Source organism: Sceloporus occidentalis, unplaced genomic scaffold (genome assembly GCF_023333645.1).
Source record: "Sceloporus occidentalis isolate IW3139 unplaced genomic scaffold, rSceOcc1.0.p SCAF_5, whole genome shotgun sequence".
NCBI lineage: Eukaryota > Metazoa > Chordata > Lepidosauria > Squamata > Phrynosomatidae > Sceloporus > Sceloporus occidentalis.
The window spans coordinates 139,515,734-139,587,822 of NW_028316985.1; the positions used below are offsets into that span (position 1 = coordinate 139,515,734).

A 72,089-nucleotide genomic window follows, 5' to 3' on the forward strand; every position below is an offset into this window, starting at 1 on the left:
GGAGATCTTCCACAGATAGCAGAAGTTACCTGCTTCAGATGGTCACCAGTCTCACATAGGAGGGAAACAGAAGGAGGAATGGAGCAGGTAAGGCCAGCACATTCACTGAATACATGTGGCTAAACAAGAAGACTATAGTAAAAGGAGAAAGCATCATCCGTTTGGAACACTGCACATTTCTGGGAATTAAACCAGAACACTCAGTTGGAAATCCAGTAAATTCACTTGTTTTTCTCTCCTGAAATTATTTTGGGGGTGTATGCATGAAGTTATTTTTTTTAAAAGGGTTTTTTTTTTTACAACCAAAGAGACAGTGTCACTGATTTGCTTTGGCTTGTTTTTGTTTTTTTAAGCCTTCATATGAGTTCCAACATAGTTTAACTTTCAGCTTATTTTAGATTTTCTGGTATAATCTTTTTGGGGGAAAACATAAGACCACCTGATTAATGAACTTGGAGAGAAAATGAACAAACGGTACATTAGAAGAGTACACATTATTTTGGTAGGGTGTCAGAAATCCTTGGCCTTTGGCTGTGATCCATCTTGTCATTTCAATTATTCAGGGTTTAGCATCAAAGAAACAACTGTGAATATTTACATTACTTTAAAATATTATATGGCTCTGCTGCAAGTTTCCATTAGGGTTCCATAATTTAAGAAAACAAGCAAGCACTTTTTAGCATAAACATTTACACTTAGAAAATGTTGCTAATTTGTTTGCTATTACTGGTGTCCTTATTTAGGCAAAAAAATGGCATTTACTGAACATCATGGAAGGCGATGAAGTCCCAGTAGACGGGAAATGAAGCAAGAACTTTTTGGGTTTCTTCTTCCATAAGAATAGAGTGCATACAGGAAATTGTGGAGCCAGGGGCCTGTGGATACTTCTTTCCTATGAGACCTACCCTTCCTTACATCCCCTCCCCACTTTTCTCTGATACTCAGGGGAGATCTTGAGAGGAGGAGAACTCCTTTCCCAACCCACTGCAATAAACCCACAGGGCTCAGTTAATGGGTGGTGTAAAACTGACCAGGAAGGAGGAAAGGTGGGACTGTCAATCCTCCATATCCACAGATTCTGCATCCACACATTCAACCATCTGTGGCTTGAATATATATATATTTAAAATCCCTAAAAGGCAAACCCTGGTTTTGCCATTTTGTATAAGGGACACAATTTTACTATGCCCTTGTATATAATGGGACTTGTACATCCATGGATTTTTGTATCAGCATTGAATCCTGGAATTATACACCAGTACATGCTGAGGGCTGACTATTCCTCACCATCAGAACATCAGATAGGAATATATGGATAAGTTTTCCTCTTAGATTCATCCAAATTCAAAATTGTTCCTTTGAGTGTGCTTTGCCGAATAAGGAGAAAAATGAAGCTTAACATCTGAGGAAGTAGACCAAGTCTGCGAAGGCTTATGCTACAACTTCTTTCACTCAGTTAGACTCAAAAGCACTACAAGATCCATTTGCATACTGATATTCTTGACTAACAGGACTATGGAGATTATTACATGGGCAAAGAGATGTCATTGTCTTGTCTCTGTCCAGTCCTTCCTGTGAGATTGCGGAAAGGATTTTCAAACGACGTTGCACTTATCTGGACATTATCCCATCCAGAAAGCACAAGTGACAGGGATTGTGCAAAAGCCTTTCGAATGACATTGTGCTGATCTTGTCATTGTCCTGTCATTGAATTGGCATTGCCCAGCATTTTGCATTAACGGGAGTTCACATTAATGAAATGCTGCTTCAATGACAAGATAATGACAGGATCAAGGCTACGTTTTGAAAGGCTTTCAAGTGATCACTGTCATGGACAGGATAAGGACAAAGGAGCGATCCCATCCCTATCTCGTCTATGTCTGGTAATCTCCTATGTCTGAATTCTACCCACATCAGAACAGCAGATAGGGATATATGAGTAAGGTCTGCTCAGCCCCACAGATACACATATTCTCCTCTGCTCACAAAAAAGCACACATACAATGTGCCCTTGGTATCTACTGGGATATGGTTCTAGAACCCCTCATGCATACCAGAATCTGTAGATGCTCAAGTCCCATTAAATATAATGGCATAATAAAATGGTGTTCCTTATATAAAAGAGCAAAATCAAGGTTTGCTTGGTGTGTGTGTGTGTGTGTATAATATTACCAAGCCATGGACGGTTGAATCTGTGGATACAGAGAGCTGACCATATTTACATTCTTTAAGTTATTCACCCACTCACAGACTGCTTCATCCTCAACTGTCTCACCCTTCTCAGTTGCTTGGTCAACCTCTGCCAAAAGCAGGGTTGCCTGGTTTAAACCAAATAACATTTTTTTTTAAAAAAACTACTCCTGATTTGTTTGATTATTCACATATATAGACTGTATGTGGCCATTATTACTATTTTCTAGCCCTTTTATTTGAACAACAACTTTTTGAATTTTAAACATTTTAATTTTAAAAGTTTATTGGCAGGCATTCGTTGTTATACCAATATCCAGTGTCAGTGACTTCTTTTTAATCACTTTATTATAGTGCAAAGAATACCATTGAGAAACAAATCCTTCAATTAAAATAAGCTCAACCAAAACAACTTGCTTTAAAAGAGCACTTTTTAAGAATAATTATTATTTAAATTAGTGGTGATAACATCTAAACTGCATTTGGCTGCTTAATTTTCTATCCTATATTGGTGTGGTCCTACATATTAATGCAAATAATAATAATAAAAAAAACCTCAACTTTTTTAAATAAAAAAAAAACCTGATTCCCACTTTCCAACCCTGGCCAAAAGCAACAAAAAGTAGCCAGGCACTTTGTATGTACACACCAAAGCAAAACTCTACTCCTTGCTGATCGCTACCCATTTTTATTGATGAAAAGGTGCTCAGGTGAAAACATCCACCAGCTTTAAGAAGGAAAGGTGCGTGGAGGATCCAATTGCCTGTGTTTGAACTTCAGACACACTTGCTTATTTCTGCAAGTCAAACGCATACAGGGTAACTGGACCTCCTCTTTTTCCAGGACATGTCCTACTTTTCAGCTTTCTGTCCAGGAGGAATTCAAAAATATCCTCCATTACAGCAAGACTAAAAGCATGCATTCACATTTATCGAAGTGTTTTTAGATTTTCTTTGGTTCTCCATTTTTCTTGGCTATCCTACGTTTTGCATTGCTTTGTCCTCCATTGCGGTAATGGCATCTGGTCACCCTGATCTCATATTTTCTTAAACTGCCCATCCTCCAAACGACAAGATTTTTTTTAGCATCCCATTCAGTCAATAAAAAGGGCACCCTTTCCAGCCCTCAAAGGAGGGACATAGCTTATAATATCTGCCAATCCTATAAGGGAAAAGCTTTCCAACCTTCAAATAGAGGATATGGCAACCCTACGTATTGCCATGGTAATTAAAGTGCAATCATAATGTTATAACTGTGTAGTGTGAACGGGCACTTGGAATACTAATCACATGGAAAATGATGTAGGAACAGCTGCACATGTGCAGACTTAAATCCATGCCAGTGTAGAGTTCTAGAGCTGGGCTTTACAGTTTGGACAGAGTTGGGGTGTCCCTAATTTTTGGTCATCATGTGATGCTTCATGCATTTCATAAGAGAACTGAGCTTGTTCTTTATTAACATTTTGCTGTCATTTGATCACACTGCATATATTTTTGTCTATACCTACGTATATATGTTTTGTTTCCTGCCAACCGATTATAAAACTTCATATATCAGATGAAGTGAGCTCCAGTGCATGCCAGATGCCATAAACTATTTTGTTGTTTTTCACAGGAAAATGGGCATAGAATGGCAGTCTTTAATCAAAACATGGATTCAAATTATTTGAATAAATAGAGGGACATCGGACTGGGACTTTACTATTTGAGGTTTCTACCTCCAACAAATGTAAAACAATTTTGTTTTATTTTTTAAGTGGGACCGCATTGGCATGTTCTACATTAAAAACACCTCAAAGTTTTTTGTGGGTTTTTCAGGCTATGTGGCCATGTTTTACAAGAGTTTATTCCTGATGTTTTGCGAGTGTCTGTGGCTGGCATCTTCAGAGAATACAATTATTTATTTTCAGTTTCTTGGTCTAACCCACATTTTTATTTTTTGCTGCGAACGCTTCATTTTAATGTGCAGTAACATTAAAATGTTGCTAAAAATAAAATAAAAATAACTAAAAATGTCCTGTTTTTCAAGCTTTGACTATAAATGGTGACATACTAAATTCAGCAACAACCATCAGATAGAGGTGCCTGACTTTTTGTAGCCAAATCTTTTGCTGCCATCCTCTGGAAATGACAATTATTACACATTTTTCCTTGGAAAACCTGAAAGAAAAAATGACTTTTTTTGGACTGTAACTCTCAGAATCCCCTGGCAGCATGTTGGTTGAGATAATTTGGGAATTATAATCCAAAGAAGTAACTTTTCTAAGATGCTCCCCTCCCAATGGTACTAATTTTAAATGACAAAGAGATCATATATTGCATCAATCTATGTGACTGGGAATTAAAATTTTAATACTGTACATTTTCAGAAATTTAGACTGGCACATTATTTCAGAAGCAATATCCATAAGGTCTAGGAAATTGACCCACATTTTCTGCAAAGGCAAAAGTGTGCAAAGGTATTTTTAATAAGGTATATGCCAGCCATTTTAAAAATGTTGTTGTTGTTGTGGGCTTGCAAGTCATTTCCGATTTATGGCAACCCCAAGGCAAACCTATCACAGGGTTTTCTTGGCAAGTTTCTTCAGAGGGGGTTTGCCATTGCCGTCCTCTGAGGCTGAGAGAGTGTGACTTGCCCAAAGTCCCCCACTGGGTGTACATGGCCGAGCCAGGATTCGAAACTTGCTCTCCAGAGTCGTAGTCCACCGCTCAAATCACTGCACATCACTAGCTTCATTTATGAAAGAAAAGGGAGATTTCTGCAACAAACACAACTCATGTATTATCCTCATCAAAAACAACTAGCAAGGATAAATTATTTTGTAGAAATAAAATGCTAAAGTCGTGTGCATTGCTATCTGGGGGTAAGCCCCAGTGAATTCAGTCTGCCTTATTTCTGAATAGACACACACAAGGTTTCATTAAGCCTAAGGATAAAAGCTGGCTTTTTGAGGATAAATATGAAATTGCAGATTGAACAGTTCCAGTTTTGAATCATGGCAAGAAACCAAATAAAAAACTAAACAAAATGATATTCAGCAATACTTTGAATTTAAACGTAGGGAAGACTTGACATTTCAAATTCCAGACTGCAGACACACTGCAGAAATAATCCGGTTTGACCCCACTTTAACTGCTACGGCTCAATGCTTTGGAATTCTGGCAATGGTACTTTGGTGAGACATTTAGCTTTCTGTGTGAAAGAGCTCTGGTGCCACAACAAACCACAGTTCCCAGAATTCCATAGCATGGAGGTATGGCAGTTAAAGTGGTGTCAAATAGGATTATTTCTGCAGTGCGGATACAGCCCTGGTTTATACTTTTAAGCTTGATGAAAAAATATATTAGTGTTCCACGTAGCTGGGATTGGGGGGGACACACAGACGCATCCTCTTGAGACTTGTAGCTTTTAAAAGAACTGAAAGTGTAAACAAGCTTTTCATGCTTTATGGCTGCATCCACACTGCAGAAATAATCCGGTATGACACCGCTTTAGCTGCCATGGCACAAACTATGGAATTCTGGGAACTGCAGTTTTGTGAGACATGATTTAGCCTTTTCTGTCAGAGAGTTCTGGTGTCACTCACAACAAACTACAGTTCACAACTACATAGCATTGAGCCATGGCAGTTAAAGTGGTGTGAAACTGAATTATTTCTGCAGTGTGGATGTGAGGTCGGCTTCCTCACTACTGTCCTTTCATTGGCAGGTGAAAAGCTTTCTGTTCCAGCAGGTGTTTTGGAACTGATTAATTTATATATAAAGGGCTTTCTTTTTTTAATGAGTTGTGCTATAATACTTTTATTCTATGTCCTTCAGGTCTTAAAGCAGTGGTTCTCAACCCTTGGGCCTCCAGATGTTTTGGACTTCAATTCCCAGAAGTCCCAGTCAGTATGCTCATTCTTCAGGAATTCTGGGAGTTGTAGCCTCAAAAACCTAGAGGACCAAAGATTGAGAACCACTGTCTTAAATGGTTTTAATTCTGAGATGGCCCTTCATGCTTTTGTAAAGCAGTGGTCCCCAAACTGTGCCCTTTAACAAGAGAATGCTGGACTTCAGCTCCCAGAAGCCTCAGCCATGTAGGCCAATAGTCTGGCATTCTGGGAGCTGTAGTCCAAAATCCCTTAAAGAGCACAGTTTGGGGGACCACTGCTTTATAAAAATGGCTGCAGAAATAATCCGGCTTGACACCGCTTTAGCTGTTACTATGGAATTCTGGGACTTATAGTTTTGTGAGACATTTATAGCCTTCTGTGTCAGAGAGCTCTGGTGCCACAAAAAACAATACAAACCCTAGAATCCCCAGAATCCCATAGCCTTGAGCCATGGCAGCTAAAGCCGTATCAAACTGGATTATTTCCTCAGTGCAGGTGACGCCTATATAGAAGATTATCACACTACTCAGAATGCCTCCTGTTGCATTTTGGGGTTTGTAGTCCAGTGAGGCTTAAGAGCTTTCTGGCTGAATAGTAAATGCCCTTTCTCTAAACTACAAGTCCCAGAATGCAACAGGAGGAATAGCAAGGCTTTAAGAGGGTAGTGCAATGCACTCTTGGCCTGAGGGGGCGATAGAGAGAGGGAGGGAGAGCCCGCTTTTATTGCGTCACACGCCACTCTCTCCTCCGCAACCAATGAGAGTGGAGGATGAGCAAGCCTGGTGCGGTTTCCACGGCAACGCGGCCTAGGCTCTGTGCGGTCAACTCTAGCGTAGCGGTGGTTGCTAAGCAACGCCTTTCAGGCCCAGAAGCCTACTAGGCCCGAGGCGCTTTCATAAGCCTGGAACTGGGGCAGGGACAAGACCCGAGCGGCCGACGCTCACTCAGCCCTCTCGCCCGAGACAAAAGAAAGAGCCTCCCTGCGACGCGAGGTACGCGAGGCCAGGGCTTGGCTTGGGAGCGGGCCTGAGTTGGAGGCTCCAGCCTCGGAAGAGGAGCAAGGAAGGGGGCAGGGTTTGGAGGCGAAGGCGGAGAAGGAGGGACCAGGCTGGAACTCTTAATACCTTCTTCTCTTATTGCCCAAATAGGACCCTCCTCTTATTAGGGTTTTCCTAGGGCATGGTTCATTCAGAGGGAGCATGCCATTATAATAATGATAATAATAATGATAATAATAATATAATGACTAATAATAATATAATATTACAATAATATTATACTACTACTAATATAATAATAAAATAATAATTACTAATATATTAATATAATAATAATAATATAATAATATACTAATAATACTTCTACTAATATAATAATATTTATGCATAGTTCAAACTTACATTAAAATCATAATAAAACAATAAAATAGATGCATCTTTATTGAATAAATCTCCAGACGATTTCAAATAAAATAAATAATATATATATAAATACACACACACAATGATAAAAAGGAAAAGAAACATGCATAGTTCAAACTTAAATTAAAAAATAAAATAAAATAATAAAATAGATACATCTTTATTGAATAAGTCTCCAGATGATTTCAAATAAAAATAAAGAAATATATATACACACACACACATCATGATAAAAAAGAAAAAAAACATACATAGTTAAAACTTCCATTAAAAATAGTAATAAAATTTTAAAATTTTGAAAAAAGTCTCTATAAAATGTGGAATATTTGAATCTGATTTCCCCCGCCTTGTAATTTGCACAAGAGGCCCTTTTCTGCTTCTTGCATCTGAAAAATAACTGCTTTGACTGGAAGCAAGGCAGCCCTAAGAGTTATAAAAGGATGGTCTCCTTGCAATAGCAGAGGCAGCTTGCTTTCATCATCCCTTTCCCTCAAATTTCTGATGATGGCAGCTAGATATTGCTCTCTAATACCGTCGTATAATTGACAGCGCAGCAGATAACGTGCAAGATCTTCATTCTTTATTCCTACACATTGCTTATGCATAAAGGTACGTTCTCTACTATTTCCTGCACAAGATGGACCTAAGAAGAATAATATGAACATATTTCAGATTTTTATTTTTATTTTTTTGCTGTACTTCCTTCTAGAGAAGGAACATTTTTTTCTCTGTAGTGAAAAAACAACAACCCTTTTTGGGTCAGTAACAGTAACATTAACTACTTTGTCTCAACTTTAATTTCTTTTTCACTGAGAATAGAACTCAAGTTAAAACATCTTAAGGGCCTATCTTTTTTATTAGTCCATTTTCAGTCATTAGAAGACACATTTTCCAAATCAGATCAAATCAAACATTCAAAATAACATTCATTTTCCAGTTAAATATTGCTTCTGTGAAATCTTTCAGGAATTCTTAACCATTTCTTCCCAATTCCTCTTGCAATTGCAATTCAAATATACTGGGAAAATAAGTTCCTTAGTAAAATATTTGCTGTTTTTGAAGTGAGAAAATGTATTTGGACATCCTCAAAGGAATTTTGCCACTAAAATCTTTCTTATTTACAGTCAGACAGAACAGTTGCCTTCACTGGGTTCCAAGTTCAGCAGCATATACAATTAATTTTCTCAGATCAAGAAACATGTCTGATGAAGAAAGTGTTAGCACCTTAGCCTACACCAAGAGTCCAAAATTCTCCAAAAGAACCTCTTTTCAGGTAAAATATTTGATCTCCAAGTCAAACTTGATCTGCAGAATAATTTTATTTATTTATTTATTTATTTATTTATTTATTGTATTTATACCCCACTCTTCAGAGCAGCTTACAAATTCTTAGACAGTTCCCTGCCTTCAGGTTAACAATCTAAAAACAAGACACACAAGGAAAGGTGATGGCAGTGGGAGAGAGAATTAAGTCCAGCAGAAACTGCAGTCCAAAACACACTGGAGAAATAATCCAGTTTGAGATGACTTTAACTGCCCTGGCTCAATGCTAGGGAATTCTGGGAACTGTAGTTTTGTGAGGCATTTAGCCTTCTCTATCAGACAACTCCGATGCCACAATAAACTACAGTTCCCAAGATTCTCTAACAGGGCAGTTAAAGCGGTTTCAAATTGGATTATTTCTATAGTGTGTTTTGGACCTGTCTCTTATTCTCTCCTTCTGAGGCTAGGGAATAATCTTCACAGTGAACCAAAAAAGTTTTCCACACTTTTGGCCCAGAACTTTTACATACCAGTATTTCCAAAAGGTGGATATAGTGAACAAAGGACATATGTAAAATGAGTAACTGGAAAAGGCAGGTATATGTTTGCATTAAGATATTTAATTATGACTTGGTATTATTGGTGAACTGATCACAAATGAATGCTCAAACTAGCAACATGAGATTGTACTTCTTCATGATAATCACTTTATTTATAGAGGGAAGCTATGCTCTGCCTTATTTTTTTTAGATTACCATGGTTCCATAGCTCAGCAGAGGCTATAAAATATGATTATTAATGCTGCCTGTTGTAAACAATGCTGGAATTGTATCTTAAATCTCTTCCTAAAATAGTTGTGCTAAACGGAAGATTATTGTTAGAATGCAGACAGATTATTTTTCTCATTAAAATGATAATTTGTTCTATGCATTTATATTTAGGCAGAGTTACAGGAAGCACTTTCTGCTCGTGCAGCAAGACAACAAATGGCTGACTATTCCGAAGACTTTGAAAGTGATGATGAAGGTATGTTGAATAACAAGATACCTTAGAATAACATCTGCTTGTACCCTCATGCTGCTTTTGTTCCACAGATAAGAGGTCAGTAATGCAACATGATCTTAGTCTGGACTTTTGCTTAGAAGGAGTCTCAGATCCAAAATACACGGGTGTGGGGGGAATCCTATTTGAGACTGCTTTAACTGTCCTTGCTTAGTGTTAGGGAATTCTGGGAACTGTAATTTTCTGAGACATTTAGCCTTCTCTAGCAGAGAGCTCTGGTGCCACAATAAACTACAGTTCCCAGGATTCCCTAGCACTGAGCCAAGGCAGTTAAAACAGTCTCTGATTGGATTATTTCTGCAATGTGTTTTGGACCTCTGTTATACATATGCCTTACGAAATACTTAGGGCTAAAGATCATGAAGTAATGCCTATGAAACTTATTGCAGTTTTCCTCCCCAATATAGGAAAATGTGGATTGAAACAACTTCTTTTTTTGCCCCACATCCAAAGCTATTGAAAATGCATTCCACATTTGCTTAAGAAGGGACAAATAATAGACAATATCTTTCTTGCATGCTCAGCCCTACTTGGGGGCTGGTAAAAGGAGGCATTTGTTTGTTGCAGTGGGAATGGAAAATATTTGGGTTCCTCAAACCTGTAGATAAGTCTTTCTCAGGATAGCACAGAGCAACAGTCAACCCACAAATGGGATAATCCCAGTGTGCCAACTGACTAGGTAGGAGTCAACGTTCTTTTCTTGAGTGAGGATATATTTGTCTTTGGTACGTTAAGGAATTGTACTTAGAGAATTACTGCTGTATATGAATTGGTTTTTGCATTATATCACAGTGCACCTCATGTTTCTTTTGAATGTATTTATTGGGGGTTCCCCCCTCTACATTATATGGGTCTGAATGGCTCAAATATTTTTATATATTTATGATTTAGTGTATATTAATGTTCTTGAGGCTTTTGATGCTGAAGTGGAACATAATTTATAAAGCACGTGTATTACAAGTGATAAAGTGTATACTTTCAATTTCTGTGTACATTCTGAAACTTGTTCCATATAATGCTAAAAATGACTTCTGGGAGCAAATCAAAGGAAGGAAGAAGCATACTGTTTCATGGTTGACACTGCAAAGTTTTAAAAATGTATTGGATCAAAAATGTATGTCAGATTGATGTTTGGGATTAAGGTTTATTGTTGACATTTCTTTTTATACACAAATTGTTAATCTGTTTCTAGGTTCAGAAGAGGAGTTTCCTGAAATTTTGGAAAACAACCCAAAGAAATCTGTTGGTTTTACAATACCATTATGCAAGAAGAATCATGGCAATAGGAGCAGTTTGAAAAGTGAAAGTGAAGTTGATTTGTCTTCATCAGATGTAGATCAGAGACCTCACTATGTGTCCAAGCTGGAGAAAGAAGTTTTGAGGGAAGAGAGAGAAGCTGTCCCCTTTTCACTGACAGAACATTCTGGGTCATATGAAGAGCATGTAGGGAAGAAATCCATTCCATTTGAAGGACCTTTGCGAGACTGCCGTTTTTCTGAAAAAGAAACTGCTAATGCCTTTGTTCTGGGAGAAGATGAGGAGATATCTCAGGAAACAACAGGGTTGGAAAATAAACGTCTGAGCAAAGAGGCACGGGATGATGAATCAGTTTCTGAAGAAGGATCAGGATTTGAAGAAGAGGGTGAACAACTTGATGAAGTACCTGTGTTTGAGCTGCAGTTAGAAAGTGATGACGTAATTCAACAGAAAACTGAAATCAAGCCTGTGCCAAAGCCAAGGGAATTCAAGAGCAAGGCAGCATCAGTATCTGGTAAAACAAGTTACTTTACATTCTTCTGCTTGGAGTAATTATGTTCAAGTAAAGTAGTTTGCATAATTCCATTATCATCTTCATGGGAGCTTCAGCACTTTTGAGTGTATTTAAACAAATGTTACCATGCCAGTTGTTGGTTGTTTTTTCTCCATTCTGCAAATTATTCCAAGATAAATGTAAGCTATATTTGATTGAGCTTTGTCAATGTTTAAAACATTTCCATCTTTTAATCTTGTGTGGTTTTATACTGCAAATATAACTCTCATGTTTAGCTCTGAAATATCAGACAATAGTTGTATCTGTACTGCAGATACTTATTTAACTGCCATGGCTCAATTCCATCCTGTGAAATTCTAGGATCTGTAGTTTTTGTCTGAGAGCTCTGGTGCTACAACAAACTACAGACCCCAAGATTCTGTAGGATAGAGCCATGAAAGCAATGTAACTGCAATCATTCTGCAGTATGTCAGCAGCCACAATTTTATAATTATCCACTATTGCAACAGAGAACTGATAACCATTTTTATCTGACCCCTGATTTCAGAGGAGTTTTACATCTTTTGGACCAGTAGTATCCAAGCCTTCACGCTATATCAGAAGTTATTTCCATAATCATTCTGAAATTCTTCTCAATTTCAAAAGAATTGTCTGCTGACAATAATTAAGAAACATAACCCCAACCCACCTTAGATCCTCAGAACTCGTATCAGTTATTTGGATCCACGCCAAAGCAGAAAGAGTATCCCAATAGGTTGTTTATGTGAGGATCTTGCCTTGGGTAAGGGACAGGGTAAATCCTACACTGCTGTGTGTTGCATCTACAAATTCCAAAAGAGAGTGTGTATAGATTATCAAATGAACCTGTTTGTGAAGGAATTATGATATTTGTATTTTTCCTCTAAATAGTGAGATGCATTTATTTTATACACACTAAAAGTCACAAGGTGGTTTGATGTCTCAAGCAAAATGTTGTAGCACCAATGGTTCTTTGTAGTTCTACTCTCAGAAATCCCTGCTCTTCCAGCCAGATGTAGATTCCCAAATTGGGTGATATGCCCCCCCGGGGGGGGGGGGCAGTGGAGATCCAGGGGAGCGGTGAGGGAAAAGAGGGCAGCAGTGGGGTAGTGAGGAAAAAGAGGATGGCAGGGGGACCTTCAGTCAAAGTATTGGGGCACAAGAAAGACAAGGGGAACCAGCAGCCTTTAGGACCATGGTGGGGTTGCATGAAACTTCTTTTCAGGGTCCCTTAATACCACCACACAATTTCACTGATCGCTTTGTGTGGTAGTATCTCCCACTCTTTGCCTGCCCCCATGAGCTCACTCCCTTAGTCTAGCATCTTTTGCTAGTGGTGGCAGTGGTGTTTGGGAAACTCTTACAAGGCATGGGCACAGAGCATCATTTCTGTGGCTTGGAGTAGCCCCATTTTGAGACAGAGTGACTGACTGGAAGCTTGTGGTAATGCAGGCGAAACAGTGGCAAAAGGGAGCTTTCAAATTTGGGACCCTGCTTAAGCTTTGTGAGCTTTGCTGGGATTTGGCTGGCAGGTTGGAGTTGCATTGCTGTTCGTACTTTCTTTCATTGGACAGGCCAAGAGAAGAGTTAGTAGAAGAAACAGTGAAGCTTCCCCAATTGAAGCTTTGTGGGGAAGGCATGTCCCTGAGGAAGGAGGGTGAGGATATCCGGGGTTGATTTTTGGAAAAAGTCCTTCGCTTTAGAGTGGTTTCTGTAAAAATCTCTCCCCTTCTGCGCCAGTCTCCAGTGCAGAGCATGTAGCATCTGTAAACCCCCTACACATACCAGCTGCGCCCCTCTCCACCCTGACGAAGGATGGAACGTCCTTGCCTGGAAGAAGCTTCTCCCTTTGCACCCACTGTGTGGGCAAGAGGCTTCTTGGTCTCTGCTCAGCCAACTGCTTGGTTGCTGCTCTCATGGTGACCGGGAAGAAAGGGAGCAGTGACTGAGATTGGTTGCTTTGAATTTGCAGTAGAACAGTAGATCTAATATCAAGAAATATGTGCTGGGAGGAGCACTAAGTTTGTCACTGTAGAGGATAGGGGGCGGTAGCCAAAAAAAGTTTGGGGAGCCTCAGTGCATGCCTTGATCTTTGCTTGTTTTGAGGCAGGTAAGCCTTGGTGCCAGAACATCTTGCATAAAACAGTGCTGGCAAGCATTGATACTAAAGCATTTTGCATTGTGAACTAGTATCGCTAATCACTAAAGGATTTTTTTTTCATGTTGGTATATTAAGCAGATACATGCCTCTTCAGGGACTGACATCAGCTACAACATAATAATTGATGCTAAGTGTGTGATCTTCCCTTATGATCTGTAATAAGTTAACATCCTTAGCCTTATATATACTGTAAATGCCCCTTGTACTGTTGTGCTCCCAATAAATACTGCAACCACTAAAGTTGCAACTCTTCTAATAAGCAGACATATATATGAGACCTGAATATGTTCAGGATCACAGTACATGGAAAAGTCATGCTTCAGCCATGAATATTTTGCTCTGAGAATTTATTTATCAATGTTTCATGGGGATTTCAGGTCTCTTACTAAAAGAGCTTATGTTATTTTTCTCCTCTAAGTGGCAGCATTGGCCAAGTATAGTGATCTTAAAATACTGCTTCAGGATTTTCAAATACGGTATATGCCCACTGGGTTCGATTGCCCTATGGTATAGTATATGCCCACTGGGTGACCCTGGGCAAGACACAGTCTCTGAGCCTCAGAAGATGGCAATGACAAACCCCCTCTAAAGAAACTTGCCAAGAAAAACCTGTGATAGATTCACCTTAGGGTCACTATAAGTCGGAAACAACTTTTGAAGGCACAAAACAACACCATGCTTGTATTTTAAAAGTCCATAGATTTGGACCAAGCCAACATTACATATTTTTTTCTAGAATGTATAAAAATCTTTTTAAAAATTAGCATTCACATTGAATGTATTTACCTGTTTTTATGCAAATTGTAGACACTAAACTTAGCCCCAACAAGGAATTACCAAAGTTCCTATAGACTGATTTTTTAAGAATCTATGATACTATGCAGTCCCTGGACTGTTCTGAATTAGACAAATACATTTCCTGAAATGAAACTTTATATAAAGTTTTATCTAAAGACACCCATTGGAGGCCAGCTTTTTGCCCTAGGACCTTCCACGGGCTGCACTAATTGTCCAAAATGCAATCAATAAATCAATAATGACAAAACCAAGAAGTAGCAAGAAATCTGCTTCTGTTTTTTTATGTTATTTTTAGTTAAGTAGTGCCGACTGCACTGCAACCTGTCTAAAAGGTGATTCACAACTATCACAGAGTTTTTCAACCAAAATTTCACCTTTCAAAAGAAAGAAAAAGAAAGAAAAGAAAAGGGCAGTCCAGTAGAGGAAACAGTCTTTTGCCGATGACAGTAATTATATGCTTTGTGTCATCGTGCTTGGCAGATACAAGATCATAAACTGGATTTATGATCTCCTAATTTGGGGTACTATGATCTCATAGTCAGCATGTTGTAATGGTTTGAGTGTTGGACTACGCATCTGGAGACCAGTGTTCAATTCCCAGCTCAGCCATGAAATCCACTGGGTAACCTTGGGCAAGTTATGCTCTCTGAGCCTCAAAGGATGACAATGGCAAATCTCTGAACAGATCTTTCCAAGAAAACCCCATGATAGGGTTGCCTTTTGGGGTATTGTACTTATATTGTACTGCATTGTATGGTGTCTGTACAGTATTTTATTTACATTTTAGATTTTATTATATTTTATCTCCTTTCTAATTTTTCATAGAACGCCTATAGAATTTTATAGCATGTTTTACTCACTTTTGTGTTATTTTGAGATGGCCTAAGGGCTAATCAATAAACATTGATTGATAACATGGTTGCCTTAAGGTTACCATAAGTCAGAGATGACGTGAAAGCACACAACAACAAATTTGGATTCATGATCTTATAATTTAGTTAATGACAAAATGTGACACACACCCCTACTTTTTTAGCCAGGTAGCACCCCAATCAAAGGATGTTGAAGATACTGTAAATTAGGGTGCTGGGAAATGACTTCACCAGCATTCTTGCAGTTGCAGAGTGCATTGAAAGAAGCAAATGAAGCAGGACTCCAAGGAGTCTCTTCACCTTTTTCAGTGTGCACTGCAAGTGCAGCAGATATACTTCCCAGCACTTCAATCTGTAGCACCTCAGAAACCCTTTGTTTGTTTGCTTGGCTGAAAAGATACGTTTTGTAGAAATTGTATTGTCAAATGTGCCTAAAACTACAGAGCCCCATCCTCATATTCAGGATCTTGCCTAATGTCTGTCAACTGCTCCTCCTCAAACATGTCACTGTGGCAAAAGCCCTACCCTTAGTCACATAGGTTAAAGGTGGGCTTATGAGGGATTCTGCCTAAAATGTAAATTAATTGAAGGTGCTGTGTCACTAGGAACTAAACTGAGTAGCATGAGGATTACACGGATGCATTGTTCCCATTGCTAAAGAAATTCAAGCTGTTAAGTTCGGGAGATGTAAAAAATATATCTTGGGCTGTGTACACTTCTTTCCAGTATTTGGATATTTAATGATTTTGAGTGAGAACTCAAAATCACCAAACCCAAAATGCTTGTTTGTTTTTAAAGCAGCCCAGAAACAAAATTAGATAGTTTTAATGCAGCTATGATTCAGTCCTAAAATCAAGGGTACAGTCATAGGCTAGGATTATCATCATACATTTTACTCTAGTCTTCTGCCCTAAACAATGAACTCTATAGGCAATCATTAACAAAAGCCGGCTGTTAATAGTACAAATCTATGATGTTAACCAGTTTTGTTCAGTGAGTCTTTCACTTTTGGGTATATGTAGCTTATTTGGAGTGGCTTATATACTCAAGGATGAAGGGGAAGCATACTGTACTGGTGCAGCTGTTTCTTGATTATGGAATGAAGCATCCTACACATGCATGGAGGTGAGGATGTATAAAAGTAGGCAGATAGAGAGGGAAAGAGGTTCCCAGCACTGGCTCCCTTACAGGGGCCAGCTATATCCAATGGGACCTATTGCTTCAATGCTGGGCATTATGAAGATACTCAGAAAATTGAAAGTTGGGAAATTCCTTTAAAGAAGACATAGCTGATTTCTTAATCCATACTTTCCATAGTGTCTCATATTCACAGAAGTCTGTGAAGCCATGCATTGAGGCAATAGACAACTCTTGAGAGAGCCACCCTATGTTGGAAAGGGTATATACTCCTCAAGCTCTATTTATTGGATCTCTCTGCATTTTTAATGGCATTGATATGGTTTATTTCATGCAGAAAAAGAGGAGGAGCTATCTTTCTTTACTACACATGTAAACAATGCTAAATCTCTGTGGATTCTTAATCATGCCTCATATTGCATACGGTCTGACATTTTTTCGGTGTGAATTAGCAATTGCACCTAAAAATAACAGGTTGGAATTGTAACATAAAATCCTGCTTCCCACAAAAGGAATGAGCAAATGATTACAGTCAGGCTATGTGATTTCACAAAGAAGTGAAAGAAGCAATCATGTACAAGAGTTTTAAAATGATATTTCTTATTTGTCAGTTGTAGTACTTGAATTGTTAATTTTATTTTAATTGAACATCTGGGATTTAATACTATTCTCACAAATGTTTGAAGCAATCTGACTGTTTGGTACAAGAAACATTTTGGGAGGTTGTTTCATTTAGTCTGGATTGTCTTCTTCTGAAATGCCTGTTGAAAATTGCATTCTTTGTATTTTTCCCAGCTGAAAATATCAGCATTCCTGCATTACATGATTATTCAAAGCCATCTCCTCAACCCAGGAGTGTTTTGAGAAAAAGTAGTCATGTGGAAGATTATGAAGGAAGCAAGGCAGAAGATAAAGCATCTCATAATTACAGATTCTTTTCTTTGTCGGCACCATCTTCTGAAACAAAGTTAAATGATCAAGTGATGAAATCTGAAAGAAGAGCACTTGCAGAAAGTCCTGGTCCTGAGGTAAAAAGTGATTTTAAGCTATCCAGTACAAACAAAGGGTAAATAACAGAGAAGCAGAGCTATTGTAAGTTGGGGCATTGGATTATTTTGAATGGTCTATATTTATAAGTGAACCAATCTAATTTACACTTTGCAAGCGAATATGCAGAATGGAATAATAGCCTTTGGAACTGTGTTTTTCTTCTCATGTTGCAGTGAAGTACTTGGCTTCAAAAGACTTATTTTAGAGGGAAATGTATATAATTTCAATGTGATTTTCCTGACTTTTTCAAAAAAATGTATATGCTGACAACAGGACAGAACAGCCTTATGATAGAACTCATATGAAACAGACATGCACCAGAAACAGACCGATCCATTTGTGTGAGGGAGCGGATAAGATCTGTTTGTAAGGTCCAATTAATGAACAAATGAATAGGCAAAGAAAAACAGTTTAATGTTTATTATAGGAATACCATCTATGACTAGGAGAGTTGCTTAGGATACCTGTAATATACTAAGCTCACTATGTGCTAAGGAGATAGGTGGGAGTGGACTGACAGTGGACAATGTCATCCCTGAGTATCAGTTTATATATTGGTGGAGACAGCACTGTTAAAAGAGGGGGAAAGTATCCAGGTCATTCTTAACTCTGCCACTGCATGTCCTTGTAGACTTTCTAAGTTATTTAACCCACTGTTCTCATGGGAGAAATAAGCACATGCTTAGCTTTCTTTAATAGGAATTTATTCTATCACTTCTGTTGTTAAAGCGTGTTCTGTCACCTGTAGCTTGAATCAAGATTATGGGGTTTTATCACATTGCAGGTGTTAATTTACCATCATATTTTTATATCCTAGGGCCCCTGGATTGCAAGCTCCTCATCACCATTTCCTATTCATTTTTCTTCAGTGGATGAGAGAACTGGTGATTCCAACTTAAGACTATCTGGGGAAGAACTATTTCCAAAAGGTAAAGAATGTGGTTCTATAAAATTATTTTTAGAACTGTTGGTTATAATTGAGATCTTACAGTTTTGTAATACTCGTCTAACTTATGTCTAAACTACCTAATGCAACTTCTGATTATTAGTGAGGAAAATTTCAAACTCCATAATGACAGGGGGTGGGGGATCTGAAATTAATAATTATCTGCTTTGATTCTCCCTTGATTTTCCACCATTATAAGAGGGCTTTGGAAACATGCTAACAAGCTGATGATACTGTATATACTCATGTATAAATCTAGAAATTTTAGTCAAAAAATTGACCCCAAAAAAACCAGAGTTGACTTATCCACATGTCAATGTAAGTACTGTACTTTAACTCTTATTTTTTTTTAAAAAAGGGAACCATGCCCTGGTGAAAGACAAGAGTGTAATCTGTCTTGGAAGCACTGACATTCCCCCCCCCCCCCCCCCAAAAAAAAAATACTCTCTCTTCCATCCAGTCTTTAATGTGAGCAGTTATGCTTGCTGGAATTTTGTAAGGTTTTTTTTTTTGGCATTGTTTTCATTTGCTTCATCCTTTAGATCTTTTGTTGCATGCCCCTAAGTTTCACTCTCGACTCATCCACGGGTCATATCAAAATCCATAATTTTGGTCCCAAGAACTGCCCTTCAGTTAAACATGAGGTCTACTTGTAGTCAAGTATATACAGTAATTTCTTTGTGGTCAAGTGCCTTCAAGTCATTTACAACTTATGGTGACCCTAAAGTGAAGCTAGGGTTTTCTTGGCAAGATTTGTTCAGAGGGGTTTGTCTTTGCCTCTCTGAGACTAAGGTCCATAACACACTGCAGTGACCAAGCATATTCCACATCTGTCACTCAGTAGTGCACCTCAGCAGATAGGCCAACGGGTTTTTGTGCACCTCAGCAGGTAGGTCAAGGGGTTTTTCTCCAATGTCAGATCCATCTTGCATGCCAGACCTTTAGCTGTAATAAATAAGGTTCCAACCATTTTTTGCCTGTGTGTCTTTTGTCTTCTTACAGATGAACCCACAAATAGCCTCTCTTGCTATGAATTGACAGTCTCTGTATTTATCTCATATAGATGTACTTAGTTAGAAAGACATAAACGTGAAAATATTTCACTCAAACATTTGGCTCAAGTAGTGTAAAGTCCCAGGGCTTACCTTGATTCATTGTCCTTTTCAAAAGAGGTTGCTGAAACCATGCGGTCTTTGTCATGTTTTAATTTATTTATAAATGTACAGGGTAAGCACTGAAGACATGGCTTAATTCTCTCAGTAGGTAGCCAAATGCACATGAATGAGAATCCCCTTCCCCAACACTTGTTCTTCCTTTTTACCCCTTTCTGTGTCTTGCTGGAAAACATTAGTCTACTTCTTTACTCACAAATACCTTGTTTAAATTAGCAGATGTAGGAGAAAGATATTCTCCCTGTTCCTCTTTCAGATCTGTTGTTGTTTTATCATTTATACCCTGTCCCCCCCCCAAAATTGGATTTAGACTAATTATGTATCAAGGGGCAATGATATGTCTAGTTCCTATTTATATATGTCACCTGGATGTCTCATGGTTTGAAAACTGCTTTCTCATGTCCAAGGCTATGGCTGAAATATTTTGTTAAAGCATTGTACAGTAAAATTCTAATAATCTCAATTAGGTAGTAAATCTAGATACTGGTAGTAAATCTCCGCCATGACCCTCCCTCTCATAGGTCTGCACACAGAGGAGTTTTTATAAGGACTGATTGGGACTAGAATAATTATGAATCAAAAGCCAATCATGGCAATTAATTGCCAAAACACAATTTCCCTCTTTTCCCTGCTTAGCCTATGAGCAAGCAGTGTGTATGTTATATACATGGCCATCTAGCCCATTTCTGCAGATGTATTGCTTGATTTCTCTCTCTCTCTTTCTCTGTATATCCATTTGTATGTGTGTATATATAAGCCCATGAATTTCATAGGGTTTTCTTAGGCAAGGAATACTCAGAGGTGGTTTGCCATTGCCTTCCTCTGAAATACAGCCTACAGCAACTAGTATTCTTGGCAGTTCCCAACCCAAGTACTAAATACAGTAGATCTGATCCTGCTTTGCTTCTAGCATCAGACAGCATCTGGTTTCTTCAGAGTATTTAGGTCTAGTTATTTGATTTCTAGAGTCTCTATTTTCCACATGTCCTGAGGGAAGAGGAATGCATGATAACTCTCTTAAGCTCTGTGTGGAACCCTGCATTTGGTCACATTATGTCCCATATGTACTATGTAAAATATAAGAAAACTTGCATTTATACAACCTCATAAGAGATTGAAGTTATAATTCTATTGTTCATTTTAAAAATGTATCCTGTAATATTTAAATGCTCCAGCTAATAGAAAACTGCGGGTTTTGTTTTTAAAATGCTATATGAGAAAAGATGTGACAGTATGTTTTCATACTGAAATGGACAAACCATGAAATATGACATGCCAAGTTGTTTTTAGAACAAATTCCATTGACAGTTTGCAGTATCGTTAATTTTGCCTATCAAGTCACTGTATATTTGTCTCATGAAAAATTAGATCTTGGAGAGAGTTACAGAAAGAAAGCCAGAGAGAGCCTCCTTTCCATGGACATCAGCCACCTCCAACCTTTTTTTTTTTAATCCAATGGTCCTTCTTTTCTTTTCCTTTTTTTAAACATTAGATGAGGAACAAAAAGAAACTGGCAACAGTAGTGGCAACAGTAGTGATCTTAAATTGCTGGAGAGTGACAGAAAATCACCTTCTGTGATAGAACTAATGATGACAACAGTGTATGAGAAAACTAAGAAATTACAGAAGTCAACTGAAGATGATCTAGAAGAAAAGCTGGAGGCATTAGAACGCAGTGCTATTGAGGATGGATCAAAAAAGACAACAGAAGATGATAAATTTGAACAGAAGTTAGAACTAAATACTACACAGTCTGCACTGGGCGTGTCAAAGGATTCAGTAAAGGTATGTTTGATAAATGTGTACCATTAATAGTGGCAATTTTCGAGTAACTTATATACAAGTATGTGTATGCAGACATACACATATTTGTGTCTCTCTGTGTGTGTCTTCAAGTTGTCTTTTGATTTATGGTGATCCCATGAATTTCTTGGAGTTTTCATGGGCAAGGAATACTCAGGTGTGTTTTTGCCAGTTCCTTCATATCTACCTTGCAGCAGTTTTCAAGGAAATAGCCATGCTCATCTGGTTCTGCATAAAAAGGAAGCTGAACGTTAAAGGGTTCTAACAGCAACTTTGAGACTAATTGTGAAACAATTAGCTGGACAAGCCTGGGAAGAGCCAGCTAATCACAGCTCATGGAATATTGGGGGGGGGGGGGGGGGGCACTACAGGCAGAAAAGGACATAACCTAGAGGCTTGTCTGTAAAAGAGTTCATTAGGGCCAGTCAGATGTAGAGTTAAGGTTGTGAGGGAGAGAGGAATAGATGAGATCTGAATAGGGTTTGGGGCACAGAGAATATGGAACTTGTTCAGGAAAGGTGTTACTTTGGCAGAAGTTAAGGTGTTAATCTGTACTATGTGTGGAACCAGTCAAAGGCTGGATTTCCCCCCCCCCCCTTTTACCATATAATTTTACTGTTTTTATTTTGTACATCTCTGTCTGGATGTTTTCATTTGATAAATAACAAGAAGACATGATCAGACTTTACCACATTGAGCCCACTGATCAACACAGCCACTCGTCCAGTATAATGGTAATCTTGAGTCCTGAGTACCAGATCTGGGAGGGATTTCAAGGGTAAAAGGGGAAGGTGAGTGACAGGAGCTCAGTGGCTGAAACTGTGGAGCCAAGCTGAAAAGGGGTTCCATCACAGTAAATGAAATTTTGGAAAATATGCTGCATAATCATTCTGTTGTTTGCTACATTTTAAAACAATTTTGTTTTTTGTTTTATTAGGAGGAGAGTGAAGAAAGTGAAATAGTTGCACAAAATGTAAAATCTTCAATAAGCAGGTAGGAAATTTGGACTTGAGGAGTAAGATCTTTAGATACATGAACTACATCAGATCATTCTAGGTCTTAAATTGCCACATCCTAATGCATTGTTGATATTACTGGCCATGATTACCAACATACTTGGTTTTAATCTTCATAAAGTCTATATCATGATATATAAATCAGAAAAATCAACTTTTGCAAACATATTTCTTGAGTATTCTTGTGAGTCAGATGATTCATGATCCATTACTAAATTACTAAATACCCAATATTAACACCTGATTAACATAATGTATACAGTGGACCCTTGTTATATGCTGGGGTTTGGTTCCAAGATCCCCCGTGGATAACAAAATCCACGAATGCTCAAGTCCCATTAAATATAATGACATAGTAAAATGGTGGCCCTTATAAAAAAAGGAAAATCAAGGGTTGATATTTGAAATTTATACTTTTTATGAACATTTTCAAACCGTGGATGCTTGAATCTGTGTATAAAAAAATCCATGTATAAGAAGGGCTGACTGTAGTTCTTCCTAAAATCACATTGTTCTTGTTAGACAGCAGAACTTGTCTGACTTACTCATCTTTGTCAGGAGAAAAGTTATGTATGTGGTTACATTCCTTGGGATTTTCTAGCATGAATATTTTCCTGCACTGGAAAAGGATATCCTTGGATGGTCTTCAGAAAGGTTTTTCTTTCCCTCGGCTTCCTAGCTTTTGTCATTTTTCTCTCTGTTCTGCAGACCAAGCTTTCTGTGGCAAAGAGCTATTAGAGTTTGTATATGTTATGTTCTTAGCCTCATGGTTTCTCTGTCATATGGCTCCCTGCCTACAGACAGGAACAGTTTAGCCAAAGTCTTTGGACAGAACAGAAACATCACGGCAACCTGATAGAGAACTTCTAGATGTGAACATCCAAAAGGAGCAGAGTAATCCTCTGGGTTTGAAGGACCATACATAAAAGGCTCCTAGAACAGCCAAACAAGGCTTAATCCAAAGATCACTGCCTACCATATCTTAAATATTAGGAGCAATAGGAGGGAATTCCAGTATTAAGTGTGAGTACAAAAGGGTCTGGAACTTCAGCTTCTTTGCCCTCCCCCATGATCAGTAGACAAGCACTTTGTCCTGCATTTTATAGATTGATTCAGTTCATTCTCAGGGTATTCTCTCCATTATACCCATTAAGAGAAGGAAGTTCTGGCAGAGGGGCAAAGGTTCAACCCCATACGGTGCGCTGAAATCAGTCTCAGGTTGCATCTTGCCTGATGAGGTTACTGAGGGCTTTCTGTGTTTTCTAAAATCACATTGTACTGGTTTCACAACAGAACCTATTTAACCAATAGACAGAAAGAAAAAATAGGTCATGTGAATAAGTAGAGTCTTTAGGTTTATCTGGTGTGAATATTTCACTGTTGAGCCTTGTCCCTTAAAATTCTTCCAGATAAAAGCTTAAAAAATAAATAGATGGCCGAGATCCTGCATTGTCCAGTATAACTACAACAATGGAGCTCAGCCGTTTTAACTCTGTCTGATGAGGCAACCTCCCAAGCAGTGACCCAAGCAAAATATTTCCAAGGCACTGCAAATCAGGCTGCTGGGAAATGACACTTGCAGAGCTTTCAGGCTCATTGAGAAAAGGCATAAGGAGATACCCCAGGGTCCTGTCACAGCTGTTTCTCTCAATACAGTCCATGACTGGGAGAGCAATGCAGACAACATTTTCCAGCCCCCAATCTGCAGTAACACAGAAACTCTTCTTCTGGTACATGCCTGGCAAAAAAGATAGATTTGGGGTGTCACATTCCATCATTACCAATTATAAATGTGAATCCCAAAAGTTATGAGTTCATGTCTAGCATGTGATCTCATAACTACCAAACAGGAAGCTCCCTGATATTTTTAAACTAATAGATATTAGGGCCATTTTTCCCCTTTTACTGTGACCTTTTCCTTAAAGCTTTTGAGTTTCTAATAAAAAGTTGAAACAAATTGTTAAAAGAGATGGTCCCAGTGCAATACAGTTTATGGTTTAAAAGGACCTTACACTTATCTTGGTTAAAAGAATAGGCAGATTTTTTTCAGGTAAAAAAAAAAATCAGTTAATTAGCTTAAAACCATTTAACTGAGAAAATGCCTTAGACAATACATTAGACAAATTTATCAGCTGCTCTCAACTCTATGGGCCAGTCTCCAACATGAATCTCCAAGTCTTTGAACCTGGAAACTCCAGTTTAAGTATTCCATGTTTGTCCATGAGTAGGTTTCTCTCTACAAGCTACATTAAACTCTAATCATTTTGATGCTTGAGTCCCAGAATCATACTGCCTACTTGAATTGAAGTATTTTCTGAGATAGTTTTAAAAATGTATTTTTAGGTTTCTTATTTATAAAGTTTATTAAAGCTTAAAATGTTTTATTTTATCATTTTATTTTGCAGGTCTTTGAGCACTACATATTTAAAGAAAACTGGGAAACCCTCTCATATCCCAATAAGTACATCATCTCAGTACTTAGGAACCTTAAAGTTCTTGGACAACAAGCATTTACAAAAATACAGTGCTGAACTTGATAAAGCAGACAGTTTGAGAGCAGCAGTTTATCAGGTAAGCCCAGAATACCACTTAATACTATACAAGTATGCCTTTTAATTAAGAATACAATTTTCAGGGTAGGCATGTTGACCATGACACAATTTCCAATGTCCATAATGTGGTAATACTTTTATTAGGTAAGCCAAAAATATCATTAATTATCTATGTGTAAGCTTTTGAAACTACACGCATCTTCACCAGGGAGAGATGTTTTAAAAGGCAGTCTGTTTTTCTATTAGGAGAGAGTGGCATGAATTCAGAAAAAGTGAATAAAACAATTCATATTTCACCTTAATTACAGACTCTTATTTTTCTTCTAAAATTGAGTTCTTTAAAAACATAATTTGAAGTGTTATTTCATACTATATTATGCAGAGTGTTTCAGATGGTCTCATTTGCAAGGGAGGGGGGAATGCTAAATTTATCTTAAACAATCAGTTCAAATTTTACATTTAACTTCGGATTTGACCTAGGGTATAACTAGGAGTAGACCTTGAATTTCACTCCCTTCCCAATTTTTCATTATAAATAACAATAGCAAATTAGGAGAAATGTATTTCAAATGTATTTTAATGAGATTTCTGTGGCCTATGAGATAATTCCATTTTATGCCTTAATTGATACAGAAGCTTGGAGAAACTAAAGAAGCTGCCTTTGACACCACACCTGGAATGGTTGATAGGGAGTTGCACACTATGTGCAAATAAAGGTTATGCATATGTCATTTTTCATTCCAGTAGAAACATCATGTCATACATACAAAATTAAAGGAATAGTTCATACTGTTAGTTTAGAAAACGCTAGTGGTACTGATCACATAAATTTGTTTGTCTTTTATTAGTAGATAATTTTATCAAATGATAGCTAACGTTCACCAATAAATCTTGTACTACATTTGTTTGTTTTTCAGGATTGGGTGGAAAAGAAGAGAATATTCCTGTTGGAACTACAAAGAATTAAAAGAAACAAAGCTGAGAACTTGCGGGAAAAAAGTGAAAAGGTTTGTTTTTAAAAGCACTGATTTAAAACTGCCATCAGCATACTATAAACATTTATGCAGACTTGTTCTGTGTTTGACTTTCCAATCAAATATTGACATCAATTTTTTTTAGAATGTCATTTATGGAGTGTTTTAAAATTGATGTTTTTTTCATTTCACACTCATCTTCTGGGAAATTTGAGTCTACCCAATAAGTCTGTGTTAGAAATATGAAGCCAATTCTTCTGGATCAGGGGGAGCACTGCCAAGAGTTAAGGAGGAGAAATTGTGGGTTACTTCCTGGTTTTAAAAAAGGTTTCTAAAAAACTAAATAGAGGGAAGCATTTGGATACAGAGTCATTTTTAACCAAGTAAGAATGTCTTTTGTATTAAAAAAAATATTAGAGGGGGTTTGAGCACCTCAAAGTTTTACTAAATGACTAAAAATGACCATATATCCCATGCTTCCTTCTATTTAGCTCTTTAGATTTTTTTTTAAAACCAGGAAGTAAACCACAATTTGCCCTCCCTAACTTTGCTATCCTTATCCTTACCGTAATTAAATCCCATTTCACTCTCAACTGAGTTAGCTTCATTGGAAAAATTGTACAACTTTGATTATATGACCAGTGCTGTTCTTTCTTGCACCATGGATTTATAGATCATGTTTGCTAAGCATGAATAAAGAGAAGGGTTAATCATTAAACAGAATCTCTTTCATACTGATTTTTTTTCTGGTTTACTAAGTCAAATTTTCAAATGGAGATGTCTCTTTGTTTTGCCATAAAGGTGTATATTTCAATCTAAAGAAACAGTGACGGTACAGTGAAGAGATACGAAAAAGGATATCTTGGTTTAGGTTGGCTAACCAAATATTTCTAGAAAAGGTTTGTAGTTTACTATCAAGACAGTGGTGTAAAAATTGTGATTAAGTTGTGATTGTGAATATGAAACAGTTACCTAACTGCATGGGAACAAGCATCTCTATTCTGCCAATGATCAGAGTATGGTTGAATGACATTTCCATCATGTTTGAAGGAGTCAGACCAGGAGAAGTTACTGAGGGCCAAAACAGATGACCGGTTAAAGCCTGTTTCCAGGCATCTTAGGGAGTGCAGTGTTTACACGCCACACCAAAGCCGCCCCGAGCCAGGCGGCTGCCCAGATGTAGGCAGCTTCAAAATGCTTTGGTGGCACAGCCTTTATATGCCGCATACCGCCAGAGCATCCTGAAGCCGCCCTGGAGCTGCAGTGAAGCTGGAAAAGACAGCCCTTTCCCGGTCCAAATAGTAGTGGATCTTTTCCACTCCTATTTGAGCTGGGTTCAGGGCGGATTGGGGTTGCAGTGTGTGTTTGCCACAGCCCCAATGCATCTTCAGTGGGGGCGGCTTCAAGTTGGCCCTTCCTTGCCATCTGTTCTGGCCCTGAGTTAAGTACTTACTTAAATATAAGGTGATGCAGGATTTCAGCTGGTGTGTTTTATGGTTAAATTAAACATGTAGGTAGCCAGTAGGTACAAGGATAAGTAGGAGACTTCATGAATTTTGGGGCAGATGTACCCATAAAAACTATACTGTATATACTCAACTATAAGTCAACCTCATGTATAAGTCAAGGTCATGATTTGGGGCCAGAATTATGAATTTTGCCATGACCTGTGGATAGATAAAGGGCAAAACTCAGAGGCTCCTTCATGTGTGTATGTGTGTCTATGGCAAGAGAGACTCTTATTGAGGCTTTTTGCTTCATCATTTCAGCTTTCGTTTCAGCCAGATGCGCGGGCAGGAGAGGACTCTTAAACAGCAATATCAGTTAATCATTCAGGACTCTTTCTGCTTAGTGCAAGAGAGAAATTAACTGCTCTGCTAACTGCATGGGAAAATCTGAAAGAGCTACTTTCACATTACCATAATGACCTGGGATTTTGGAGTCAATTTTTGGGCATATTTTTTGGACTTACAGACGAGTATATATGGTAATTCACAATGCATATAAATTTGTCCAAAATTAGTGATAATGAAATTCCTAGATATTTTTACAGTGCACATTTTCTCTTTAGAAGGAAGCTGCTAAGAGAGAAGAAGCACTTGCATCCTTTAAAGCTTGGAAGGCTATGAAGGAAAAAGAAGCAAAAAAATTGGCTGAGAAGAAGAAGTTGGAAGAGGCAAAGAAAAGGAAAGAAGCAGAACTAAATGAGAAGAAAAAGGAAGAGGCACAAAAGGCAGTGAGAAATTTCTATGTTGCAAACATTAAACCTAGAAAAGGACTGTGCAAAATGGACTTTGCAGAAAATGTTCATTATACTTCCATTCCCCTACAATTCATCTTAATTACTATAGTATTCTGAAAATGAACTTCATATGTAAACTGGCCAAGTGTAAATAGAGCACTTACAGTTAACCTTCAGTGCTCTGTATGACAGTATTCAGTGTAGAGTTAGCAAAATAATTTTGTAAGTAGATCTGGCAATATGTGAAGCCTAGCAGCAGGACAAAATCTATAAAAAGAGGCTTTAATTTACCAATCCTTCAATAAAACTTAGAGATTTAAAAGGCAAGGACCAATTTTAATCTGTGAGACTGAAAATTAGAGATGCTTGTTTTTAGGCTGGTGGTTACAAAAAAAATTAACAACAGCTATATTTTGTTTTAAATTAGATGCAAGCTCCCTTGAGTCCTATGCAAGGAGAAAGGCAGGATATAAATAAAATTAAATAACAGAAGAATGTTATTTGCAAGGGGATTGTACTGATCAACCTAGTGTAAAATATAGCTGCCAGATTACTATCTGGGAGCATTTTATGTCAGTTTTGAAATAAGTGCATTGCTTGCTGATGAGGACAGGACACCTAAAAGATTGTCTCCTCCAAGATGAATTAACGTGAAACTCTGTTTAATATGTGCCTCTCCCACCTCGGTTTTGTGGCGTGAAGTAAATTCAGTACTGACCAGAAACAAAGTCTTTCTAGTGCTGGTACCCAATTGTAGGAATCCTCTCTCAAAGAGGTTTATTTGATGCTTTATTTGATACCAGGTATAAAAAAGCTAAAAGATTAAAAAGAAGAGATTATTGCAGAGAAGAAGAAAGGCAGCAGGTTTTTTTTTATTATTATTGTCCAGGCCTCTTTTATTTGTTCAGGGTTTTTTAATGTTTCTGATTCAGACTGGATTTTTATCTGCTTGTTGCAATGAATGTTACTGCCTTTTTAATGCTTTTATTTTGTAAGACCCTCTCAGTAGCAAAACTAATTAGTTGTTCTAATAAATAGAGTCCAGGTGTCCTTTATTTCTCCCAGTAAATATTAGATTGGTTTATAAAACAGTATATTGTTTAACACTGTTTTGTACTATGCACACTCAAGAAACTGATTGATCGAGTGGCTTGAAGCAGCTGATGAACTGACTAGAAATTCGTTTAATTGCTTAACAACATTAATGAAAGCTCTTACACAGAAATCTTAATGGTCTTGCTTTTTTTTTCTTTCAGGCATTTGAGAAATGGAAAGAAAAGAAAGCAGAATATTTGAAACAGCAATTAGAAAGGGAGAAAAGAGTTGAAAGATTAAAAAAGAAGAAAGAGGAGAAGATTATTGCGGAGAAGAAGAAAGACAGCAGATCTGCTGTTGAAAAATGGTACATATAAATCATTCTGAATTTTATACAGTATACTGTCATAATTATACCTGAATATGTCAGCCTTAAGAACCAAAATGAATTCATTTATTTGTTATACTTCTTTATTACATTATTGCTATTGTCTGCGTTAATTGAAGGCATGAATGTGCTTTATGTTTTAAAACATATTCTGTATACCTTTTAGGAATGAAAAAAAAGAAGAATTCATGAAGCAAAAGAAAAAAGAAAAAACCCAAGAAAGAAAAAAAGAAGTAGAACAAGAAGTTGAGATGAAAGAAAAAGATCAAAAAGCCATAGAGGCATATGAAAAATGGTTGGTAAGTATGTGCATTGCTGATCATGTGCAAACATAGATATATGTATTCTCGTTTTGATTTATCCACTTCCACTATATGAAGATGTCTAAGTGAAAAGCACAGAAATGTGCTTCTGCCAAAAGTTATTAGCAAAATTTTTGACATAAAGTGATGTGGAAACAAAACTGGCTGATAGCTACTAAATGGAGCAACTTTTCTATATAGTATGGACAAGTGATACTTTGTTTTAGATCTCAACTAACAATTTAGATATGAGTAATAATCTCATGGAAGCCAAATTACACATGACATGTGATTTGGCACTGCGTGTATCTTTAAAAAAACTAATTAGCAGCAAGTGAAGGTCCTTGTCACATTCTGGACTACTAAGAAAAGGCTTAACCCACGCCATACCTAGTAAAAATTGTTCCCCTGAAGTTGCTATTTGGCACAAGAATTAAACTTCCTTCAAGGCGAGTGGCAACATTTGTCTAGTATTAAATTGCTGCACTGGGAGAGTATCAGGACAATAGTCATGTTGTAAGGAGAGGTTTTAATCTCTTTTTTCCTGCATGCCTCAGTACCTTGTGCCCAGTGGTTGATACTATTTACAGGGTTTTTTAAAAAAAAGATACACATTACATCAAACTACATATGTAGATGTGGTTTGGTAATAGGCATACAAAAGGTGTGTGAACTAATTGAGAGTTATCCTCACTTGTTCCTTGTGGACTCCCAAAGGCACATCGGTGTCTGCTTCTTTGGTTACATTTTAAGCATTTTTCTTAGACTTGATAGATTTTCTTTTTTAGTAGAAGGGAAAACCACTTGCTGCAAACTGGCTGCCTCACAAAGATTTATATACTCATGTATAAGTCTAGAAATTTAGGTCAAAAATGACCCAAAAACCCTGAGTCGAATTATCCATGAGTCATTGTATGTAGAGTATCTTAATTCTTATTTAAAATAAGAAACTATCCCCTGGTGAAAAGCAAGAGTATAATCTATCCTGGAATCACTCACCCTCTCTACTCTCTCGTCCAACCAGCCTTAAGACTAAGCATATAGACTTATATCTGCTGGAATTTTGTAAATTCTTTGACATTGTTTTACTTTGCTACATCCTTTAAAGCCTTTGCGATATACTTCTAAGTTTTACCCTCGACTTATCCATGGGTCATAGCAAAATCCATAATTTTTGCCCCAAAACCTGCCCTCAACTTATACATGAGGTCGACTTATAGTCGAGTATATATGGTATACCACTGTCATGCTGGTGGTTTCTAGTCCCAATGCTATAGTCAGTGACAGTAGAGTGTTCTCTTCTCCTGTTCACTGTCAGGAACAGCCACTTCCGCAAGGCCTTGTCAGCACAGCCCAGAACCAGCAAAGCATAGCAGCAGCTGCTGCACAAGTGAGTGAATGTAGATACAAGGAAACCAATTTGTAAAAGCAAATGTGAGTTACTCAGAATTGCGTAAAGGATTACACTTGGATTTATATATGTGTGTGTGTGTGTGTGTGTGTGTGTGTTCATAAAGTATTTTAACATAGAACATGTGGAAGCACTACTTTAATCTAAGAAGTATCACAGTGCTATAGGAACCAAAATGCACAATGCTCTCTTGCAGAAGTGGGGAAACGATAATATACTCCAGGTGAATCCAAGCACTAATCAGTATGGGTGAGACAGTTATGGTTTAAATAGCACCTACTAGTCCGAATGTACAGTCAGTACATATGTACTTCTTTTTCATTTGTTATGCTTATTATTATTATTATTATTATTATTATTAACCTTTATTTATAAAGCGCTGTAAATTTCCACATAGTTTGTGTAGCTTCCCTCTAGCTGTACAGCTATATCACACTTTCTCTCAATGATGTCACAGTTTATAAGCACTTCCAAGAGACTGTTTTGTGCTTTTCCAAAATGCAACTTTTCCAAGCCAATGAGTGCATTGCTACTGTGATTATAGTATAGAACAAAGAGAACTAGTTATGTGGATATATATTACTTTTTCCTGCCAGAGCAAGCTTTATTTAAAAAAAAACACTGAGTATGGCTATGATTCTCATTTAAAATAGCAACAGATGGATCAGGTTATTTCTGTTTCCATGACCGTTTGGCATGTATACACTGACAAGTCCATTTGTTCACATTTCTGCATCAATCTATAATCTGCAATTTCAAAAAAATTTCAGTTAAATACAGGTTTTAAATATATTTTTTCACAAAATGCAGAGTTCTGTATGTATTTTATCCTAAAATACACATTTATTTAGCCTCTTATCCTTAACCTGAATGATTCCATTTTCCCATGTGCTGATTTTCAGGGCAGATTACATTCTCAGTCCTGTTGCCATTATAATCCTGTTCAGTGAGGATACAGGAAAGCACCTTCCCACTGGCTGCCTGCAGGCTATGGTGCTCCTTTCCACAGGAGGCTAAGCTGAGTCCTATGTATTATGCCTCTGTTGGAAGTTGTTGTTGTTCTGTGCCTTCAAGTAATTTCCAGTTTATGGTGACCCAGCTATACATGAGGTTTTCTTGGCAAACTTGTTCAGAGGGAGTTTGCCTTTGCCTTCTTCAGAAGCCGAGAGAGTGTGACCTACCCAAGGTCACCCAGTCAGTTTCCATGGCTAAGCAGAAATCAAATCCTGGTCTCCAGAATCATAGTTTAACACTCACATCACTACACCATGCTGGCTGTCTTCTGCTGGAAGACAAAGGCCTTTTTATTTAGTCAGGCTTCTGGCAACTGTCTGGCTGGTGGGGGAGTGTCATGTAAGCTGTCTTGCACCTCTGGTTTGCAAAAAAGATGGGAGAAAATTTTAAAAAATACACATTTTCATATGTTTTTAGTCAGGAATACTGTTGCAAAATTTGGTGCAATGCATAATTCAGTGATAACTGGGGAAGTTGAAACTGAATCCTCAATAATTCCCTGAGTCGAAGTACTTTGTGCTAAGCTTTTTGCAGGTACCCTTATGCTAACATTTTATTTCCTTAGTCCTTTTTATTTTGCTATGTACCACTAGTTTAAATAAATATCTCCACCTAGCCTCCACTGGCTGAGTGCTAGTTAGAACAGAATAATTTAGATTGTCAAAGATAGAAAGCCAGCATGGTATAATGCTTAGGGTGTCAGATTGTAACCTGGGAGTTGCAAATTTAAATCTCCCTTCAGTCCTGAAGCCTATTGACTGACCATGGACCCACTATCTCCCTCAGATTAAAGTATTTTAAATGGTGGTTGAGATAAAAATGTAGGGGGCAATGATGCATTGGGACCATGAACTGACAGTGTACTACCCTGAGTTCTTTGGAAAACAAAAAGAAATTAGTAATAATAAATATTAATATAGATTTTTCCTTCTCTGCAATTGTCTGTTATTTTGCCTTTGTGCATCTCAAGGAGGAATAAAGGAAACAGATCTCTTTTGAGCCTTATGGGGATTTTCCATGTCCTATGTTTCAACTTTAGCATTACACATTAGATAATCACTTACTAATGCTCACAGCACCACCGGCCATTTAAAACTCACTCTGTGGTGTAGATCTTGTACTAGTGTAGGTACTGCACACCATGAGCTCAGTGTGTTCAGTGATCTGGAAATACAGTTTTAGGATTAATATCCCTAAGGTCAGTAGATCAACAAAACATCTGTTAAGTGTTTTTCAGTATTTTCTGCCTTGGATATTTGTGGGTATTATAATTTGATATAACTTCAGAATCAAAAAAGAGACACCAAATTCTTCTCAAGCTGTTTGTCTTTATGATTAATATGTTACGTAACATATAAGATGTGCTAGCTGACTGTGAAACTTAATTCCCTGCTACAAAAGCACTCAACAGTATTATGTGGCTTAAACATTAACTAAGTATGATCAAATAATATAAAGAAAAATGCTTATTTCATGCTTTAACATGTCTGAAGTCATGAAATGCTACTAAGTAGGTGGCCATGTATCAAAAAGAGCATTGAACTATTAAATAGACATTTCTTTTACAATACTCTTCTACAAAACTATAACTAATGAAAGTTTAGCAAATGTCCCTGATTTCCTTTCTTAGAGGAGTTGTAATCCACTTTAGAGCAATTTCTATTACTCTCAGCAGGTCTCAGAAAGCAGGCACAGGATTGTACTATTAAGCTCTTTTCACATTCACACTCGGGCTGATTTTTAATTGATCTAAGGTACTGAATGAAGGATACAATTTGAACCATGGAGCGGATTGTGTACTTGGTCTATTACAACTAATATGGCCTATATGGAAGGCTGTTGGTTTAATTACTGAGGATTCATGCTGTCTTTTACAATAGTAAGCAGCTGTGTAGGCTTAGAGAAAATAAGTTTGTTGCTATTAAATTTATTCCTGGCACTTGTGTTTGGGAAACTAATATACTAGTCATTCCCATAAGTGCCTCTTGAGAAGTTGTGTGTCTTTGCGCCTGTGTGGGCAAATGTACACTGCCATGTTCCCAGCGCAAAGACTGGTGGTATAACTAGAAGGCTCTTGCCTAGCAGTTTCATGAGAACAGTTACTACTTTTCAGTCAAATTATATTTCCTTCAATATGACCCTTTATCTTAGTTAATTCAGGAGGAGATGCCATATTTTATCATAAGGTAATATCAACTCTGAATCTCTGTATCATCCCTTTATAAAACAGGAAATGAAGAAAACTGACTAGTTTTATCCATAGCTCTTGGTTTAAAAACTAAAACAAAACAAAACAAAACAAAAACACTTCAAAATGTTTGATATCCTTTGCTTGACTATACGCATACTGCACCTTCATCCAAAGAATCTGTCCCTGGGGCAGTATGAAAGAGTGACCTCAGCCCAAAAAAGGCTGATGAGAACAGTTTGTTGAATTTATTTTGAACTTCAGAGATTAACTCAGATAAGGTCAAGCACCAAATCAACTTTCTCTAAGATTTCTGATTTCCCTGGTGAGGCTGATAGTTGTTAACTTGGTCATTCCCCTAAATTGTGAGTATAATTGAGAGGTGAGTTCAGGGAACACACTGCTGTGGCACTGAGAATGATGAGAAGAGCTCAGCTCTACAAATCTCATTGAACAAATAAATGCAATGGCCTTGTATGGTTGTGTTTGAAATATTTGGAATTATGACAAATATAATTCTGCAACTGCATTTATAGAGAATATTATTAGTTATAGTAAATGCAGGGTCTAATTAAATGTAGTACAGGAATTTTAAAATTGTATTTTTTTTGTCCACCAAACAATGAATTTTAAATATAATTAACACAATCTAGTTATTTTTCTTGAACCATCAAGAGTATATTTTAATGAATGCACTGATAGACAGTGTTAATTAATTAGAAAACAAAAAAGTGTCTGCAAGTATTCTGTTTAACTTTCATTATTTTAATTGTATGGTGCTGTATTTGAAGCTGTAACAAAGCTGTTAGGACCTTATGCAATTCTTTGCATGACACAAAGCTGTCTAAATTATTTCAGATGATTATTGATATACAGTCTCACCACAGTATAGCCTACTGGTAATTAAACATACAAACCTCTTTAGAGAAATAATGCTTCAGATACCAGTATACAGTTCTTCTGGTGTGCAGCTGGCATGCCTGTAATTTTGTAAAGGCCGCTAAGGTTGTCTAGTAGAGTATAAATTACAAATTAATTAGCATTTATTCAAGCAGTGTGCTACTAATTATCACAGTGTATTTCACTGTCAACAGGAAAAGAAAGAGATGGATGAAATGATTCAGAGAAAGCAGAAGAAGCTCCAGGTGATCCTTGAAGATGAAACTCCACCTCCATGGAGCCCACCTGGCAAAGTTATGCCCTCAAGAAGCTACTGAGATGCCAGTGTCATGAAGAACGTTCCAGTGTTTGGCCATCACCTAATCGTCATTATTCCACAACATCTGATTTTAACATGAAATTGGCTCTTGTATCCTTTCTTTGTAGGTGGAGATTTGGCTCCTTTGTATAGGAACACCAGATGTCCTAAATGTGTGAAACTCAGTATGTAACATAATTTCTCAGGGTTTTTTAAAAATCCATTTTGACAAAGCCACTCATACATAGAAAGTGCAAAGTGCAGCAGCTAATACAAGTACAGTAGAAGCAAAATCTCTGTTGATTACAGGATTTTTGGAATACTCAAAGGACAGTATTCTAAGTACACTTTTTAATTATAGTTAAGCAGGGTAAATAGCTGTGACATGACTTCTAAGAGCCTTATCGCACAAGAAAAGAAAGTGGAAACAGATCTGGAAAGTAGCAGCTTTCTGGGTGCCTTACATGACATCATAGCTCTTCAGTTCTCTTCCCGTAGTAGACAACTATAAAAGCATGTCTTCTGTCAAACAGATTTTTCCAGCTATAAAAAAAGACAGGCTTTTAAAACCATCTCCCATGGGAAAAGAACTGAAGCATGTGACATCATGTGGTAAAGCATGGAAAAAGCTGCTACTCTCTGCTCCATTTCCGCTTTCTTTTCTTGTGCAATAAGGCTTTAAGTGCTTCTTAATGCATTGCCTGATCCCTTTTTAAAAGAAAAATATCACAATATGGTTCTCTGATACATTGTGAGATCACATTCATTTCAAACAAGTCAAGGCATCATATTTTGGCACTTTAGAAACACCATAATATACAGTGGGCCCTTGGTATCCACTAGGGTTTGGTTCCATGACCCCACCAGATACCAAAATCAGTGAATGTTCATGTCCCATTAAATAAAATGGCATAGTACAGTGGGACCACAGTATCTGCAGGGGATCCATTCCAGACCCTCCCCCCCCAACATAGATACCAAAATCTACACAACTTCAAGTCCTGTTGTCCCCAATGGGAGTGCATACATGTGGTGCCACTGGGCACAACATGGTCTTGCTGTACATGGATGCTTAAATCCATGGATGGCAAATCCGCAGATAAAGGTCCCACGGTAAAATGATGTCCATAATATAATATGGCAAAATCAAGGTTTTCTTTGTGGGGTTTAAAATACATTTTAAAAAATATATTTTCAAGCCATGGATGGTTGAATCTGTGGATGGATGCTGAATCCATGGATATGGAGGGCTGACTGTAGTGTCAGATTTCTTTTCATCCCTGAAGGTACAAGAATTTTAGAATGACATTTGAAGTGTGGTGGAATGAGTTTAACATATGCCTGTGAAAGGAAATGAAGGAGACTTCTGCAGTCTGCTGTACAGTGTACCACAGTTACAGTTTAGAGCATTATTTTGCATGTGTTGATTGTGACTGAAACAAGATCACTATGAGAAGTAGCTTCAAGGTAGCCATTTTTTCTCTTAATTTAATTGGCTATGCACTGTGGCTGTGATCATAGAAATGATGGTGAGTTCTCTGTACTCTTTCCCTCGCCCACAGAAATGTTTTTCCCAATATGTGATGGTATCCCTGCACATGGTGGCTCCATGAAGCTGTGTGTGCCCTATACATGAGGAAACCACCTTCTGGAGTTAACCTGACAGAACAGTGTATATGTGTGAGCAGACCTCTCAGCTGTCATCTATAGTAAAAAGGCTCCCCATTTTTTTTCCTTAATAAATGACTAGATGAGCCAATCATGTCTCACTTACAATCAAGTTTATTTTTCTTTTTAAAAACCAGATTTTTTAAAAACACTTTCAGAAGTAGCTAGTAGAAGGATGCTTGGTTATAAATGACATTCTTTCACAACTATGTTAATGGGATCCAATAACTAGATTTTCACAATATTTGCAAGTTGCAGCACCTCATTTTGAAGAGCTTTCAGATACTATTATAAATAGCTGTTCTGCCAATTTCTTCCAGCATAAATATAATGGGTGTTAGGCTTTTGACAATATTTTCATGAAACTTGCATCATTATTAGAACCTTTCAAGAACCCTGGCTCTTTTTGCTTTTAGCCTTGATTATAAAGTATTTAATTGGCACATGGTTATGGTACCTGTAAATATTAATCATACCATAGTGCCTGAAATTATTTCATAACTGGTCATACAATGCTTTTAATTGCCTGAAAGTAACTTCAGCTCTCTGTGACTTCAAAAAGGAATGGTGAAATGACTGTGAACCATGACTCACAGATGGAGAAGTATCTCATTGCTGCAGCACTCTCAATTAAGCTTTCTTACATTAATTTTCTTTAACAGGAAAAGAAATTGCTCAGTTTAACACCACTAGTTTAATTAGTTGTTCTGAATGTGGTCAGTTAAAGTGGTGCACGGTCTATAAAATATCAGTGGGAGAGGGTTGATTCAACCTTACCTACTGTTTCTGGACCCATCTCCAGTTCTGACTATATATCATCTTGAATGGGAAAAGACACATTCCACATTTTTGGCAGGTTTCTGTTCTATAAAGTGCTTTGATTTGGATTTCCTGCATGGCAGGGGGTTGGACTGGATGGTCCTTGCAGTCTCTTCCAACTCTTTGATTCTATGATTCAATGAATCTGTTAAGTGGGCCACAAAAGCTGTCATTATGTTTATATTAGCACAACAGAAGATGGTAATAGAAAGGAAAAGGAACCTGTAAAAATAAATTGGCAATTTCTGCAAAATTCGTTTGGGTATGTATCCCATCTTTTAACAGAGGCAGGAACTTCAGAAGCTTGCTTTGTAATGCCAAACTGCAATATTTGTAATCTTGGTGGAGAATCTAGCAGACAGAGGTATGTTGTTGTAATACTATGAAGAACTTGTCTTTTGACTTAGAAAACTGTTTCAGCGATTGTGTGCACATATTATTTGAAGTTGAGCAGAATCAAAATAGAAATGTTGCGATAGACCTTTTAACATAAGTCTTGTGACAGCTTATAACAATACCAGGGTATTAAACCTCCTCCTGTTTTCTTCCCCTTGCCTGACTTTTCTCAACTATTGAAACAATGGTATGACAAAACATCAGTGTGGACATTAGTGTTTTGAGTTGTTGTGACTTCTGCCCGCTGCTTTTTGGATCATGACTCTTAGTTATGCAGGCTTTTTAAATTTCTAACTAGAATAATAATTATAGGCTGGTAGTTTGTTTAGAATTCATTAGCCTGGCTTACATGCCATTGCAATTATTCCAATTCACATTTATGACCATTGTACCACTGTAGTGACCAAAAGTACCCAGCAAATCCTGCCTTTAAAGCCTCACAGCCTCCTCCCCCTCCCCCCAACATAGCCATTCCCAAGGCCCTGGAGTATGAGGGGTGAGTAATGACAAGGTCAGTCCTCTTCCAACCATGGGGTTTGCTGCAACAGGACCCCACAGGGTTCTTTGCAGCTGTCTGTCTCAGTGTGCCCCACAGCTGGAGAGGGCTGGACATATCATTACTCACTGTCCCACTCTCCAGCACCTTGGAAATGGCTGGGTCAGGGAAACTGTAAAACTTCAAAGACAGGATTTTAGAGAGTTGTATTTGGCATTGTAGCTATATCTCTGTATCTGCATCTCCTGCCATAAGCTTCTTTGCAGAGCCAGTGCACATTACTTACAACATTAGAGGTACCATCTTGCTTGCTTTCTCTTGCTTTTAAAATATTTTTCAAAAAGCTTTTCTAGCATATTAAAATCAGAATAATTTGTATTCAACCTTTTCAGTTTAGGCTACAAAGCATAAAATAAATGATTAGATATGCAAAGTGGTTTTTAGATGAAATCTCTTTTTAAAAAAATGTTTGGCTGAGAAAAAGTTGCCACTTGCACAACAGTTTGGAGAGAGGAAATCATAGGTGACCTATTATGCAATTCTACATGTATCTAATGATAAGTACACATGCCATTTCCATGCAGTGAAATTAAACAGGCTAATTTCCTTCATAAGTGTAAGAGCTGTACAGTATATATTTCTGGTCATGATATTTGTCACATCCAAAAGTGGTTCTGGATGAGGCTGGTTTTGCCAGAAAGACACAGAACAATTAGGAAACATCACAGCTGCTACCTGATGCTTTTTGGGAGATAAATGCTAAGTTTGATAGTGTTAAGATGTTAGGGCTTCAGCCTCATAGGATTTCTCAAGGTTTGGCTTGCAGTGTGTAGCACAGAACAGACTTGGTCTCTGCCCCAGGGGGTGGGCTGCTAATTAAGGAGAATGGCTGACAGCTGTCAGCCTTAATGTCAATTTTGATAAAGGTTGTTCTAAGAATAAGGTAGGAGTAGGGTATGAGCCGATTAAGTGCTACACAAAAGACAGATCTCAATAGAGAACATGGCTAGTCAAAACCACCTTATAAGTCACTGGCATCTGGTGCCCAATACCCAGGCCCTGTGCGGCCTTGGTATTGTTTCTCCCCAAATTCATATATGCAGTCAGCCTGCTAGTACAGCAGTCAAGGCAGATCTTCCTGCTATTTCCTGCCTGCCCATAAAACCACCTTTACACCACAAATGCACTAATCCTCCTTGGAACTGGTCTTAATAACTGGTGATCTCTCCTGTAACATGTCCCTTGAACATATAACATATATTTTTTTAATTTGGCTGGAGCATGTGTTAAGGTATATCCACACTAGACAATTATAACAGTTTGTTCCCATTTTGATTGCCCTGGCTCCTTCCTATAGAATCCTAGGATTTATGGTTTAGCAAGACACTAAAACTCTCTGGCAAAGAATTTTGAATCTGTGCCATTAAAATGCAAATCTCTGGACTGCATAAGATATATAAAGTAGTATCAATGCACTGTAATGGTGTGTGGCTCTGTCTTGGATATCTTTTTTGATCTGATAGTTTCTTTCTTCCTAATTGTGTCAGTTATAATCTTTTCTAATCTTTGCAGGATATCATTTATGGATGGATTGCTTGCTGTAAATATAAGCACACAACGCAGTTCAATACTTTAGATTTAGATGGATATTGTAGCATTTTCTGTGAGTTCTAACCTTGGATGTAGATAGGCTCCTCCTTTGTGTACCCAGAGCTCATATCACCATAAGGTAGTGTAATGCTGATCACCCAGAGAGGTGAAGAAAAATATATCTGAATCTAACATATTAAAACAACTCAGCAACATCAGTCTTCAGCAGCCAAGAGACAATAGTTTTAAGAAATGTGAAGAAAGATGACACTGCACCTATATTTTTATATTTTTCAAGTTGGCATGGAAAAGAACAAGCAAGTAAAAACTCTGATGGTTTCTTCAAATTGGACTAGCTTTAATGTTTAGGGAAAGTTTCTTGAAAGATTGTTCAGGATTTCTTGAACAGAACATATTTAAGCAGATGCTGTAGATATATTTATTGCTTACTGTATTTTGAAGAGAAATTGTTTATATAAAATAAATTCTATTTTGTTATAAGAAATGTGGTTTTATTTTGCCTGAGCATTCAATCTTTCTCTTAGATGATCCAGGTATTTCAAATAAAGCCAGTCAAATGCATATTTCTATTGGTAGAAACAGAACATGAATGTAGTTCCATTTGTTGCAAACAATGCTTCTGTGGAGCCTGCTTAGCAGTGATTACAGTAAAATTATATTGAATATGTGTATACAATATATTTTAAAAAATCTTGTATATTCTGTAAGCACTGATGGATGGGCAGTGATTCAGATATTAAATAGCATGGAGAGCAGTGCATCAATTACCCACATCTTAAGGAGTGAGTCATCTTGCAGAAAAGAGGAGCAGTAACAACAAAATTTGCCCTTAGATCACATCATCCCTGATTTTTCCAACAGTTTGCCTCTGCTCATTGTCAATACAGTATCATAAGATTGTAGAAAAATGTCTCAACAACATGATGTCACTTTTTAAAAAGACTCAGTGTGTACACCTATACTGCAGATTACACCTGCTTCAATTGTTATTTCCTTTCCCTTGGAAATTTCATTTCTGAGAGTTAAAGGTATGTGATTAGACTCTCACAGGAAGCTCAGTATCTCCCAGATCTCCAGTATATAGGGGTTTACTTTTAAGGAATTTTCCAGTGTGAGAGTTAACAAGGCAGAAATCCAGTGCATGTTTGGAGCATAAATATCTCTCAAGACTGTTTTCTTTTCGGGGAAAGGGTGACCATTTTGACATACTTAAATTTAGCCTATTTCATGGCAGAAAGTAATACCACTGGTGTCATTTAACTTTAGGTGGTGATTTGACCGGCATATAATGCTTGACCATAACTAGAAAATTGCTGTCACCTTGATTTCTTGGATCAAATAACAGCAGCAGAAGAATTTTTTGGCCATGCTTCACCATGCCCTTCCCACTTTTGCCTAGCCGAGTGGCAGGTTTGGCAGGAATAGGAGAAACACTGAGAGAAAGACAGATTGGAAAGCCTTAAAAGGCCTGTCTCATGCCAACTCCTTGGAACATTTTGAGTCCCAGTGGAGCAAGGAGATCTATTTTCCACAGCATGTTCATCAGTTCCCCAAGCTCAATCATTCTCTAGGTCACAGCATTGGAGTTGCTAAAATAGAGGTCTCACACTGTTTCCTCCAGCAGTGTTTTCAGGGCCTGTTTCTGCTCCTACTTACATTGTAAGGGACATGATGGTTTCTGAATAAAAAATAATGCAACTGGAAAAATACAGATGTAACCTCTTTTTCTAGCTCAGATTGTCAAAACCAATTTTCAATCAATACAAGAAAAGTTTGCCTTACTGTCAGGTAATCTGTAGCTAACAGAAATTATAGGCAATGCAGAGACTATAGAAGAACATTATCTGAGGGAAGAAACTTTGCCATGGTTTTTGAACATAATGCAGATTATTTAGAACGGGAATTTTTGAAATTCAACTGGTAGGAAATTTCCCAAAGTTCATCAGCTGGTCTAGTTGGATGTGTGTGAGGAGATGGTGGATCTGCCAAGCTGATTTGGGTTGTAGGTGAAGTATCTTGGAAAATGAAGTGTTGTGGAGGCAGGTTTTGTAATGGCAGAGCCCCAAGTTTTTGGCAGAAACAATGATACTATTTGTCACCTCAGCTCTATCCCTCAGGCTTCCCTGTTTCCTTAGAATTTAATTGCTCTCCTCATAGTAACTGGAAGGGGTGGATTTTCCAGCAGCAATACATTATTGTGAGGTATCCTTTTTTATGCAGAATACTTAGGGGTTGTCTTTTAAAAGAAATGAAAAACCCCAAGCTTTACAAAATACCTGTTTCTGGTGGTTGGATGAAAACTGCTAGAACTGGATCAACACAGTGTCCTGCATGTGCGGGCTAATGTGTTGGTGCATGCCCTTCAAATTTTATTTAAGTTCACTATCACACCTAAACTAGTTAAGTATCATCCCCTTGTTTTATCCATGGCATCTAAAATGTAATAATAAAAAAATGCCAAGATAGATCAGTAATCTTATCTAGCCTACAGTGACAATATCTCCTGAGAGTCTGTAGCAAATCGTGTGCTATCTTATCTGTCTGGAGATGCTTAGGACTGAACTGAAACCTTTCTGCATGCAATACACGTTATCTGCCACTAACTATACCCCCATCCCTTAATATTACTGTTCTTCTTATGTTTGTTTTCTTTTAAAGGAAGGCCATATTTTAACCAATTTATGTCAGTAACGGAATGACGGATAGCCTGATCTTATTCAGAGGTGCCACTAAATTCAGTTATGCTTAATCCGATGTCAGTATACATAAGAACAGGATGAAATCCTGTTCACTGGTTGTTGTTGTGTGCCTTCAAGTCACTTCCAACTTATGGTGACCCTATCATGGGGTTTTCTTGGTTAATTTCTTCAGAGAGGAATTGCCATTGCTATCCTGTAAGGCTGAGAGAATGACTTGCCCACAGTCATCCAGTGGGTTTGCAGAGCATAAAATTACATTGGTATAGCTGCATTGTAGTTAGTGAGTAGCACTGTGGTGCACCCAGTCACACAAGACAGTATGGACATGCACTCTTCCGTTGCACAGCGGTTGATCCAAAGCCCCATCCATTGCTAAGGAACAGATTGCATCTCTTGGGATTTCAAACTGCCTGGGTCACAGAGATCACACTGCCCTGAATAGGGTGCTATCTTTGAAGAATTTCTGAGATAGTGCAGTTGTTTGTGTAATGGCATTTTACACCCGTATGAAGCCTCAACAGGATCCCAGCATTGTAGTACTTCATATGACTGGTGCCTTATGCATTACTAAAAAAAAGAAGACACAGGTTTTCAGGAAATGTGTGCATTCGCCTTGATTACATGCACATTTGAAAAAATTGCTATACTTTAAAATACTATCCATTATAGCATAGTTGGGAAGACTGACCAGCTGGGCAGGTGCTCAGTGCTGGCAATTGTTGTGTGGTCATTTCTGATTTATCGTGACCCTAAGTCAAACTTATCACAGGGGTTTCTTGCCAGGATTTGTTCAGAGGGGTGTGCCAGTGCTATCCTCTCAGGCTGAGGGAGTGTGACTTGCCGAAGGTCACCCAGTGGGTTTCATGGCTGAGCTGTTAATCAAATTGTGGTCTCCAGAATCACAGTCCAACACTTGAAAAAAGACAACACACTGACAGGGCTTGTAAGGACCCCAAATTATGAGATCATGGCTCTCTTTTGGCACTTGTGCTAACTGCTAATTATGAGTACTAATTCCTGACTTACAAAGCTAATGCTTTCATTTGTTACACTTCTTTAAACTGGACTTGGATCAGACAGTTCTCCAAACAGAGGATGTATTCAAATAAAAGACTGTTTTCTGTAACATAGGACACAATACCCTATTTACAGGCTGTATGAAAAGGTAAGAGAAGGTAACTGCTGTGAAGACTAACACTTTAAAATTTTCTCCCATGAGCAAAAATGTTTGACGCTGTTATGCAAAGAAGTGTTCTCTGCAAATTGACTTAGTACTTGTAGCCCACTCGAGTAAAAGCAGTAGATAATGACACCTCATTTCGTATACGCAGTTGAAAACCTCCGGCGCAGCACATCACATTTTAAAAAATGAAGTTCTGTTCAAATAAAACCAAGCAAACAGCAGGTGGAATCATCACGACAAACAGCATCCCTGCTAAAGTGGGCAGGATTAGTGCTTTCCAAGAAAGTCAAGAAGAGTGCTATGAGTGTATACGACAAATCACAAGCCGATTGCACTGGTGGCTCCCATATCAGTCAGGCAGTGAATTCATCCAGATGTTAATTCACATTTTAACCCATATTCCTAAATTGGTCCAGTAACAAGGTCCTGTAAAGCTTCCCTAAACCTGTAAAGCTTGCATTTTTTTCCCCAAGTTCCCTTCCCCGGCTTGCTGTGTGCATGCGTGTGTATGCGCACACGCGCATGCGCATACGAACATGCCTTCTGCCAAGATTGCACAAGCACCACACATGTGCATAGCCCAGTGTGCTGGACTAGTGAATCCTGACCTCAGTGGAGAGAAGATCTGTGTCCATGCTTTGAAGCTGCATCACTAATTGAAAAGCAACCTTCTTGTCTTCCCTTGTCCCTGAGATCTGTCCTGCCCCCACCCACTACCCAATATGGAGATGCAGAGAAGCACACCAATTCCCTGAGCCTTCAGCTAGTGTCCTGAAATATGGCAATCCAAATATGAGGCAAGATCACTTCTTTCCTATACAGAAAATTACACTGCTAGTTAAATGTTATTTCTTTACTGGTGACAGGACAGGAACATTCTGTGCTACAGCTGGGGAGAATGAGCTCTCTTGCTACATACCCTTCTGTCTTCCAGCACCTTGCTCCTTCTCCCAACCCCACCCTTCATTGCCTGAACTTACTTCAGAGTCCATCTGACAGTAAAAATAATAGATAATGAAATCTCATTTTAAATATGCAGTCTAAAACCTCTGCACAGTATATTGTGCTTTGAAGAATGAAGATATCACATTCTGCATAATTGTACCTCTGGCCAATACACAAAAAACTTATAGTCAGTCAAAGTTCCCAGGGCCTTCATATATGCCCCAACAGAAATTGAGGTAAGTATCATTTCTCCTGATGGAGATGTTGGAACATATAGTCTTTGTACAGAAAATGGACACCATTTTGCCTTTATTTCTCAGCTAAGGTTTGTGGGTCTTAAGTCAGAAGAGGGAATAGTGTGTAGTGAACATCCTGTTGGATGTTTGAGAACTGGACCAAGAACATCTTGGGGAAATCCTATTTGTGGCATGCTTCAAGCAGTGCACTGATTAGTCCTACCCCATCCATCCAAAAAAGAAATGGTAGTGCCACTCTTAAGAGCTGCCCCATGCAGTTGTTGGTCACAGCATTTCTAGTTTGCTCAGAGGTGGTCCTACAGGTTTTTTTTTTAAAGGAATGCTTAGGAATGCAAACATAGCACTGCATATTTCACGGTATAGTTTTTCATCCAGTTCCTCTTTGCATTCACCACACAGTGATTAATATAGATCGGGGTTCATGCAACTTGTGACCCAAGAGCATTACGTCCTTAAGTGTTTCATAGGTGCCTTGAGCCCTTTCCTACTAATGTTGCCAAAGTCCTATCGCTCTAACTTCTTGCCAATTTCCCCTCTATTTCATATAACTTGCTCTTTCTTTACTACCACTAGCCATAAGAAAAGAGCAAACTGTATCAGAACTGATAAGAAAGTATCATGCCTCCTTCTGAGAGGGTAGCAATACATTTGGGGAGAGGCTCAACACACAGGCAAACTAGGATAATCTACAACTCAGTTGGAACTGCCCCATTTATCCTCACTCAGCATCAGCCTTTGTTGACAGCCAAAAACACACAAAAACGAATGGGTCCTTGAACAGATGGAGCCTAAAATCTCAGTGGAAACCAAGATAATCAAATCAAGGCCACATCATGGGAAGACACAACTTGTTAGAAAAGATAATAATGCTAGGAAAGGTAAAAGGCAGTAGAAAGAGAGGAAGACCACACACCAGATGGATAGACTCAATCAGGAAGGTCCCGGGACTGAATTTGCAGGACCTAGGCAGAGCAGTAGAGGATAGGAAGTCTACCATGAGTCAGGGTCAACTCCACAGACAGTTGTTAACAACAAAGTCCTGTGCTGCAAAGATTATCATCAAGATTCTTCTTGTCACGGTTGTCTGACACTCCCAAAACATGTTTTACCCCCCAAAACAAACTCTGAATATTTTTAATATTCTTTCTATGTCTGTGTACAACAGTACACAGGACCCTAAGATTGCAAAGTCACTTGCAGGAGACCCTCCTGTCTCGTGAGTAGCTCTGCCTCCTCTGCTTCAGTTTGAAGAATCTTCCACGCTGTGACTTGGCAGCCCTAATCTACTTTATCATATTCTATGTGCAATAGAAAACCACTGAGGAGAGACTTCTCTTTTTCCCAATTGCCCATCAACTTTTATCATTCTTATCTCTTGCTCTTCAAAATATTAATTGCCACATTCATTCAAGCATGTTAAAATGTCCTTCGCCAGACCTGATATTTATTGCTGATGGTACCTCCTTTACTCTGTTCCAATTCACCCATAAGATTAAGTCGTGAATCTCAGTGAACAATAATGCAAAGCTTTCGCTTCACTCTGACAGGTGAAGGTGTTTGCTAAACTTTCCGTGGTCTCTGAAATGGAAATTTCAACAGTGTCATATCTGTAAGCTGCTTCTAACATAATTTGAATGTCCAGTATTAAAAAGCTCCAGTGTTTAATCATATGCATTAATAACATTTGTCGACCTCACCAAAGGCTTTGACACTATGAGTAGAAAAGGTCTGTGGCAGATCCTGGAACGACTAGGAGGCCCCCCCAAATTCCTCAAAATGATCATCCTGCTACATGAAGGCCAGCAAGGTCAAGTCAGATATGGCGATGCTCTCTCAGAGCCCTTTCTAATAACAAATGGTGTGAAACAAGGTTGTGTTCTCGCTCCAACTCTATTTACAATCTTCTTCAGCATGATGCTCCAAAGGGCTACGGCAGATCTCAAATAAGAAGACAACATTTATATACGCTATCGTACTGATGGTAGCCTATTTAACTTAAGCCGCCTGAGGGCCCGCACTAAGACTCTAAACCAGGGGTTGGCAACCCCTGGCCCGCGGGCCTGATGTGGCCCGTGGAGGCGGCAGAACCGGCCCCAGCCCGGTTCTGCCGCCACCGCCACTGCCACCTCCTCCTCCACCTCCTCCTCTGCCCCAGGCTGTGCGGCCCTCCTCCTCCACCACCACGTGGTGGAGGAGGAGGAGGGCCGCACGACCTGGGGCAGAGGAGGCAAAGGGGGAAGCCCCGCAATGCCATCCCTGCCTCCCCGTGCGGCCCCTCTCTGCCCTCCCCGCCTCCCCGTGCGGGTCCGTGGCACCCTCCCTGCCTCCTCTGCCCCATCCCCAGGCCGCATGGCGCATGGAGGAGGGGGGAGGAGAAGAAGGGAGAGGAGGAGGGGGAGGAGAAGAAGGAGGAGGAAGAGGAGGAGGGGGGAGGAGAAGAAGGAGGAGGAAGAGGAGGAGAGGGGAAGAGAAGAAGGAAGAGGAGGAGGGGGAGGAGAAGGAGGAGGAGGAAGAGGAGGAGGAAAAGATGAAGGGGGAGCAGAAGGAGGAGGTGGTGAGTGGCCAGAGGCCTCAAGTTTATTTAAATTTTATTTTGTCTGCTTTAAGTGCTAACAAGTCTCCCTTGCTTTGACAATGCTAGTGTGATGATGATGATGGTGATGATATGACTCAGCTTGAGAGGCATGCAGGCACTGTTTCTGAAGCTGAGAGAGTGTCACCTTCCAAAGTGTGTTTTGGATGCTTTTAATGCTAACAAGTCTCCCTTGCTTTGACAATGCTAGTGTGATGATGATGATATGAGTCAGCTTCAGAGGCCTGCACGCACTGTTTCTGAAGCCAAGAGAGTGTGACTTTCCAAAGTGCCTTTTCCGTGTGTTTTTGGTTCTTTAATGGTGATATTGATATCAGCAAGCCTCTGAGGCAAGGCCAGTGTAAATTGCTCTGATTTTTACAAACTCATGCGCAGTGAAGAAAAACCAAAGTCCCTTGACCAAGTGCACATTTCTGAGAAGTACACTTGGTGCAAGAACGGTGAAACCACCTTGACATGTTCAATATGCATAGCCATGTTAAACCATGCTAAGTGTTAAACCCAAGGAGTTTGGTTATGGAATAAGCCTCTGAAATATGCAAGAGGCCATGTTAAGTAAAGCCATGTGAAATGTACAAATGTGCTGTTGTGTGTGTTTTGGAATGCAGGTTGGGGGTGTTTGGCCAGAAAGGAACTGAGGAGGAGAGGGCGGGCACACGCCTCCTCCTCCCCGCAGGGCTTCAGTGGAAGCTCCGCCCCCGGTGTGCGGCTCTGCCCTCAGAGGGTGAAGCTCCGCCCACGGCATACAGCCCGCCCCCGGAGGGTGGAAGCTCCGCCCCCGGCATGTGGCCCCCACCCCCGGAGGGTGGAAGCTCAAACCCCCCCCCCAGCTTCGGCCCCCTGACTTGTCTGAGGGACAGCAACCCGGCCCCCGGCTCAAAAAGGTTGCCTACCCCTGCTCTAAACTATCTAGTCTGTGAGCTGCTTTTTGCTGACGATGCTGCCCTTGTTGCCCATACGGAAGCAGCTCTGCAGCGCCTAACATCTTGTTTTGCAACAGCTGCAGAGCTCTTTGGACTGGAAGTCAGCCTGAAGAAAACGGAAGCTCTCTACCAGCCAGCACCTCAGGAAGAACACTACCATCCCCACATCACTGTAGGCACATCTGTGCTTGAGTCCATCCAGCAGTTCACCTACCTGGGAAGCATCATCTCCTCAGACGCCAAGATTGATAAAGAGATCGGTCACAGACTGCCAAAGGCATATAGTGCATTTGGAAGGCTTCACAAAAGAGTCTGAAGTAATAAACACTTGAGGCGAAGCACAAAAATCAGTGTATATAGAGCCATTGTACTGTCTATTGTCCTCTATGGGTCTGAAACATGGGTCACCTATCACCAACACCTACGACTCCTCGAACGCTTTCATCAGCGCTGTTTATGCACAATTCTAAATAAACACTGGACTGACTGTGACAAATGTTGCTGTCCTTGAGCAAGCAGGGATCACCAGCATTGAGGCCATGCTACTGAGGACGCAGCTGTGCTGGGCAGGACATGTTTCTAGGATGAAGGACCATCGCCTCCCAAAAATAGTATTCTATGGTGAACTTGCCACGGGTCAGCGTAAGAGGGGCACCCCAAAGAAGAGATACAAAGACTCCCTGAAACAACATCTCAGGCTTGGCCAAATTGATCACCAACAATGGTCTGCCCTGGCCTCGCATCAGGAGGCGTGGAGATGCACTATCCACGATGCTGCAGCCTTTTTCGAAAACTCACGACGAACGAATCTTGAAGAGAAACGACAACGCAGAAAGAACTGCAACCCGGAAACATCACCCAAGGAGACTTTCCACTGTGCTTTCTGCAACCGGACCTGTTTGTCCCGGATTGGCCTTTGTAGTCACCAACGCGCTTGTACAAAGCGCGGGATGAGTCCTTCCTGAATCTTCGTTCGCGAAGCAAAGCCAGAGAGAGAATAGCAAGATGATTTTCTCTCTACAGATCCATTTATAGTCAAAAAGAGCACCAAACACACTCCATAAGCAAAAGCAAAAGTGGGTTCTGGAGGATTTTTGAGAGGTATTTCTGCCTCTCACACCCCAAAAGACAACTTGAGAGGGGGGGCAATATCTTAGTGGGGAAACTAAACAAGCCAAAGAGGACTGAGAATGTTCAGTAGCCATGAAATGCTGGCCAACCTGAGAGCAGAACCCAATACCAGAAAGCAGATTTTGAAGGGGAATAGAATGGAAACCTAGAAAAGGATGCAGTTGACAGGCTAGATGGCTTGTTCACTCTACAATACTTTGTTGAAGGTCCTACTTGTACTTTTTCATTCTCAAACCCCAGTACTGCAGAAATTATAGACATCACATCTAATCAAATGCCTTCATCAATACAGAACCTTTAGGCTCAACTATTAGCTCTGAAATATAAACAAACAAGCTTCATCTGCTGAAATTCCTGCTCTGAACAACTAACAAAGCATAATTGGGAGCAAAAAGATGCAATGAGGCCCATAGGAATACATGAGAACATGTAATGTTTTGGGGAAGCATCTGTATCAGGTAAGATCAGATCCAGATAAGGCTGATTTCCTTTTTGTACAGAATTTCATGAGAAAATCTAGTGATAATGCTCCTGGACATAGTTATTTAAAAAAAAAATGAAAAGCATCTCAATGTTCAGGACTAAGCCATTAGATAATTGCTGAAAAATGATTTCTAGGAATAACCACAGTTCCTTGTCTGAATCTGATTTTATCTGATACTGATGCTTTCTAAAACACATCGAATTAATTTCCCCCAATATTCCTATGGGTCTCACTGCTTATTCCTGATTTCCTTTTAGTAATGCATTTCACTGGCTTAAATGCCCTAAAGGCACAAGATCCCATCTGTTTGGAAACTCAGCAGAGTCATCCCTGGTTAGTTCTTGAATGGGAGACTGCCAATGAATACCAGGTGCTGTAGGCTGTATTTCAAAGGAAGGAACTGGCAAAACCACCTCTGATTATTTCTTGCCTAAGAAAACCCTTTGAAATTCACAAGGTTGCCATAAATTGACAAGTGATTTAAAGGCCTGTATGCACACACATATGAATTTCAATTGTGATGGCAAAACTCAAGCATGTTTGCTGTGAATATATCTGATTATGAGTATCTCATGCACCAAAGAAGATTTCACACACTGCAACTATGAAAGGGCACTACAAAGTAAACAGAAGCAAGTTGTTATGTAACTTGTATTCAGAAAGTCTGACAATTGTTACCACTACTTTTCCACCTTGGGAAGAAAAGCCCTCCTTTCTATAACTCTGCATAGACTGGGAAGAGCATGAACAAAGACAATCTCTATAATTTTAAAACTGCATTTCTTGTTAGTTTTTTTTTTTTTTTAAACATAAACCTTGGGGAAAGTACATGTTTGGAATTATTGGCTGAGAGCCTGCATCATCAGAACCCCATCACTGTAGCTAGGTCTGCTGAAAGTTGTTGTTATATGCCTTCAAGTAATTTCTGACTTACGCCAACCTCAAGGCAAACCTATCATGGGGATTTCTTGGCAAAAATTTGTTCAGAGGAGGGTTCCCTTTCCTTTCTCCAGGGACGTAGCCAAGGGGGGGGGGGGGTCCTTGGGGTCTGGACCCCCCCTTCCGTTAGATAAAATGAATGTTGTGTGCCGCTGCACCATCATACCCAAGCCCCTTTATAATGGTGGCACTTAGTCTGGACCCCCACCCCCTTCCTAAAATCCTGGCTACGTCCCTGCTTCCTCTAAGGCTGAAGGAGTGTGACTTGCCCAATATCACCCAGTAGGTTTCCATGACTGAGCAGAGATTCAAACTTTGGTCTCCAAAGTCATAATCCAATGCATAAAACACTACACTACGCTACACTGGCTCTATGACATCTGTTGATACCACCTCCAAAACCCCTGTCTCATAAGCCACTGGTTCCCAAACTTTGGTCCACCCCATGTTTTGGACTTCAATTCCCATTTGCCCCCGTCAGTGTATCCAACAGTAAGGAACTCCAGGAGCTGAAGTCCAAAACATCTGGAAGATCAAAATTTGAGAATCACTGTCTTAAGCCAAGCTGCACCCACAACCAAAGGGTTTCTGAGATACTTCAGGTTGGGATACTGGGAAATTACAACTGCAGCATTCTTTCTGTCACAGGACACATTGAGAGACCCCTCAAGGCCCTGCCAAAGCTGCTTGTTTTAATGTTTTTGCAACTGGGATGCAGTGCAGTCATCATTCCCATTACTCTGATCTTCAGCACCTTGGAAACCCTTTGGTTGGGGGTACTGCCTAGTGTAAATGTTAGGTTTGAGAGGTCATGTTCAGTCATTAATTATCATAAACATTAATTCCAGAAGTTACACAGTAATAACTTCGGCTTACTATCTTGTAAATAATGACGGGGATGCAAGTCCCCATTTTAATGTTAATGCAACATTCAGCATCTCCATTTCTACTGAACTTCTGTTATAGTTTGCAAATGGGATCTTTACAATTCATTGTTGCTTTTCTGTGCTTCAGCACATTGAGGAGGGGGGCTTTTTATTCTTTTAAAAGTTGCTGCTCCCTGGTGATATCACACCACCCAGCTGTATGATCACAGGAAGAATGGAATTAAATAGAACACATTCTAGGGGAGGGGGAAAGACTTCTCTGATAAGGTTTTATTTTATTATTTCCACTGTGTAGAGAGGAGGGAATATTCCCATTGGCCCAGGAATCAAAGGCAAATCTGATTGTTTGCACTTGCTGATGTTCTCCTTCTCTCTTTTATAATCAGATAGAAGTTGGAATAACTGTCAGACCCCTGGAGTAGCTTGAAACTTCATATCAAAATGTAAATTGCACAGTGCCTTGCAGCATACAGTTTAGATCAAGAGTTTCCTGTTGGTCTCATGGGATGGTGAGGTGCCCACATTGTCCCTGCAGTCTGTAACAAATCAATTCTGATGTGTGGTAGCAAAAAAATAAGATATTTATCTCGAGTTATAGTGTGAAGCCCAATGGGGTAAGACAACAGATAAGTAAGACAGTGGAGGAACCAAAGCCCTGGAATGAGAATAGAAAAGTTGGGGAAGATTCCACAACCCTCCCTCTCCAAAAGTGATTTGCAGCAGAAGGCTATCTATTACTTCAAAGGATGATTCTGTGTAATGGAAGTGGGAAGACTTTGGCACATGTATGGAATAGAATCTCAGCTGCCAAGAAACTGTGCTTATGAAAGATGGGGGCAATTCTGAACATGGCAAGGATGGGAAGTCTTGAGGACTACAGGGACTGAGGTGCTTTTGACTCCAGTCTCTTAAAAAGAAGCTTTGTGACAAGAATTTTGCTAATCATCTGTTCACTGGGACTCTATAGGTCATTTGGAGTACTCAGAATCTGACAAGAGGCCTTCAGAAACTTTGCAGGAGTACAAGATGAACCTCTACTAGGAATCACTTGCACACTACACAGTTATAGCACTTTGGTTATACTGGATACTGCCATGGCTACATCTTGTGGAATTCTGGAATCTATAGTTTGGTGAGACACTACAGCTTTTTGGATGAGAATTCTACATAAACCTCTCTAAAATGAGAATCTGAGAAATCCATAGGTCTTGCCATGGCAGCTGGAATCAGTGGGCTATAATTGTGGAAGGGCTCCCATCAGCAGAGTCCAACTGTCTCCTTGCCTCTGCTAAGCCTAATACTAAAAGGTTTTACTGCAATATTCACACATATGCTCCTGTCTTCAGATACCTTCCAACATTTCAGAGATGAAAACCAGGACACTTGTGGCCAAGCACATCAAGGTGTGCTCTAGGTGGCAAAAGTTATTACATACAAGAGATGGGCAGCCTGTTCTAGTAACATTAACTGTGTCTAACAGTTTAACAGCCTTCTTCCTTAATGTAACAGAAAAGCTTCCCTGGTAACTTCTTCAGCACCTTTTTGATACCACATGAAGGTCTTTTTATTTCACCAAGGCCCGTTACAGACCGCCCAAAAGGGGTGGTCTCGGGCCGCTGCCGGTTGCAGTGCGGAGGAGTCGCAGCAGCCAAACCGCGCGACTCCTCTGCACTGCAAAGAAGGAGTGCGAAAATCGCGCTCCTTCCGGCAACCCGGAAGAGACACCGCAAGTGCCAAAGCGCGCACTTGCGGCGTCACTTCCGGGCCGCGACATTCGGATGCAGAGCGTCCATTACGTCAAAATGGCGGCAGCCGTGTGGAACGGCCGCCGCCATTTGTTACGGACTCTGTCCATAACAGGGTAAGGGACGTCTGGAAGAGACACCCCTTTTTCAAAATGGGATGTCCTAAGGACATCCCTTATGGCGGTATGTAACACGCCCAAGTTTCTTTAAACAAAATTACCTTATTGTTATATTGTTGGTAGGAGTACTACTAATTGTAGTATTATCCCAAAGACCAGGCCTCTGATCACCCCTCATATTTGATATCAATTTAATATTAAAAGTGATTCTGAGGTGAGTGTCCTGGAAAAGCAGCCCCAAGGCGGAAACCTGACCATACCATATACGGAAATCCAGTTGGCTCTAGCAAGGGAGTAAGCAAAGGCACCCACCACAATGAGATCACCAAAGGCATTAGCATAATCTCTTTTGTCTATGGAGGGTGATGATGGGATTCTGGCCAAAGATGGCTGTGCAAACATAGACAAGGAAACTTCTATAGAAGCAGAAGATTTCCATTATCTGATATATTCACACTAATTGTCTGAATATTTATCTCCTGACCATTCTTTTCTCCTGGAAAATCATTTAGCAGTGATTTGATCCATTCATTCGGAGATTACTGCCCCAGGATATGATTTTGAGTATATATACCATCACCTAGACAATAGCAGTTTGGTCTAGTTTGGGACTGGGCACTCTGTTCATTCTACTAGCCTCCTCCATAAGCCGGCCACCCAACTTGCTGATGAGACTCTTGAGCATCTCCATTCTGGACACCCATCAGCTCTAACCATCCGGTATTGTATTAGTAAATTAGTAAAGCCTGTGCTTTTCCCATTTTCCCACCTTTGCTTCATTAGTTCTTGTGTGTATGTGTGTGTGCACGCTTGTGTGTGTTTTATTTTATTAATAAAACTACAAAACCTATTTGGAATTGCCTCTGAAGTTCTGTGTAATTCAGAAGTAGTATACAAGAGTTTAAGATGCCAAGGCTGACTGTTGCCCCACCCAAAATATAGTTTTATTTGAGCTATTAAATTCCCCTAAAACATATTAAATATTATTTGTGGGTGCCCTCCTGGGACCCAAACATTTTGGGTAATAGTAGCAGTAAAGAAACCTCTAAATGCCAGAACTGCTATTTCACACTCTTTTTTCTACTGAGGGAAGGCTTTTAGGCTTCATTTTATGCTATTTGCATCATATTTTAGCAATGTTTTTCATTTTGTAAGCTTCCAGAAAACCTAAGTCGTGGGTAGACATATAAATATGCAAAAACATAAAATTTAAAAACACTTTCAGTTATTTTGGTTCTTTTCAGCATGGAACGAACTCCTTTCTATTTGCCCTAGTCAGCTAGACATTATTTTGTAGCATTATACAAAGCTATGTCAAATCAGGTTGCTGGGTTGAAAAACTCATATTATGAGCTGTGGAGCTATGCTAATCTATATGAGTTATGTGCAGATTAGTACAATCATTTAAACTCAGTGTGAATGGATTTAACAGAGATGGGATAAAGCTTCCAGATGCTTTTTAAAATAATATGTACATGATTATTTAGATTTCTACAAGGTTGAGATAAAATTTATATTTTTCTGCTTGATTTGGCTGAAATGAAGGGATTATCTGGCTTTTGTTAAGATTCAGGAATACATGTTCTCAGATGCACATACAATAAAAGAACACTGTATCATTTATCAATTTGGATATAAATCAATATACATCTGATGGGGGGACTGTGCACACCATGTAATACATGTGACCTAGGAGCATTCTGTGATGCCTCAAAGCTCTTCCAGACATTCCCCAATTGCCAAAACAGTTCCACAAAAAAAATGGAGAATTGTCCTTCCAGAGGCATTCACTGTGTGATTCATAGCCAGTTATTAAAATCTAGAACTAACTTTCTGATCATTTCCAGTTTTTATAAAATAGATAGTGTGGCCTATGGGGCCCAAGAGGATACAGCTGTGTGGCCTGCAGACCCTCTGTTGTGTTCCACCCATGCCTAAACTGGGGATACCACATTTCAGGACCTGGTCTTTCTTCTCTGTTTCTCAGGAAAAATGAGATGGCTTTTATGATGAGAACAGCACCTTGAATCATGGAAGGGACCATACAGTCAAATCCTCTGCCAGACAGGATTACACTACTAAAGCATCCCTAAAGAGGATGATCTAAGCTCAGTTTAAAAACCTCCAAAGAAGGAGATACCACCATCTTCTGAGGCAGTTTGTTCCACTAACTGAAGAGATTCTTCCTAAAGATTTGGTGGAGTCTTTTACCTTGTAAAGTGTATCCATTTATTCCTGTTCTAGTTTTGGGAGGAGAGGAAAACAAGTTTGTTCCTTCCTCTACATGACATCTCTTTAGATGTTTAAATATGGCTATCATATTATCTCTCATTCTGCTGTTCTTCAGGCTCTCTAAATTGTTCATCATAGAGATTAGCTTCCAGAACTTTGATCACCTTAGTCACCCTCCTCTGGACCCATTCCACCTTGTCAGTATTGGACAGAATTCAGTAAGGCAGCTACAAATGCATTACCAAGAGTTGTGCATTTGTGGCTGATTCATATTCGTGATCTCTATATATTCACTTGTTTAGGGAATAAATGAGGATTGTGACAATCCCCTTGTCCTTACTTACTGGGCGATGACAGCAGCTGCAAGGAACATTCCTCTATCAATTGGGAAGCAGCTGACTGACATTTCCACCCTATTCCCCCATGAGCAATTGCAACACAGATTCTGCTTCTGGCTCTCACACCTGAGATTGCTTATGGGACAAGGTGGAAATGTCAGTCAGCTGCTTCCCAATCAACAGAGGAACTTTCAGCAGCTGCTGCCTGGTAAGTAAGGATTGTGGAGTCAGGATGAACAATGTTACCTAGCTACTTAACTAAGGTAATTATATAACTAAATAGGTTATATAGAATCATGGCCATCTTTCTTAAACTGTGGTACTCAGAACTGGATACAGTATCCCAAGAGAGATCTGACGAAACCAAAATCAAATGGCAGTACTAAATTCTTGATCTGGATACAGTTGGCCCTCGCCTTACGCGGGATCCGTTCTGGATCCTTCCGTGTAAGGTGAATTCTGCCTATGCTCAAGCCCCATTGGAAACAATGGGGCTCGTGCATGGCGGCGCGGCAGTGCGGCGGGGCGCGGGGCGCAACGGGCGCGCGCGCCCATTCAATTGAATGGGACATGCCGCCCCTTCCTCCCCGCGTGCACCCTGCGGCTTGAGCGCGTAATCTCAAGTCCGCGTAAAGCACGCCCGCGTATGACGCGGGCACGCTGTACTATACTCTTGTTGAAGCAGCCTAGAATTGCTTTAACTTTTTGGACTTCTGCATCACATTTTTGATTTAGGTTTAGTTTGTAGTTTATTAAGAACCCTAAATCCTTTTCACATGTACTGTTTTCAAACCATGTATTGCCTATCTTAGAATTGTGCATTTCATATTTCTATCCTAAATATAGTACAATACCTTACATTTCTCCCTGTTAAAATTCATTTAGTTAGTTGTGGCCCAGCTCTCCAATCTATCAAGGTCATTTTGAATTATGATCCTCTCCTCTGGGGTATTAGCTGCCCCTCCTAATTTGGTGTAATCTGCAGATTTGATAAGCATGAGCTATTCCATCATCCAAGTGATTATAAAGATATTGATCAATACGAGGGCCAGGACAGAGCTCTGAGGCAGTCTGCTAGTAACTTTCCTCTGGGCTGATGAATAAACATTGGTAAATATTATGCATGCCCTCCCTTGCTGCAGGATACTTTGGAGCAGCTATGTAGACTATTGGAAAAGTTCCTTTGGTTGAACTACAATTATCAATTTCGCAAAAGCAGTTATTGCAAAGGTATTCAAAAGGAAGGGTTTTTTTCCTGTTGAACAAAGAGCTTGGAAAACCAAATTTTCAACCAGAGAAGTATATTTCTCTTTTGTTATGCCTGGTGTTTATTATCTGAATAACATGGTCTTAACAGTTTTTGTTGACACTTAATGTATCGTGCCTAGTGATATCACCAGCACTCTGTGACATCATTAAGAAGCATCCCTAGATCTCAGAATTTGACCCTGAAATTTCAGGACCTGGAATGTTCCTGATCTACCAACCCTACACTGAATCAGTCATTATTTTCCTATTTATTCAGCTACACTACCATTAAGCAGAGTTTGTAGCAAAAAGATGTCATAAAAGCACAGACAATTGTTAGTTATTTAACTTTTTGTTGTATTTAGAGCCAGTGTGGTATCAATGCTGGATAAGGACTTTGGGAGAGCAAGGTTCAAATTCCTCCTCAGTTCTGTAAGTCCATTTGGTGACTTTGAGCAAGCCATATTCTCTTAGGGGATTATCATACTGCTGAAAAAATCATCTTACCACTGCTGAATTCAAGCTTCATTCAGGTTGTACCCTGGTGTTATGACACGGCTTTTCCCCCCAAAACTGGCATCCAGGTACAGCCTGGCTCCAATGCAGCTCTCCGAACTTGCTTCGGCAGTCATTTTTCAAAGTTGGGAGCTTTCCAAAGAGGGTTCAGGGACCAGCCTTGGAGCTGGGCTGTACCTGGATAGTGGTTTTGGGGAGAAAAGCCATATGATAACACCAGGGTACTGCCCAAATTAAGCTTGAATTTGGCAATGATACGACATTTTTTTCAGCAGTGCGGTAATCCCCCTTAGTCTAAGAAGAAGAGCTCCTCTGAATAAATCCTGCCAAGAAAACCCTATGACAGGGTCATTATAAGTTGGAGCCAATGTGAAAGCACACAACAACAATGACAGCTTCTCCTGAGAATACCAGTAATGGTCAGAAGGCTTCCATTGCCACTTTTTATGCATTTACAGTATTTACATCCACTCTCAGGATAAATTTATGTTCCCAGGCCAGCTAACAAAGTAGTGAGAAAACATAATAGTACAGAACAGAACATTATAAAATAAATAGAACAGAACATTATAAAATAAAGCAATCAATGTGACACAACATACTAAAACATCAACAGTCTGCTTAGATAAACAGAGCCTTTATTTTAAAGGCCCTGAGTTTTCTAAATACATACATACATACATACATACATACATACATACAAAATTTGGCACTGCTGAGAAGCCTAGGAAGAAACCCCACCACCACCACCTACCTAAATATATTGTTCTGATGCCCTTTTAACAGAGATACCAGTCAGGGCCAGACTGTCCCTGCCTGAAGTAGTGGAACAACTAGGAGTAAAAAATTCTGCATCTCTGCATATGTAGATACCCTGTGGGACCCCCACACCAATATTTCTCTGGAGAGCCTCCTGGAAGCACAAGATTACTGTGAAACATGGGCTGCATCCACAGTGCAGAAATAATCCAAGCTGACACAACTTTAACTGCCAAGGCTCAGTCCTATGGAATTCTGGGAATTGTGATTTTGTGAGCCTTCTCTGTCAGACAGCTGTGGTGCTACAACAAAGTACATTTCCCAGAACTTTATCGCATTGAGCCAGTTCCATTGTATTGGGCTCCATGGCTGCATTGAGCCACTCAAGTAATGTGAAACTGGATTATTTCTGCAGTGCAGATGAAGCCATGGAGTCCATGCTATCTCCAGTCAGAGAACACTGTTAACAGTGTGGAATTCCTTGCTTGTGGGGAAAAAAATCTATTCTTATCTTCCTTTTTGCTAGCCATTGCTAATGGCTAGCCAACACTAACCCATAACATTCATGCCATATGAAATATAATAATTTGTCCACCACAATTGTTTATTCCTTCTTCTTTTTTGTATGAATACATAAAACAGGACATCTGTAACAGCAGAATTGACCACCAGTGTATCAGGAAACCTGTGATGGTAATACAAATTATTTTTTAAAAAACTTAATATACTACTTTCCTTCTGATGTGGGACCCAACTGCTGCCTCCCCATTGCATGGAAAAGCTACTTTGAGAGGACTACAGCTCTCAGAATCCCCTGGCCACTATAGCTAGGGAATTATGAGAGTTATAGTCCAAACAGTAACATTTCTGAGCTCTGGCTCTGCCAGTAGACCATACCTTCTATTTGCAAAGGAGCTGTTCCACTTCTTCCTACGGCTTCCCCCAGCCACCTCTTTAGAGAAGATTACGATCATTTTGTTGTTGTTGTTGTTGTTGTTGTTATTTCAAAAATTTATATACTATTTTTCAGTAGATTATCCTCGGTCATTTACAAAAACATGGTAATACACAGATGCCAGGTTTATTATCCTAGATTTAATGAACAGGGATTGATGAGTCTTTACCTGCTTCCTGGTTTAGATCTCTGACACTTATTCTGCTGCTGTGTTATTGATTAAAAGTTACCGTTTTTATTACTTTTTCAATGTTTTATTAATGTGTTATAGTTTAACCTGCCTTAGATATTTTTAACTGAAAAGCACAACATGCCTTTTAAGATAAATATGCCAATACGTTTTGTCACCTTTGCAAATTATTTATTTGGTTATTTTATATGTGGCTACAGGTGCAGGAATCAAGATGCAACTGGAATAAGAAAGGTTTATCTGTTCCTATCTCTTCAAACCTGGGCATATTATTCAAGTCCTTGCGTCTACGTTTTTCTGTGAAATCCAAAGCAAAGGAAGAGATTGTATGAAATACACACTCATAAGGATACACTCGCATATCTTTTGATTAGTAAAAATATGTTTACCAAGGCTTTACAGCTGTTTTCAATATCCTATTATGCCCAAGGCAAAGGGTGGGCTGGCTGGCTGGCTGGCACATAAATTGGCTGCTGCAGATTATATCATGACTCTTCCTTTAGCGGTACAACATAAAAGGGGGGTAAAATGGAATCAACTGAAATGTAAAGAAGACAAAAAAATTTAAGTTGTCATAAAGTCAAGATGTTGTACATTTAATTAACGAAAGCCCTCTGTCTTTTGCCAGAGTTTAACTGAACGTCTATTGTTTCTTGAGACCATCACTCCTAATCTCAGATCTGTACCTGGAGGGGGAAAAAGTTAATATCAATGTCTTCTCAGCTGGCTTGAAGAAAAGATAAGGTGACACTGAAAAGAAAGGGGGAGAAAACCTCAAACAATTGGTGAAAATAATGCCTCCACGACTTACACTATCTGATGACCTTGTATTTTTCCATTCCAAAAACTCTCTGAAATTTGAATTTCATTGCCTTAATGACAATGGAGAGCTTGCAAATTATGCTGGTAATGATTCAAGTATGTTGTGTGTCATGCCATTTGTAATGAGGATGGCAGAAGATTTTAAAGAATCTGTCAGAGGATATTATTATTTCTAGCTTTTAAGAACATTGGGTTACAGGTTATATATGGAAAGAATCGGGACACAAACATCCTACTCACACTTAGCCTATTTCTGTGCCAAACAAGAATTCAAGCAGCACATCTTGTACAAAGCTATGGCGGGCTACAGACGGGCAGGGAAAGACGTCTTGGATGTGTATTCAGCTCAATACGGAGCCTCCAGACGGCCCGCCCCGGGGGCGTGCTTCAGGTGTTGGAGCTTCCACACGGGGGGCAGTGAAGACGCCCCACCTGGGTCCATTTCGGACCCGGAGCTTCCATACGGCCGCCTCGGAGGACGCTGCAAAAAGAGAAGCAGCTTCCGCACGGGCGGCCCAAACCGCGGCTTTTTTTTTCTTTTGCCGCATGAGAAGTGCGCAGCTGCGCAGCTACAGCACTAAGCAGCGGCGGCAGAAAGCCTATGTGCGCATTTAAAGCGCCCAGGCCCCTTTAAAACTTTTCCCCCCGCTCTGCCCAAGAACAATGGTGGCAGAGGAGAACGTGGTGCCCATCCTGGCATCATATGTCATTGTGCACAACATCTGTGAGACCAAGGGCAGGGTCCTGGATGAGGGCATGCGATATAGGCGCCGTTTTGTGCTGCCCACCCTGGCACCAATCACAGAGGCTCAAGAGAAAGAGAAGAAGAAAGCAGGGGAGACTGTGAGGAATGCCCTGGCAGATTTTTTTCTGACAAGGAGAATCTGAAGCATGGCTCCTGTGCCATCATCTGTGATGTCAGAGTGCATTGTTCTGTAATAGCATAAGCACATGAATAAATGTATCCCATTATCCACAGTTTGAGTCTGCCTATCATTCCTGATCTGTGCTGTGGGCATGTTTTGCCACGTGCCTGAGGGGGACACACACAACCACACACACACAAAAGGTCTCCTGGCGCCTGTTTTCCTGGGTGAAAAAGATACATCAGCTCCAACTGCCAATTGCCCCTTTGACAATGTATCAATCCCCCTCAAATTCAAGCTTTCCTAATGGCCCATTTGAATGTATCAATAGGGCACCTAGAGGGCATCTATTGGGGGAGAGATTCAAACTGCTCCTCTGAGAGCTTTCATTGGCCTAGGACCACCTTGGCCTAACGGCCCTGAGCCACAGGTGCCCATATATACCCGTGCGCAACTGTGCAAGACCCCAGGACGGCGATCAACATGGCAGAGCCACGCAGGAGGGTCCCGATCCGCATGGCCTACTGGACCGACGAGGAGGTCGGGATCCTCCTGGACTCCCTGATGCCACAGGCAGCCGCTCGAAGGGTGATGGCCAGCACCAACAAGCCGAACCGGGGGTATTTTCTCCAGGCGTCCCGTGCCCTCGAAGAGCGAGGGTTTCGAAGAAAGATGCATCAGTGCAGAGTAAAGTTTAAAACTCTGAAGGCATCTTTCTTCGAAACCCTCGAAGACTTCGGGGAGCACCCCCCGGTTGACAGGCGGCCACCATTCTTTGAGCGGCTGAAGGACCTGTGGATCAGGGGAGATCGGCCCAGACCGGAAGATCGCCGTCCTCCAGGTAAGCCAGAGCTCTTGCCATGCCCTGTCCTCCCCTCCTTGACCCTTCCCTTCCCTTGCCCTCCTCTCCTTCCTGCATGGTGCCAATGCCATCCCTCCTCTTCCCTTCTGCAGGCGTGCGGCCGAGGCGGAGGCGGAGGGAGGGAGGGCACCATGCCAGGTCGCCCTCTCCACCATCCTCGGGGGACGAGGATGTCCCCGAGGGTGGGCCACAGCCAGGACCAGCTGCTGTGGCCCCTCCGCAGCCAGAGCAGGCTCCTCTGGCGGCAGGTAGGTTCCCAGGGTGAGGGGTGGGGGTTGCCTGCCTGCAGCCCCCACGACACTTGTGCCCTCCTCTGCCATGCCAGCATGGTAAGTTGGGCCTTTCCTTCCTCTTTTCCAGGGCTTGAAGTCCTTGCTGCTGTTGCCGCCGCCGAGGAGCCTGGCCCGAGCCGCCGCCTGCCAGGGGAGCCAGGGGACTTGGCCCTGGATCGAGTCCTCCAAGCCCGGCAGCAAGGTAAGTGCAGAGGGGAACCCAGGGAAGGGAGCGGGGGCACCCAGAAACCCTGCGTGTGGGAGTGGGTGATGGGCTCCACAGGCTGACCCTAACCATCCTCTTTCTTTTCCCCCCACAGAGAACCGGACGGAGAGGAGGTTCGCTGCCTTGGAGGAGAAGGTGGACAAGCTGGCGGAGAGAGTCTCCTCCATGGAAGAGACCCTCCAGGAACTCCTCCGCCGGCTGCCCGCCCCACCGCCTCCTCCCCCTCCCTGAAGCAGCTTCCCTCCCCTGCCCCCTGTGCCATCCCCCTTCACCACCACCCCCTTCACCCTCCCCCTTCCCTTTGTAAATATTGTAAATAAGATTTTTATTGTTATTATTGTTAATAAAAAAGTTTATTTTTAAAAAAATTTGTGTGTTTTTTTTTTCGTTTGCTGGCTGGTGGATGCGCAGCTGCGCAGCTACAGCGCTAAGCAGCGGCGGCAGAAAGCCTATGTGCGCATTTAAAGTGCCCAGGCCCCTTTAAAACTTTTCCCCCCGCTCTGCCCAAGAACAATGGTGGTCTCCTGCCAGCTGGTGATCAGCTGGTGTTGGCATCCTTGTCCTCTTGCACTTTGCCAGTGTCACCAGCATCACAGATGCCTCCTCTCCTTTGGTCCCCGCGCTCCTGCTGAATCTGCAATGCACAGACACAGCTGTCTCCGCTGCCACCGCTGTCCCCCTGCCATCCCCCATCACCTCCCTTGTACATATGTAAATATTTACAGTTTTAGGGTTTTTTTATTGTTAGGTGAAAATGGCACAGGAATGTGTGTAGGGGCTCACTTTAAAGTCCAGACTTTCCAAGCAGCGCATGCGTACATGTTGCTCTAGGGTTAGGGTTAGGGTTAGGAGTCTTAAAATGCGCTGCAGCTGTGCTGCAGCTTCCACACCTGCATGGCAGCGGACGCTGCAATTAAAGCCTGACTGCAAACTGCGCATGTTCCAAGACCCCAACTCATTATGCGACGCAGCAGACACGGAGCTTTTAAATGGGCAACTTAAATTAGCGGCGTAGCAATTCTGGTGTACCGGTGCAGCAGCTCTCATGGCTTCTTCCACTTCTCGATATGTGTCAGCATTCAGGTAGGACTGCTCCAGTTTCTGCAAAATGTTTGGCTGGGACCATATAGCTATAAGGTCAGCCGTCTCCGCATGAGACCAAGACGTCCCCCTGCCTTTTTTCGGGGTGCTGGTGGATGGCTGAGCCATCCTGCCTGGTGGCAAAGGGGAGCCGCCGCACAGCTGTGCCAGGAGCAGCCGAACTGTGCCCTTTCCCAGGTGAAAATGGCGCAGGAATGTGTGTAGGGGGACACTTTAAATTCCAAACTTTCCCTTATCACTTTCTACAACCAAAACATCCGCCGGCAAAACTTACAACTTCCCGCGGTTCTAGCAACGCATGCGCACAAGTGGCTCTAGGGTTAGGGTTACGAGCCTTAAAATGCGCCGCAGCTGTGCTGCAGCTTCCACAGCTGCATGGCAGCGGACGTTGCAATTAAAGCTTGACTGCAAACCACGCATGTCCCGGACCCCGACCCATTATGCGACGCAGCTGACACGGAGCTTTTAAATGGGCAACTTATATTTGCGGCGTAGCAATTCGGGCGTACCGGTGCAGCAGCTTACATACGGAGCTGCGCACGTACGCCGCAAATCAAAAAGAAGCGGGGAAAAGCAGCACCTTTTTAATGCCGCTTCTTCCCGCTTGGGGCGTGCGGGGGGCGTGTTCATGACGGCATTCAGGTAAAGCCCGTCTGAAGGCTCTACCTTCATGACGTCATGAATACACCCCTTTTTGCCCGTCTGTAACCCGCCTATGTCTCCATATCTATGTCTCTCAGTGCTATCCCAAAACCTAACTTAGAAATGATGGAGCCACCACCAAATGTGTACATTTCCATGTTGTTGGAGAGTGGGTAAATCAGCAGAAATATAGCCAGATGTTTTCCTTTATCTGGACACACTGCAACAGGCATTGCCAGGGACCTTCAGGGGTCCTTGGGACGTCCCTGCAGGTGATGTCCTTGCAATGTGTCCAACTGCAGGAAAACACCTGGCTGAGTCTCCGCTGATCCCCGCTCTCTCCACTGGCATGGAAATGGCCGTGATGAGGAGAGCTGCATCACTCTAATAGTGGGGATTTGGGTCACTGTGCAGTCAGTAAAGAATTCCAACCTACACAAAAACAAAAAAGGGGATTACTCATATCCCTCGACTTTCACTACTGTAACAAGATGTCAGCCAATGTGTTAAAAAACAACCAAACAACAAAACCTACCTGGGGAATATATGTATTCAGAGTGGGGTGCTTTTATAGAATCATAGGCACAGTACAGACCACCTGAAAATGGCAGTCTGCAGGTACCCATTGTAACTCCGGAGAGATGCCTCAGCCGCCAGACCATGTGACATTCCTCCGGAGTAAAAAGAACCTAGTTCTTCGGGGTTCTTTTAGCAACACCCGGGTTATTTAAACAGGGCTATCATATCACCTCTTAACTGTCTCTTCTCTAGGATAAACATACCCAGTTCCTTAGGTTTCTCAATCATAAAGCATGGTTTTCAGACCTTTCACCATTTTAGTTGGCCTCCTTTGGACACGCTCCAGCTTGTCAATGTCCTTTTTGAACTGCCTAGAATTGGACAGGTGATGCCCAACCTGTGCTAATAAACTGGGATAGCTTATTAACATGATTCTCAAGATGGTTCTCCCTAGCATCACTATGAAACATGATCCAAGGAGCACAACTTTCTCTGAAACCACACTCATGTTCATGTCACGGAATCATTTTACAGTGGGCTGTGGGTATCTGCTGCAGTTTGGTTCCAGAACACTTTGTGCATACCCATGTATCCTCAAGTCCCATTATATACAGTGGTATAGTAAAATGGTGTCCCTTGTATACAATGGCAAACACAAGGTTTATTCTGGGAAATTTATACTTTAAAAAAAATACATTTTCAAGCCATGGATGCTTGGATCCATAGATAAAGAATCCATGGATATGGAGGGCTAACTGTACTACCCCATGATCGGAGATGGCAAAAGTTTTTCCATTTATTTATTTATTTATTTATTTATTTATTATTTGGCCTGAAACTCCCAGAATCACTGGTCATGCTGGTTGTGTATTTTGAGAGTTGGAATCTAAAATAAACAAAATATCCCCCACAATGCTTATGTTAATTTTTGTATGGGTATGTACTGTATATGGATTAGGTTTCTTTTCTCACACATGGCAAGGAGTGTCTCCATGACAAGGCTGACCCAAGCCATTTTGCTGCCTGATGCAGTGCAGTAAATGAACCCCATCCACTGAAGCAGAAAAACAAAGTATTTTCCTTCTCCCTGAAAACAGAAGTATAATAACAAGAAACCCATTTGTGGTATTCCAAGTCTGTTGCCATGCTGTCTAATGGAAGGGTTTCCTTTTCTCTTGGAAGATGTCTACATGCATATGCATCAACATCAAAGAATAAAGCATGTATACTTTTTGCTTCAGAATTCCTGGTTTACGTATATGCTAACTGAAATGAATGGATTAATTAACCTGCAAGTTATATGAAAATAAACTAAGGTATGCTTCTATAATTAATTAATATTTATATCACCCTTCATTGATCTCAGTGCAGTTTGTAGTTAGATATTACAATGAAATTACATAATTAAAACACTGCTAAATAAATGCAAGTACTTTTGAAATTCCCTACAACTTCTAGTCCAAGTCTGACAACAGAATGAATAACTCTATTGAAGTGTTAAAAATAGATCTTCCTTTTTCTCAGCTCTTTTTTAAAAAGCACACACACACAAAACTTGTTTTACCTAGAATGCCTCAAAGAATAAACATATCTTACACTGCTGCCTAAGTAACAACACAGGTGCCAGATAAATTCCCCCAAGAAAGGAATTTCACAACCGGTGAAAGCCCTCCCTCTGAGAAAATACCTCATTGCTACCAAGTCTAACTGAGCCTGAACTCATAATATCTTGAACCAATTCTTTTGCCAAATGCTGATCTGACCAAAAAACTTTTGTTTACTTAAGGTACAGCTGTAAATTCTCCCCCACTCCATCTTGCCCCAAGCATATATAATGTATAAGGTTCATGGTACAAAAAAAGGAGCAAATTATTTGGCACTCTGGTTAAAAAAATGCCTTAAGCTCTCTTTCTTTATCTAGTTGTAAAAATACAATAATATTTAGTTAGTTATGGCTTTATAATATTTCTAACACACCTTATATTGCAAGATCTCCGAGCGGCTTTTGATAAACCAGCTGAACAATTTAAAATGTAGAATAATAAGGTAATACATTTTAAAACAATTTAAATAATTCTAAAAACAATTGTATAGTTTTAAAAGTCAAAGTTAAAATAATATAAAACCACACCTGTATTTGTCCATGGGGTGAAGTCATTAGGCCCCCAAGACTTTTATAAAATATTTAACTTGGTACCAAGCAATGGACATTTCACAGCTGAAAAAAATCTCTCCCATTGTTCCTAAGCTTGGGACACAGGCTGCTTCCCCACTAAAGAAATAATCCAGTTTGACACCACTTTCATGCTCAATGACATGGCTCAATTGTGTGGAATTCTGGGATTTGTAGTTTTGTCAGAAAGCTCTGGTGCCAAAACAAAATGCAAATCCAAGAATACCATAGCACTGAGCCATGGCAGTTAAAGAGGTGTGAAACATATCCCTATTGCCTAAAATAATTTTTAAAACTAACAAAACATCTACATTTGTCATAAGGCAAAATCATCCATGATTTTGGCTTCCAATAAATGATCTATCCCTTCTCACCTTGCTTCTTAATTGGCTTAGTCCAGAAAACTTCTACAGAAAGCTTGGGGTATTCTTCAGAGCCCTCTAAGAAAACTCTGTGGGGGGAAATGAAGCTAATTATAAGACAAGTTGGAAGGAAAACATTCTAAAAGTGGTAACTCTCTTTATTATTCAGCTTGTAGAATCTGCACAGGTTCTCCTATTTAACCATGCCTGTTAAAAAAAACCACCACGTCTACTTTCCCAGCAGCTTTTAGCTTTTATTTCCCAGGGTCCCAAGAACTCATTTAATTAATTCAAAAGATTAACTCTCTCCACTAATTATTTCACAGCAATCAGATTTCTCTTCCTGTTTCACTTTCTGCTGTTCTTACAATCAATACAAGTTTTAAGACTTTTGATGTCAATTCCATTTTGAGTTCTTTTTTTAAAAAATCATTCAGTATTGTGTCCTCATTTTAATCCTATCATCTTAACTTCTTGCTAAACTTAAACTAAACTTCAAAGGTATTAAATCCACTCTCAGATGAGTGATAAGTGTTGCTACACAAGCCTGTTCCTTGGGATCCTCTTCCTTGCCATTGCCTTTGTGGCCTTACAGGTAAATTTGTTCTGTTTGCTCATAACAGATAATAAGGTGGTGGCTGATGTTGAGTCATACCATTGACCTTTCTAGTTCATTACTGTCTATGGCAGGGCAGGTAACCTTTAGCCCTCCAGACATTGTTAGACTGCAAGTCCTGTCTGACACAGCCAGTGTAGCCAATGGTGAGGGATGCTGGGAGATGCAACAATGGCGCGATACATACCGGCAAAATGTAGTGTGGTGGCGGCGGCAGTAGGGTTAGGGAGCGCGCAACATTCAGACGCTCCCTAACCCTAGTACATACTAGGGTTATCCTAGTATGTACTGGCACCACAAAATGGCGGTGCCCTGTCCACGTTTGTGATGCCACAAGTGGGCCATTGGTGCATTGCGGCATCACAAACGCGCCACAAGAACCTGCTTTTTGCGGGTTCTTTTCGCTCCGCAGGGAAGCCCCGCGGTCTGGAGGCTGCGACTTCCCCGCGGAGCAAACCAGGGTGGCAGGAGACCCCCCTTTTGGGTGGTCTGTATCCTGCCAATATTTGGAGGACCACCTAGTCCTTTTATCTCATCTACACTGATTGGCAGTGGCTCTTCAGTAGATCAGCCAAGAAACATTCATTGCTCCATCTTGAGATGTCTCAGATGTCTCAGGGATGAAACAGATGGCCCTAATGGGACAACTTGAAACCGCCCCTTTGATCGCCAGATTGGGGCCACAGCAACCATGATCCAGCTTTTTTTCCAACACAAAAAGAGGTGGGAAAATGCATTCCTGCAGCGTGCATTGTCTTTTTTGACCAGAGCACAAAAAAACTGCCAGCGGAATGGCATAATGCTAGCTTTGAGGCAGCAGTGGGCCATGCTTTATACATACGCCATACCCCCATGCCCTCAGTCCATCAGGTCATGAACACACTCAACAATTTCAGGAGCTGAGACTGTTGGAGACCTCCCAGACCTTGATGCATCTTTGCTCTCAAAATCTCCATGCTTCACAGATGATGGGCCCTTATTACTCAGTGATTGCATCATACACTCATGGATTTCCTTTGGAGTGAGGAACTTCGTGGCATCCCAGAATTCAGCACTCAAAAAATTCCATACTTTTTGTTGGCATGGTTTTCTCAATGAGCTGGGGGGGGGGGAAATCAGAAATTAGAGCTATGATCCTACCAATTGGCAGTTTATAATACAAAAGAATAATCTTTCAAGCTGCAGTAACAAATTTCCATTCACATTTTGGAAAGTGGGTCAGGACAAGAACTTTTCAGCACCCCCTCATACAGCTTCCATCATTGCTAGAAAGTTTCTAGCAAAGAACTAATATTTGAAATGATCCCTTAACCAGAGGGAGACCTTTTAATGATACAAACCCAGCTTGTTCAATTGTCTGAGATGGCCTAGTAATGAATTCAGCTGAAGTGAAACAAGCTTGTTACAGGCCATCTCTGCTGACTGCCACTGACAAATGGAACCCATGTTCAAAATCAAAAGGGTTTCCATGCTTCACTTACAAAGTCTGATAGGTTCTATGTGTTATCTGCCTTTTTATTAGAAATACAGTGAGGGGAATCACATGATGAAGGGGGCAGCATTATATGGAAAATCAGTATTTAAACAGAAAACTTGTGACATTGGTTTTTAGCCCTTTCCTTTTCAAATATACAGTGTTACCTTTTGAGGTTAAGAATTATCCTCTTGTACACCTCACCTCTAGAATCATAAGGAGAGCACAGGAATCATTTAGTGCAGCCCCCTGCCATGCAGGAATGAGAAACTAAAGCACTTTCTATAGTATTTTAGTTTGTCATATGCATTAAATTTTGATATAATTCACTCTCTTGAGAACAAAGCTAACATTCATTAGCTTTATACCACACAGCTATGTATCTTTTCTTCTTCTTAATATATTACAGGTGCAAGAATGACAATGAACCATAGCAGTAAGAGGACTGGGAACGGGAATGGCAAGGAATGGGAATGGGATCAGCAGCAAAACGTTATTACCCAGTGCAGCTAGAATGGACTGGGGAAAAGGCTCCCCTTGGCACCAACAAAACATTTTCCTAAGCCTGCTAGTCACACAGAAGAGGTGACACAGTAGTCCAGTCACAGTGAGAAAGGAAAATAAGCACATCTCTCCACACACATTATATTCTTGTAGCAAGCCCCCTTGGTGGGTCTAATTTTCCCAAAAGAAACGAGAGACGGTTGTATGTAGCACATGTAGCAAATATCTTGCTGGTTCTCAGTGTCCCTGGGACACAACTCACTGACAGCTTAGAAGCTGCTACTAGCAATCATGCAAGTACACTGACATCTAGTCCTAACTGTTATTTACTAAGACTGCTAGAATTCCTTGATGTACACCCTGGTGTGATATGTGTACACCGCTACACGATGAGTAGAATCATCACAACCTGGTTGTATCTACTCAGCAACTCACTAAACTCTTCCTGCTTGCAGCTGTATTTCTTTTTGATTAATTCACGAACAGTGTGAGAGCCACTCTATCTATAACTTGCCAACTAACCAGGGAAAAAATTGATCCAATGAGATGGTGATATTGATTCCTTGTCAGAAGGAACAGTTGGCCTTGCTTCTTGTATTTGAAGCTTCCTAGCACAATGAAGGATTAGTGGTGCATGAATAATACTTGCCTCTTCTTTA

At 40.1% G+C, this 72,089-nt stretch overlaps 1 protein-coding gene across 6 annotated transcripts; it reads left to right on the forward strand.

Moving 5' to 3' along the window:
* Positions 1-6,876: 6,876 nt before the first annotated feature.
* On the forward strand, positions 6,877-41,242 carry MAP9 (microtubule associated protein 9). 6 transcript variants are annotated; one of them, XM_089525626.1, is made up of 15 exons: positions 6,877-7,056; positions 8,610-8,758; positions 9,690-9,774; positions 11,003-11,581; positions 17,363-17,595; positions 18,435-18,546; positions 21,228-21,520; positions 22,476-22,531; positions 24,960-25,125; positions 26,024-26,113; positions 28,152-28,316; positions 29,579-29,724; positions 29,912-30,044; positions 31,366-31,437; positions 35,755-41,242. In XM_089525626.1, the coding sequence occupies exons 2-15, from the start codon at positions 8,684-8,686 to the stop codon at positions 35,875-35,877; spliced, it is 2,328 nt and encodes a 775-aa protein (XP_089381752.1). In that variant the 5' UTR covers positions 6,877-7,056; positions 8,610-8,683; the 3' UTR covers positions 35,878-41,242. The 6 variants fall into 6 exon arrangements, with proteins under 6 accessions (XP_089381752.1, XP_089381755.1, XP_089381756.1 ...); XM_089525629.1 differs by having other exon boundaries at positions 28,152-28,313; XM_089525627.1 differs by having other exon boundaries at positions 7,043-7,056; positions 8,614-8,758.
* Positions 41,243-72,089: the final 30,847 nt, after the last annotated feature.

Coding starts and splice junctions, on each gene's coding strand:
- MAP9 (XM_089525626.1), top strand. CDS start 8,684: ATGTCTGATGAAGAAAGTGTTAGCACCTTAGCCTACACCAAGAGTCCA. Junction 8,759..9,689: donor CCAAAAGAACCTCTTTTCAG/GTAAAATATTTG, acceptor ATTTATATTTAG/GCAGAGTTACAGGAAGCACT. Junction 11,582..17,362: donor CAAGGCAGCATCAGTATCTG/GTAAAACAAGTT, acceptor TATTTTTCCCAG/CTGAAAATATCAGCATTCCT.